Below are 72089 nucleotides of genomic sequence, written 5' to 3'. Positions count from 1 at the left end.
AGTGAGGATAGCAAGTAAACTGTGACATATAATAATGTTCACTGTGTTCATAAAAGTGTTTAATTTAAGAGATAAAATCTGCATGGCCATTTATAAGTAAGGAAAACTAAAAAGCCCCCCGATGGTGATACCGTTATGAGGTGTTGCCACCTAGTGGATAGCCTATTTTCTAATATGACTACATAGTCTACTGCAAGGAATGCGTCTGCTAAATGATTGAATTTAAATGTATAAAATGTAAACAAAACATTAAAATAAGAAAAAAAAAAAAAAAAAAAATGAGTGCAGTAGCCACTGATCTATAATAGAGAATAGTCTATCATTATGTATAGCCTATTAATCGGTGGTAGTAGCCCAAAGGATGTCATGCGCTTAACAGATGTAGAGGCATTTACATTTTAAAAACACAATGACAGCTTAAAAACAGACTTAATTAAATTTACTGTAGGTTTTTTAAACTTTTTTTTATCTGTGCAAACATATTTCTGTGAAATACGCGTTAGATTGCACAGAAGAAAGCCGATTTATGACATCTACTGATATAGCAGCAGAGGACTATTATTTTGTTGAACGAACTGAAGATGACGTCACTGGCTCAGATTTGATTGACCAATCGGCTGAAAGGGGCGTGTAATGACCGCCCACATGTGGAAAACGAGTTTTGAAGTCGTGTTTCCGTTTTCTATCCGTGACCCGAAAAAAACGAAAATCGAGTCAAAATCTCATTTTCCCGTTTTTTTTAACAAACGAAAAAACGGGAATCGACCGTTTTCTCGTTTCTGCGTATTTCATTTCAAATTGGAAAACAAACTATCAAAACCTACACGGACCCAGGTAACAGACAGAGACACTTTGAATAAAGTTTATCTATAAATGGGAGTCACTGGTGTTACCCATAAGGAAGGAGACACCAGTGACAGTATTTTCATGAAAAATGCATTTTACAAAATGGCTGCTGCGAGGTGTCAAAACACATGTCATGGTATACTCACTAAATTAAGTAGTTTAATCCATTTGTATACGACAGTAGTCAACATTTGAAGTAGATCAAAACCTTTCATCAAAGTTGTCCTGATATCCTTCTTCTTAGGACAACTTTGATTTTTGATCCACTTCAAATGTTAATTACTATAGTTTGTTGAAATTCCCTAACAATAAAGTAGGTCATAGTGAGTTCAACTAAAAGCTTCATATGAATTATGATTTTCTGATTAAAATTTCTGATAACTGAAAAGAGACAGTGGACTTTCCATGGGCCTTTCTTCATTGATCTTTAAGAAATAAGAAAAAGAAACATCATGTGATGGCATCAGTTTGATTTTTATGTGACACCAGGGGACCACAATATATTTTATAATATTTATTTATTTATTTTGTTTTTGTCATTTACATCATATATTTGCCATATAACTGCCACCGCTGCACTGATAATGTACCAAGTATTATAATTATTATAGAGAATAGCGATACTGAAAATTTGATCGCCAACAAATTTACAAATTTAAGGTAGGCTATCATTCAGACGGTCAACAAATTAAAATTGAAGGAAAACTCCAATATAGGCTACAGCATCCAGCTTTGCTAAATGGCCTAACGCGCTCTTTAACACACACGTGTAAGGAGGGACTGATGTTTGCTTCAAGTGATAGGTGAGTGACATTTGTATTATCTTGCTGTATATGTCATTTTCTTTAAATTTCTGTCTAAATGAGCAAAAAGTCCATTTAAAGCAGTTAAGCTAATAATAGGCTAATAATAATCCTCTATTTTAAAACCCACGAGCCGCCACTGACTTCCTTTCCTTGTGCTGCTGAGTCAAATCTTGCTCTAGAAACATCATGCAGCTCATTGGCTCTCGCGTGCTTCCTCACGTGATCGCGTGATTTCTCCTTCCTGCATTTGAATAGGAACCGCGCCTTCACGAGTGACTCATAAGATCTTATCTTCAAGATCAGTTTTTCAGCGATTTTTTTACTCAACTTAACACAGAATTATTGTACTTTGTGTGTAAAGAAAGGTTTAAAGTTAAGAGTCTGTGGGTGAGAAGCAGGTGATTGATCCTCCAGATGCTGGTCTCTCGATCTTCAGTTCTTCTCAAACCAGCAACAGATCCTGGATTATATCAAGTGTTTATTGGATTTACATCATGATTCTGTTCGCATGTGGAGATGAACTGGAGGATCTGGATGAAACACACGTGGACAAACACACAAAATTCAGTTTCAGTAAAAGACTGAAGGAAACAGTGGGAAATGGAGGGAAATTGATCATGGAACAGATGAAATGGAGGGACAGCAGAGACACACTTGCTGATTGTAAGTTGTTTTGTTGTAAAACTATAGCTGTTTGATCGCTAAACGCTGTTTGCTATTTTTTTGTTGTTGTTGGAAATCTAAATCTCTGATGTTAGTAAATGTGGAGTATTCTAATTGGATGCACGAGGTTAGTTATTTGCATAAAACACGCCCAGCCGCGTCTCAATAAGGACTTTTTCACACGCCTTTTTCATCCCCGAGCATAAGTGTTTTATGCAGCCCAAACACGATAAACCAGTTCAAACACGATAAACACCTTATTTTTCAGACCTAGATCACAGACCTCTCCTTAATCCCAAATATAATCTAAATATATAAATATAGGCTATATAACAGTAAGGTCCGATCAAACGATTTATTAATTAAATTCTGATTGGATTGTGATGGCAATAGGCACTTAGCTAAAAATAAAAATAGTTTTGTGCCCAGTGGCGGCTGGTGCAAAAAATGTTTGGGGGGCGCACAAAAAAAAAAAAAAAAAAAAAAAAATTTAGAAATGCAGGAATGAATAGGCTAATTGTTAAATAACCCTTTAGTGATAGTGATATAATAATGTACCTTTACTGCTTATATAAAATATGGAAAATTCAGTATTTAAAGCATGCCATAGGGCTGGGATCTAAAAAAAAATCTGTATTTAATTACAAAAAAGTTATTTCACCGTCTGCCCAATATTGTTCTAGAAACAATGTTCATATTGAAGGCTATAAAAACAAGATATGCTATGTGTAAAAAAAGGGGTCAAATCACATTAGGCCTAGGCTATATTCTAAAATTGTAACTTTACAATCTAAAAACAATCTAAAAATGTTTTTTTAAGCAGAAGTTAAATACACTAAACTAAAAATGAAAATAAATAAAAACAAAAGAACAGACTAATTATTATTATTTTGATTACCCTAGTCACTTTACACAGTTACTGCTATCGTACAAATACATTTAGTTGTAGTAGGTTAAAACCTACAAGCTTGTTGAATGTGATTGAAAAATTGAAAAATCCGTCCCTTTCTCAGTTTGGACTGGTGCGTTGCCCTATTGCTAAAACAGTTTTTTTGACTAACCTCCGCCCACAGGAATACACAAGAGCCCGTTTGTAGAGCGTGTTTGTCGCCATGTCGTCGACAACGCTGTTACTTCGCAGTCCTTCTTTTTCCGGCTTTGAATATGTAGAAAAGCGCGCGCAACTTGAGGTTGGGCAAGATGCCACAGACTTGTCCCACACAGGAACCGCTGGCACAATCACAAATCGTTACGTATGTTCTGAAGGAGGGACTTCATAGAACAAGGAAGTCATCAGCCCGTTTTATGACAGTGGAAACAGCGGTATACAGATAAGTAAATTATGTGAAAAATACTGCGTTTTTTTACACGCGAAACATGAACGCATGTTATATTGCACACTATAAACACAATCAAAGCTTCAAAAAACCACAAAAAACGGGACTTTAAAACAGGAAATGACGGGATTTTACAGTACATATTTACAGCGGGTCTATTCGAACAGGATTAGTATTACCTAATTTTTCCGAATCTTTTTACAGAAGGTAAAAGTCGCCCTAATCTTTACTGACATTGTCCGTAATGATTACTGAGATGGCACATTCGGATGGGACTACTATGGGTAACATTAAAAGTGCCCTAAATTCAAAAATTGAATTTACCTTGGCATAGTTAAATAACAAGAGTTCAGTACATGGAAATGACATACAGTGAGTCTCAAACTCCATTGTTTCCGTCCTTCTTATATAAATCTCATTTGTTTAAAAGACCTCCGAAAAACAGGCGAATCTCAACATAACACTGACTGTTATGTAACAGTCGGGATCATTAATATGTACGCCCCCAATATTTGCATATGCCAGCCCATGTTCACAGCATTAGACAAGTTTATTACTGTATCCGCGGAGACAAGAGCCGTCGCTATTTTCATTTTTAAACACTTGCAGTCTGTATAATTTATAAACACAACTTCATTCTTTATAAATCTCTCCAACAGTGTAGCATTAGCCGTTAGCCAACGGAGCACTAGCCTCAAACTCATTCAAAATCAAATGTAAACATCCAAATGAACTCTGTACTTACGCGATTAGACATGCTGCATGAGGAACACTTTGTAAAGATCAATTCTGAGGGTTATATTAGCTGTTTGAACTTTGTTTATGCTGTTTAAGGCAAGCATGAGCTCCGTGGGCGGAGAGCACGAGAATGATGCCCCAAAATAGGCAGTAATAATAATAATAATAATAATAATAATAAAAAAAAATCTATGGGGTATTTTGAGCTGAAACTTCACAGACACATTCAGGGGACACCTTAGACTTATATTACATCTTGTGAAAAAACGTTCAATGGCACTTTTAAACATTTCCATTTTGTATTGTGGCTCATTCCTCATTTTACCTGATTCTCGGGCTGTGCTTGACACATTTTATGATTACAATATTCTTTGTAGTAAAGCTGCCCCAAAAGTGTGTAAATATGTGTGTGTTTGTGAGTATATATCAGGAACTATACCTGTTTTTCGTTTTTCAGTTATGTTTAGTGGAAATTTAAATTTCTGTTTCAACAACAGGTGTGGCTCATTGTATTATTTAATAATTGTATTACATGTTTTTATATGGCTTATATAATACAATTATAGCGACATACTTCAATATAATTATAGTCGTGTTAGGATGAAATATAACTTCTTAACACGATTATAAAGCTGCAGAGAAAGGGCTTTTTGCGTACATGCGGTTTCAGTTGTTCCTATATTTTTTTCGTGTATTTAAAATACATTTTATTTCGAAAGTTGTTAAATCGTGATCTGTTAAAACAAATATTTGAGACTCAATGTTTGTAACAGCAGCTGAATTCGGAACCGCATACTAGTATATATTCTTCCTACTTTTACAATGTCTTTCTATGACAGAAACAGTAGAAACGCTAGAATGTGGCTCCGAATTCACCAATACACTATAATGGTGGAAACCACCGAAACGGATCATAACCCCAAAAAGAAAACAAAATGCTAAAAGACAGACAAGCAATTTCCTTCTGTTGAGTTCATTGCAGCACGTTAGAGTTCAATAATGACGATAAAAAATGGAATTAATGCATGAATCGTCAAAAAACATTAATATTAAAAAGGTACCAATTGGTAAATAACCAACAACAACAACAACAACAACAAAAAAAATTAAAGACTGAATCAATAATGTACAATTTTCAGCTGCATACAGACATATCCAAGGTTTAAAAACAAGGCAAATGAGAACAAATAAAGTTATATAACGATCACACTCAGTCGAGTGAAATCGTTGTATAGAAACTGGAAAACCATACATTAGCGATATAAAACAGCAACGTGAAACACAGAGGCCTCATGTCCTATAAAACTTTCCGTAGATTTCATCCTAAACGTGTATACACACCATGGATCGCGGAATATATCGAAATAAGAAAACTTTATAATGAATTATAATTGCCCCAAATCATTGTTAATGTAGGCTATACACAAAGACTTCATCTTAGATTGTACATTTTACATCCTAGTCTGTAAGACTGTACGTTTTTATATTAGTGCAAGTTATGTTTTCTTTTAAGCTTAATTAATTAATTAATTTTTTTTTAGAGATGTAGAGATCATGATTCTCCAATGACTCTGAAAACAAAACATTGAGATACCCAAACAAAATAAGGCCTAAGTTCTGACAAAATGTTCTATTTAATCTTATAAATTGGTCTAAATGTTATAAATGTGTCTATTAAAAATATTTAATATAAATGAATTCATTATGCAAAAAAAAAAAAAAAAAAAAAAAATCGTTTAATGAAATTAATGAATGAAGACTTCTTTCGTTCATTTTTTGAAAGAACTTCATCAGTTACTGTTCGCCACCTACAGGCTGAACAGGGGAGACCGGGGGTAAATTTGTCATGTCGTCATTACTCAAAAACCTTTTGAAATATTTGGATACAGTTTTTATGTCAGTAACTTGTATCTGTGTTCTACTTGTTAACATTCACCAATTGTTTTTACTAGCAATTTTAGTCACAATATTGATTGAAACATTGGAAGTCAAATGTCACATCTGCATCCACATGTGTAACCACACATGTAATACCTTCATATAAATACCAATGACCTCAATAAACTCCAGAGAATATAGATAGGCTATAGTTAAAACTATTTAATATCCATTACAACAGAGAGTGTACAGGGTTTTCTTAAATTATTGGAATCTATCAATCTATTTTGATGTCCTTTCTAAGCTGGACACTGTTTCGATGGGTTCATTTTAATGAAGTGTTATAACTGCCCCCGACTTTACCACCCCCTGATAGGTTACCCTGCTAGCTAGAAACAACAAAGCCAATATTTGACAAAAATATAAAATGTTAGACAACAGAATGGTCATAAAAACAAGACCGATTTAATTTCATAGACATTAATGGTTAAGACAGTATGAGGTAAATACTGTAGATTAAAAAAAAAAAAAAAAAAAAAAAAAAAAAATATATATATATATATATATATATATATATATATATATATATATATATATATATATATATATATATATACCTCAAAAATGAGTTTTTGTAGAAAAACTTTACCAAGTATGATTCAAAAGCTTGTCTTTTGTCATGCAGAGAGGGATCTCCACAGAGCGCATGCAAAATGAGTTTCAGAATTTGTTTTCTAGAAAATCCGAAAAATATTTGTTGAAGAATGCTGAACACATTTACAATTTATTATTGTTTCAGCTTATTTAGAGGTCTGTGTTTGGATGTATATTTTGCCCATACAGACAAGCCACATGGATCTGTAGCCTCTGTATTTTTGTATATCATATTTGTACCAGACCTCAAAAGTTACCCGTGGCACCATGGTACACACCTAAAACCCAGCGTACGCCAGAAACTGCGCAACATTGCCTTTATAAACCTAGTCAGCGGAAGATTGCGCGTACATGAACATGCATTTTTTTATATATAAATTATATTCCCATCCACGTGATTAGACGTTTAACTGTAGCCTACGTAACATTAGGAAAATATGAGACAATGTGCCGTCACTTTACATTGGTAAAAAAGCATCGTGTTTTAGAATAAATCTCAGTCTTTTCCTTTAAACAGTATTTAATTCGTATTTAACGTATTCGTATTTGACCATGGTGTTACTGTGCTTGATTGGCCAGCAAACTCGCCTGACCTGAAGCCCATAGAGAATCTATGAGAGGAAGATGAGAGACCCAACAATGCAGAAGAGCTGCACTATCAGAGCAACCTGGGCTTCATTACACCTGAGCAGAGCCACAGGCTGATCGACTCCATGCCACGCCGCATTGATGCAGTAATTCATGCAAAAGGAGCCCCAACTAAGTATTGAGTGCATAGAAATGAACATATTTTTCAGAAGCCTGATATTTCTGTTTAAAATATCCTTTTTTATTGATCTTATGAAGTATTCTCATTTTTTCAGATAGTGAATTGGTGGGTTTTTGTTAAATGTGAGCCAAAATCATCACAATTAAAAGAACCAAAGATTTAAAATACTTCGGTCTGTGTGCATTCAATTTATTTAAAACACAAGTTCCACAATCTGAGTTGAATTACTGAAATAAATGAACTTTTCCACGACATTCTAATTTATTGAGATGCACCTATTTTAAGTAAATCCAACACATATTTTTTTTTCAGTGTACAACGTTAAGACCTATAACTGTTCTAGTTAACACGTTTGACAGATATTTGACAAGCATAAGACACATACAATTATTCTTTTTCAAATTAAAAAAAAAACATACGAGTCCCATGCTAATTTATAAAAATATCATTAGATCTCATGCATAGCTTATCTGATGGTATTATAAGTCATTCACCAAAACGTGGCCCATTTTAGCTGACTTCACCTTACAGCTGCACAAGAGAGAAAAAAAAAGAAAGGAACTCGTGCTATGAATAGATGTAGGACTGAGAAAACCGCAAGACATGCGCTGAGGGGTCGCGACTCATTCATATCTTCACCATTCTGCTGACATCGACGCATATCACTTCACCTCAGATCCGATCACAGGTAAGCAGTATGTAATGCGCTCTGCTTTGAGACGTGTAGCTAATATACATGCAAAATGCAAAAATGGAATCGATGTTTAACTCTGGTGTGATCAAATCTCATGAATCTGGATCTGTAGTCAAATCACTAGCGTTTATTTGTCACTTGCACATGGGAACTGATATGCTTATCACAAGTGTCAGTTAAGTGACATACTAACTGGAAAAGATGATGTTATTAACAGGAGGTGAGCAATGGCATATAAAGTAAACAGAGCAATACTAATGCATATTAAATAAACTGGAAGTAATATCCGTGTGAATAATAATAATGTAGTGAGGCTGTGCCGGTGTTCATTAGTCTGGTTGTTCGTGACTCGCTAGCATTTGATGAAACTGTGTGCTTTTCTCAAGGAACGGCTTTGGTATGGATTTTAGAGAGTTTATTTTATTATGCAGTTTATTTACAGTAATGCAAAACGGGAACGTGTGGATCCTGACCTGAACTACGGCCTTTCATTAGACAATGTAGGGATCGAGCGCGGGGCTAGTTGTCACACGCGTGGTTTAAAAGTTTACACATATGCAGCATGACAGATCTTACTAGCAGCCATATCAGATCTATATAGAGAAAAAAATCTTTGGAAAATATCACTGAACATTTTTTAACCATAGCAAATGTTTCAAATTAATTCTTCAAGTTTTTAGTAAATGAGTAAAATCTGCTTTTATTTAATATCCGATCTTTTTTTCATTATGTTTGTATTATTGGCATGTGCTGTTGTCTTCTCGAACAATTAGACCTGTTCATGACATGAGAATGAAAATGACAAATTAAACCATAAACTGAATTTCTCAATCACAGACTCACAGGAAGGACTCTGACTCACTTCCTTGCACAACGGAAGCCGTTTGTGTATTTATGCATTTATGGGTCATTCTATAATTAGGATTTGGCATTTAAAAGTGTGAAGAAAAAAGTTTTCCTTTTCCCAAAACACAAACATGACTGATAATGAGACCCAATGTCCATGTGAAGTGTTAAATTAAAAGTTTTGGGGGACCAAAAAACTAGAGCCAACTAGCTCACTTCAAAGCCATCTAACATTTAAAATAACTTTTTTTTTCTTGGCATTTTCCTGGGTCACACAATTCTTAACTTTAAATCTGACATATATATAACAGAAATAATTTGACACATAATTTGCGTATATTAACGTATAATTTGATTACAGTGAGTCTATAGCTGTCAAACACTGTTCTCAATGACTGCTCAGCTAATGATCAACTACTTTTTTTTCTTACAAATAGTATTCTTTTAAATTGTTTGTAAACAACTCTTGACATCTGTAGGAATATGTGCATAAAATACCAGCTGTTTGTTATTGTCCACTATATTACCTTTATTGGGTAACACTTCATTGGGTAACACCATACAACACCGACAGTCCCAAGTAATCAATATTATATCTAAACAAAATGTGGACAAAAATCCACTATACTAAAAGAATGGACGGAGTCCACGGACATGACATTGCAAATGCTCACGTCACGCGACAAAATGTATATTTTGCGTGTTAATCAGAGTTTTAGAACTACAATTCATAGTATCGAATAATAAGTATTCAGGAGTATTGGGTAAGGACTGTATTTATGTTGGAGGAGCCGGATTTGTATCCGCACTGGCGTGTCGGCAAGAACACATAAGACTCAAATGAACCAGAGTTTGAAGTTTACTTAACCAGCCGCAGCGGCGATATGGGACGATTATATTTTACAAACAGTTTGTGTTTCTGCGGAGTCGCGGCTGGAACAACATACAAAGAATGGCAATGATAATCTCAGCTGCTGATTATCTGCTTTAGGACTATTTAATTAGTTATTTGGTTTAAATGCACATCGCTACATCTTTTCCACATTTGTATTAATGTTTATTCTTCAACACTTGTCATACAATAATAATATACTTCAGTGATTTGGTTCTTTGGTTAAAACATTTCTCTTGTTTTCAGCACAGAAACATGAACACAATCAATAAAACATGTGGAGAGATTCAGACTGAAGGAGGATTTGAATACAGACTTCTGTCTAATATACTGAATCAAACCAGTGATGACTGTGAGCAGAGCTGGTATTCAGAGGTGAGTGAGTGTTTCTGTCCTCAAACTACACCATTATACACACACACACACACACAGTTACACAAAGACATTATCTGATTGTCTTGTGTTTGATTTGTTCAGGATGGGCGTCTGTTAGCAGATCCATCAGATCCACACAAACTGAGTGATCCTGCAACATCTGTATCATCTGATCGTCTCGTCACTTCTGACTGTGTGAATCTGATTCATGAGATCATCTGTGACGAATCACGAGTAAATCAACTTAATCATTCATCTGTTTTCATATTTAACCCTTCATGAACTCTATAAAAACTTCTCTTATGCTTATTTCTTTCATTTCAGTTGAGAATGGAGACCATGTTCAGAGGTGAGAGACACTTCAGTAAAACACATCAAACTGTCCTGATTCAGATCAAACACTGTATTGAGGTGAATCTGTCCTGATTCAGATCAAACTCTGATGAAGTGAATAAGTCCTGATTCAGATCAGACTCTGTGCTGAAGTGAATCTGTCCTGATTCACACCAAACTCTGTGAAGTGAATCTGTCCTGATTCAGATCAAACTATGTGTTGACATGAATCTGTCCTGATTCAGATCAATCTCTGTGTTGAATTGAATCTGTCCTGATTCAGATCAAACTCTGTGTTGAAGTGAATCTGTCCTGATTCAGATCAGACTCTGTGTTGAAGTGAATCTGTCCTGATTCAGATCAAACTCTGTGTTGAATTGAATCTGTCCTGATTCAGATCAAACTCTGTGTTGAAGTGAATCTGTCCTGATTCAGATCAGACTCTGTGTTGAAGTGAATCTGTCCTGATTCAGATCAAACTCTGTGTTGAAGTGAATCTGTCCTGATTCAGATCAGACTCTGTGTTGAAGTGAATCTGTCCTGATTGATCAATCTCTGTGTTGAAGTGAATCTGTCCTGATTCAGATCAATCTCTGTGTTGAAGTGAATCTGTCCTGATTCAGATCAAACTCTGTGTTGAAGTGAATCTGTCCTGATTCAGATCAATCTCTGTGTTGAAGTGAATCTGTCCTGATTCAGATCAAACTCTGTGTTGAAGTGAATCTGTCCTGATTCAGATCAAACTCTGTGTTGAAGTGAATCTGTCCTGATTCAGATCAAACTCTGTGTTGAAGTGAATCTGTCCTGATTCAGATCAAACTCTGTGTTGAAGTGAATCTTCTGTAAGTGAATCATGATGATTGTGAATGTGTTTTTCAGTGAGGAATGAAACTACAGCGACTTCAAACTCAGGTGAGTTTCAGCTGATAAACATGTGTCTAATTCACTAATAAAACACTGATTCAGATCTGATTCAGACTCAATCCAGTTTGAATGTGAACAGGCCTTTGTTTTCTGTCATATTGTCTGATATTTTTGATCATTGTGTGTTTTAAAGATGTTCTGGATGAAGTGACTCCATCTCTCCAGCGCTCAGGTAAAACATCAAGAGCTTTAAACTTTAATATTGATTCATCATTGTTATTGATCAGATGATTTGATATTTGATCACTTGTGTAGATCAGTTGTGGTGGCTGTTTGCTGTCTTCATCATCATCTTCATCATCTTCATCTGTTTCATGCTGCGTAAAAGGATCTTCAGGTGAGTCCAGACTGATCTTTCCTAACATTGTTCTTCAGTCTTCACGTCTGACACTAGTTCACAAGAGCTCAGGTCATCATCAATCACATTTTCATTCATTTTATTAGGTTATTTTATGTCTATATAACCTGTCACAACAGGATTCTATGAATCTATATATGTGACCTGTGCTGGCAAAATGAGTCACAATGAGCATATTTTTTAAAAATTAGTTATTTTCACATTTTCTATTAAAAAAACCTTCAAAATGTTGTAAAAAAAAAAAAAAAAAAAAAGGTTAAAAAAAGGTTAAAAAAAAAAAAAAAAAGAGGAAAAATCGACTTAAAGTTTTCTGAAAGTTCCAAAACAAAATCACATAGAAACCAGTAGTGGTCTGAAAATATCAAAGAACAACAATAAATATTAGATATACAGCTAAATCAATAATTCACATAGGCAATAATCCAGGTTACATGATTAAAGTTGTTGCAGTACTTAATTTGTCCACAAGATAACGAAAGCCCACACATGGCATTAGATATGAAAGACGCCATTTTAATGTGTCATTACAGGCAGATAAAGACACTAAAGATAACGTAATATATACACAAATATAAATCACCATCCAGAGATATTACTCGCACTGTAATGATCCTCAGACTTTAGGTATAACAAGTGAACTTTAGCAATATGCGCTAATTGGATTGCCGCGATGGCGAACAAACGAACTCGTGGTAAATCAATAAAGTACACAAATCTGCCTTCAAACACATCGAACAGATCACAGGATAATAGAGGTAATAAACAACTTACATTCTGGTTATTAACTCGCTCACATAAGTTCACTACTCAAGTAGGACATAAATTCTGCATCGGAGCATTCTTGACTCTCTTGCTGACTGCGATCGAGGCTCTGACTGATATTCAGTAAACAGCACTCTGATTGGATGAATCCTTCTTAACAATATTCTGATGTTTTCAGACGGAAGCACGGTTCATCCGTCAGCGTGAGGATGATCCAAAACAGGTGAGTGAATCAAACTGAGAGAAACACTTTAACTGATTTTCATTTCAGAGATTAATTAGATAAATGATAATGTAAAATATAGCTGATTTAGATGAATGAATGTGTTTCACGCAGGGATCTGGTGAAGGTCGACTCTGATGATCCTCGTTCACTGCAGGAATCTGAAATGATTCAGTGTCCAGATGATGATCAACAGCATTAAATCAACATCACGGGTGATTTTTAATATGCACTCGCGCCTTATATAAATAAGCAGTACTGAATTTCAATTGTCTCATTATTCTGTACATTTTACAAATATTTGGGATGCAAAATAAAGCTACAAATTTGCGATATATGGCTCCAGCATATTTTATTTTTAGCAATATAAGAAAACGTTTGAGACAATGCATTTTTTTTAGGGATGACGCCATCACGCACACCATTTTATCGTTAAAAGGCCAACTGGATGGAAACAGCATCAAGACAGCAAATTTCGCATTTTTTTTTTTTTTTTTTTTTTTACGCAAATATGCCAGACCCAACGATGCAGAAGAGCTGAAGGCCACTATCAGAGCAACCTGGGCTCTCATAACACCTGAGCAGTGCCACAGACTGATCGACTCCATGCCACGCTGCATTGCTGCAGTAATTCAGGCAAAAGGAGCCCCAACTAAGTATCGAGTGCTGTACATGCTCATACTTTTCATGTTCATACTTTTCAGTTGGCCAAGATTTCTAAAAATCCTTTCTTTGTATTGGTCTTAAAGGGATAGTTCACCCAAAAATGAAAATTTTATGTTTATCTGCTTACCCCCAGTGCATCCAAGATGTAGGTGTCTTTGTTTCTTCAGTAGAACACAAATGATGATTTTTAACTCCAACCGCTGCCGTCTGTCAGTGGTATAACGCAAGTCAGCGGGAACTTGGACTATAAGAGTAAATAAAACACGATAGACAAATCCAAATTAAACCCTGCGGCTCGTGACGACACATTAATGTCCTAAGACACGAAACGATCGGTTTGTGTGAGAAACCGAACAGTATTTATATCATTTTTTACCTCTAATACACCACTATGTCCAACTCCGTTCAGCTTCCTGCTAGTGAGGTCAAAAAACGCGTTCTGGTGACGGAAGTGATGTCTTGCCCATATACTTCAATGAGTGCGAGACATCACTTCCGTTGTCAGAGCGCGATCTGACCTCACTCACCGGAAGCTGAACAGAGTTGGACATAGTGGTGTATTAGAGGTAAAAAATGATATAAATACTGTTCGGTTTCTCACATAAACCGATCGTTTCGTGTCTTAGGACATTAATGTGTCGTCACGAGCCGCAGGGTTTCATTTGGATTTGTCTATGGAAGTGTTTTAGACTCTTATTGTTCGAGTTCCCGTCCACTCTTATTATAAGACTGACAGACGGCAGCGGTTGCAGTTAAAAATCATCATTTGTGATCGACTGAAGAAAAAATGTCACCTACATCTTGGATGCACTGGGGGTAAGCTGATAAACATCAAATTTTCATTTTTGGGTGAACTATCCCTTTAAGTAATATTCTAATTTTCTGAGATACTGAATTTGGGATTTTCCTTAGTTGTCAGTTATCAAAATTAAAAGAAATAAACATTTGAAATATATCAGTCTGTGTCTAATGAATGAATATAATATACAAGTTTCACTTTTTGAATGGAATTAGTGAAATAAATCAACTTTTTGATGATATTCTAATTATATGACCAGCACCTGTAAATCAAGTCAAGTCACCTTTATTTATAGCAGTTTTTACAATACAGATTGTGTCAAAGCAGCTTTACAGTGATAACTGGTGAATAATTTTGTCCAGTAAATTCAGTTTAGATTCATTCGGTTGTAAGAATCAACAATTAGTTAATTTATCTATATCAGCACTGGAGAAAAACAGGGATGTCATTGTCCAGGGCAGCGTTTCCCAAAAGCATCGTAAACCTAAGTTGATCGAAATGGAGCTACGATCAATTTAGGATCAATTTAGGCTTACAATGCTTTTACCTAGCTCAATAACAACACGCACGTTTTTGTTCCCTTTTTATTTATAATGATGTCCATCTTGCAGACCCGTGCTGTGTCTCTTTATCTCTAACCACAGCACACCTCCTGAAGCTGGGCTTTTTTCAGAAGTGTGAACGGAATATAAAAGGAATAAACAGCCTTATGCTATGCCTGAAATATATTTCACTTAAATAATTAACATATTAACAAAATAAATGAAAGAAAAACTGCTACAAGTAATAGACTATATCCTGAGTTTTGCTTTATTTTTGAGAAGAAATTTCACGGACAGGAAACCGAGATGCAGAAAATTGTTTTTGTTTTCTTTATTTTACAAACAATGTTTTGTTTTTATTATGAGTGTACAAAAATAATAAGCCTAGTTAACCCTTCACAGATTCGAATGTTGTTATTCTTATGAGCATAAATCTTTTTTTTTTTTTTTTGCCATTTTTATAAGAAAATTCAAGTGATCGCGCCGGCGCCTCACGCGAAACATCGCAGTCTGTTCATTGTCAAAATAACATACAGTCAACCAAATATATAAAAAGTTGCACTGCTCATTTTAAATAGTCTGTGTATAATCAAAGCGTTTAAATAATAAATATAGTTTAGCATCCAAATACATCGTGAATATGGAAACATTTGGATTTGTGCCAAATGAGAGAGGTAGGATATAACGCGTTTTCTGTTTCAGTTTACCTTTAAATTAATTATTTTTTTACTTGACGTTTATATATTATATTTTTCATTCTTGTTCTGTTCTGAATACCATTAAGTTTAAAGAATTAGTTGTAGAGTGAGGGAACTAAAATAGCATATGTAGTGGAAATTTGTCTGATCTTGATGTGATCGCGGGCAGCAGCGCAAAGATGATTCTGAGGTCTTATGTATGTATGTATGTATATATATATATATATATATATATATATATATATATATATATATATATATATATATATATATATATATATATATATATATATATATATATTAATGTAGACTTGAGTACCAAATGAGAATTGCTATAATCATTGCCTATACTTTGAGACCAATTAAGATCTTAATATTTTTCCGTTTTGTTCAAGGTAATTAAAGCAACAGTTTTTCAATAACAGTAGAATATGTAAAAGTATGGTGTTTGGGGTAAAATGCACGATAATTAACATGATAATAATCAGCTGACTGACTTATTTGTTTACATGATGTGATTATATTCAGATGGAAATATCATGCATCAAACCCTATTTATAATCAAACCATCATATTTAAAAATATGATATTAATAATATCATATAATAAAATATATTTATTGTATAATGTAAATCTATATTAAAGTATTATGGGATCTCCTTAATGCTTTCAGAATCTTTACTTTTTAAAATTTTGTTTCTATATTTTTGTTTTTTATATTGTAATGACAGTATATTTATTGAACAAAAATGAATTAAGGTCCTTTCACACTGGACGCGATTTTGACGCGCGAATTATTCGCGCGATGGTTTTGTTTTTTGATCAGCTGTTTGTGTAATGAGTGCTTCCACACCGAACGCGCATGTGCTGCTGCGAAAAAACGATGTTTATTTTTTTCGCTTCAATGTCGATTTTTTTTCACATTCGAGGCGACAGAAAAGGCTTCAACCAATCAAATACAAGGAAACAAAGGTGATGTCACAGCAACAATGACGGATCATCTGATAGCTTGTGTGTCGACGCATTTACAATAGAAAACTACCTTGTGAATGTTTATTTAAACTATATGTCTAGTAGTTAAACTTCTATCTGTAGTCCATATGCATACAATTTCCCCATTGTGGGACAAATAAAGGTTTTCTTATCTTAGACAGAAGCCTATTTATAGCCTGGGCTACTCGCAGTATATGTGAGTGGGTTTCTTTTCTGTAAACAAAATGTCCAGTAGATGTCACTATCTATTCAATCAACATTAACCTTTGACAGGTATCGCATTTCTCACGAGATTACAGCTCCTGTGGGAGTACATGCAAGTCGATGTATAGACAAGGATAACATAACCTTCTGAGGTAAAACTTGTTGATTTTTTTTTTTAAACCTAAATTGTGTCCGTGACTATGGAAAGTGAATGTGTTGTTGTTAAGACTGGGTGCACCCAAAAACTTCTTTTCGGTCTTTGAAAAAAAATGAAAAGCTCATCTTCACTGGATGATGAAGTGTCTATGTTGTTTGTCCTGAGCAGTTAAACTGACCAACCTTTCCAACAGGATGAAGATTATTTTGTTGAAATATATGGGCCTATATATATTTTTCATTCAGCTGTCGCCGCGAATGTTTTGGAATCTTTCAGAGCACAAACGTCGCAAATTCGCGTCGCGGCTGATGTGAATGGTTTTGACGCGAACTATTCGCACACGAACTATTCGCTTTTTCGTTTCGCTTTTCCGTTACGCGTCCGGTGTGAAAGGGCCTTTAGGCTATTTAATTTATCAAAATAAACAAAGTAAGGCAAACTTTTATAAAGTGATTGTTTTGAAAAAGTATTACCTTAGACATCATCAAAAACATTATTTAGCTGAAGCATTTGTATCTGTGTGTATTTTCCCCGTGTGGTAAAAGTCCCCCTCACCACCTTCACATTCATGAGATTTTTAAACAAAATAAACCACTTGATTTGAATATTACCATGAATATCATTTGTCAGTCTCGCAAGATCAGCTTCTTCGTTTCTTGGACTCTCACATGTGCTGATGAGTCAAATCTCACACCCCTTAAACAGCTGAAAACTTCCCTCCTAGACGACAGCTCCCTTCGTTTCTTTTTACCATAATTCTTGTCATTCTTTAATAATCTGTCACTTTACATTAAAACTGCATCAATATGAAGAATTTAAGTCTCTACTTAAAACTCATCTCTTATTTATTATTTCATATGGTCAGAAGCAGGTGCATTGTTAATATTTTGTACATAGTTGTCTGTGATTGTGTCCTAATTTTAATTACTCTATTTGCTTAAACTCTGAAGATAACTTTGACCAACAGCTGAAGTTTTTAAATAAATAAATATGACTGACTGACAGATTGTAAGATCAGTTATTTTGTGCACATTTAACTGGAATCTGTTTTTATTTGTACTTTACCAACCAACGCAAAATTCTATATGATTTATTGTGTATTGAATTAAAGATAAATATGTGCTGTCCCAAACACCCAAATGTTACCAAACAAGGTGTTTTGGCTCAGTTTATAGATAGCCTATGTCACACATTCCTTCATTATAATATAAACTTGTTTCATGTTTAAATGAAACATCTTGAAAAGTATACGTTTAAAAAATGTATCATGTGTTTGGCTGAAGTTTTTTAATTCATGGCAAGAAACCAAACTTAATTCACCTCTAAATATGTTTAAGGATATTTTTTTAAGTGTGAATACAATTATCTGATAAAACATTTAAAAAATAAAACGTTTTGATTTGCACGTTTGCACGTCTTTTTTTGTTATCAAAATGTAAACGGAGTTTAAATAATTCAGTTTACTTCATGACTTCGCCCACTCCAATAGAAGAGTGTGAACGCATTAAGTGTAGGCAGTTTTCACATTTATGTCAAGTTTATTCATTTTTTTTATAAACCCCGATATGTGGGTGGAAAATTGCATAAGCACATTTCAGTGTCTTTTTTGTGCGTGCGCAACGTTTATACACCAGGCCCTGGATCAGGGAAAACTGGAGCTGGAAAAGATGAGCATCTGGAAACACCATGATCGACAGAAACGTGTTTCAGTTCTCCATCACTTCAAACTCTCAGATGAAACAGGTCTCGGTAAAAGATTTCAGTGATCGATCATGGAGATGCAGATCTTGGAGAAACGATGTGTGTAATTGATGAATAATGAAGCTTGTTGAAGCTCCAGCGACCTTCTGTGTTTTATCTTATTATAGGCCTATTCCTTTTTGATTTTTTTTTTTTTTTTGTTCGTTTGTTTGAGAAAGCTAATGTTTCAAACACTCCATTGAATTTTAATGACAGAGTTTATGTGATGACCTACTTTCACATGATGAGAGATTTATAGCTGTCCTGTTCGTGATTACTTACAGGTGTTGATGACATGAAAATGAAAATATCACTTCAGAACGCTCTGGACAGCTACAGGAAAACCACAGTTTGACAGTTTATTATGCATTCACATTTTTGCATTTGGTGCAATCAATCATAATCATTTAGTCCTGCCAATCATCCTTGCGAGAGTATTGCAGCACCGCCCCATTTCTTCCGGCATCCCTCCTCCTCCTCCTCCTCCTCCTCCTCTGTTCTTCTCGGTACCGGCAGATTATCGAGCCGACTCCGAGTCTCGGGTTCGAGCCTTCGAGGACAGCATTACACTAAATGAGAGGTGAGCTCGTGAACTAAAAGCTGCACGAGAACGCGCTTCTCCAAATCAGCCACTCCAGGTAAGTTTCATTCATTCTTCTTTCTTCAGTTATTGTGGCAAAGGATTCGCTTAAGTTATGAAATATATTTAATAATGTAAATATAGTTTGGCTCTGATCCTGAAAAGTTTTTTTTATGATTAGCAGGTTAATAATATTATCAAACAGTATTCTTGAAGGAAAGTGAAAAACACCATGTGAGTCTCCGCTTATCTCGACACTTCTGTGTGCGGTTTGATAAAAACCTTCTACTATTTATGAAATACTGAAAAAGTGTCATAAATGCATATAATAGCTAATAATAAAATATATATATAAATATATATATATTTATATCTTTTAGTTGTTGTTTTCAGTACATTAGAATGGGTTTTTTAATTTTTAAAAAATTAAATTTCATACATTTTTACCATGATTTACAGAAAGACACCCACTAAAATGTCATTCAGTATAACAGTCTTGTCAGGGATATTTACAACAAAAATCTATTCATGCCATATTAAAGACTTAATTGACATTTGACTTGACATTTGATATTCAACAGTATTCTTGACATTTGTTCAACAGTGCTTTTGATCTGCCTGCATTGACACTATTCTTTAAGAGAAAAAATTATTCACCAGTTATCAATGTAAAGCTGCTTTGACACAATCTGAATTGTAAAAAGCGCTATATAAATAAAGGTGACTTGACTTGACTTGACTAATTACATTTGCCCCAAATTATAATTACTAGTAATTTTACATTTTTAAACTTTTCCACTATCCGAGGCTTTACCCAATAATTGTTTACTAATTTAAAATGCAATGCTCACTTATTCTTTTATATATTTTAATATGTACAGGTCAGAATAAGTTGTTTTAATTTTTACAAAATGCTACACTAAATGATGATGGAACATTATTTGAACCACATTTTGCCATTTTATTCCCCTAAAACTTATTTGAGACCTTAAACGCAGCCGTTTTACTGCATTTAATGTGCTTTCTATGTGTATAAAATCACTTTTGTAAATTTCTATTGATGCGGACATCTAAATGTGTTTATAGAAATACATGCGCTCATTCTTGAATCGTTTTATGTACACTAAACAACCTGAAAAAAGTCTGGCAGCAAAGTTTGGATTCCCTTAAATTACAGCAAATAACCATAAAAAAATACAGTCCAATACAACTATTTACACTCAAAATGAATTATAGTATATTACTGTTGATAATTGCTTATTAAACTAACTTTCAGGTTAAACTCTGTAAATTTAGGGTTTCAATAAAGTTATTTTATAATAATTCTGTGTCTGTGTACTGTAAGTTACTTTAAAAATATATATTTTTGTGTACAATAACTAAGAAATGATTTATAAAAATGCAAAAATGCATTAATTCAAAAACAGATGTTTATATATTTACAGTTTTCATTTTTCTTTTACAGATTCAATCTCAAAACTTCTTTGACCAGTCTCTAAATTAAGTAGAAATAGCAATAATTACAGCCAATTTATGTTAAATTAACAAAATATAAGTAAGTTTTAATCATAGAAACCTGCACATTTACAGCATTAGTTATTATACAGAAACATTGTCAAGATTTGTGAATGATGGGAAATACAAGCTTATTATATAGCATATCATTTGGATAGAACAGGGATAGACACTTCGGTCCTGGAGGGACACTGTCCTGAGTTCAGCTCCCACCCTGAATATATATAATATATATATAATATATATATATATATATATATATATATATAGGCAGAGTAGGGTAAATTGACCCACCCCCTTTATTTTGGTACCCTGGAGCAGGAAAATTACACCTGGAAACGCCATCATTGTCAGAAACGTGTTTCCGTTCTCCATTAGCTTAGCCATATTGTCATGTGACCTTACATTTTTGGAACCACCCACAATTTCTGCCCCTCTGTGAAGCACATGGGAGTAGTGGAAGACACCATTTGCTTTAAAAATAGTTTTTGGTTTATCAGAGTAAATTTAAACAGATGTAATGCTGTTACAGCAATGCAATCTTTGCAAATGCATCTATGGTGATGTAGCAATCTATAAAATCATGCCAATTATTTAGCTAGATATTTGTTTTGTTTTTTCCAAAATGGCTGCAAAGTGAGCCAAATGCTGTGGGGTAAATTGAGCCAGCATTTTAACTTAACCCACTATAAGGCACTGAAATTAGATTAAATCTCTGAAGTATAAACTGGTATAGTTTCAATGTAATATTACACAACTGGTTAGTTTATCTTTTAGTTTTTTAGTTTATTTAATACTAACACCAAATCCTTTTCTGAGAAGAAACAGAAGATGATTAATCATATTTATCTTTCCACTTGTATTCCCTAATGGATGAACATCTTCAAAATCACAGGCCAAGAGCCAAAAATGTTTATTAGTTTCAGTGACATTTAGGTTAAGAGGTAAATTATTTTTCCAATGTCACATTGTTTGATTCTGATTTAGTTTAATGGTCAGATGGTGCAATTACCCACTGACTCGGATCAACTTACCCCTAACCTATAATGAGAAGCCATATTTTTAGAACATTTGTCATAGATGCATTCTGATCATTTAAAATGACAGGAAACATCCTGGTTTACTTTAGATACTTTCATTGTACTAAATTACTGATGAAAATGTTTTCTTTTACTTCAATGAAAGGTTAGATTTTTATCTATCTATCTATCTATCTATCTATCTTTTCCTGAAAATATTCTGATTTTACATCATCAGATTTTTCAAACATTTTAAAATGTGTATTGTAAAAAAAGGCTTCTTTAACACATAATTTCCTCTGTTTTTCAGTGTTGAATGATGGACGTCATGAATGTGACGTGTGCAGAGATTCAGACTGAAGACGGGTTTGAGTTCAGAGTTTCTTCTGACAGATTCACTCAGTTCAGTGAGTTTGAGTGTGAGCAGCTCTGGTACTCAAAGGTGTGTGTTCCTGTCAGACTACATGATCTCTCTCACACACACACACACACACACACACACACACACACACACACACACACACACACATATATTTTATGAATGTCTTGTTTTTCATTTAATCAGGATGATCGTCTGATGGCAGATCCATCGAATCCTCACAGACTGATTGATCCTGTTATTTCTGCCTCATCCGATCGTCTCGTCACTTCATACTGCATTGATGAAGTTCGTCATGAGATCCACTGCTATACTTCAGGAGTAAATGATTTCTCCCTCAACATCATGATTATCTGTTTTCAAATGGAAATGATAATGCAGAGGAAGGGCATGAGATAAACTCATACATCAATGAAATCCTAAAAATGTTGCTGTAATTCTTCTTTCATTTCAGTTGAGAATGAAGACCATGTTCAGAGGTGAGAGAGACACTTCAGTAGAACACATCAAACTGTCCTGATTCAGATCAAACTCTGTGTTGAAGTGAATCTGTCCTGATTCAGATCAAACTCTGTGTTGAAGCGAATCTTTCCTGATTCAGATCAACTCTGTGTTGAAGTGAATCTGTCCTGATTCAGATCAAACTCTGTGTTGAAGTGAATCTGTCGTGATTCAGATCAAACTCTGTGTTGAAGTGAATGTCTTGATTCAGATCAAACTCTGTGTTGAAGTGAATCTGTCCTGATTCAGATCAAACTCTGTGTTGAAGTGAATCTGTCCTGATTCAGATCAAACTGAAGTGAATCTGTCCTGATTCAGATCAACTCTGTGTTGAAGTGAATCTGTCCTGATTCAGATCAAACTCTGTGTTGAAGTGAATCTGTCGTGATTCAGATCAAACTCTGTGTTGAAGTGAATATGTCTTGATTCAGATCAAACTCTGTGTTGAAGTGAATCTGTCCTGATTCAGATCAAACTCTGTGTTGAAGTGAATCTGTCCTGATTCAGATCAAACTGAAGTGAATCTGTCCTGATTCAGGTCAAACTCTGTGTTGAAGTGAATCTGTTCTGTTTCAGATCAAACTCTGTGTTGAAGTGAATCTGTCCTGATTCAGATCAAACTCTGTGTTGAAGTGAATCTGTCCTGATTCAGATCAAACTGAAGTGAATCTGTCCTGATTCAGGTCAAACTCTGTGTTGAAGTGAATCTGTCCTGATTCAGATCAAACTCTGTGTTGAAGTGAATCTGTCCTGATTCAGATCAAACTGAAGTGAATCTGTCCTGATTCAGGTCAAACTCTGTGTTGAAGTGAATCTGTCCTGATTCAGGTCAAACTCTGTGTTGAAGTGAATCTGTCCTGATTCAGATCAAACTCTGTGTTGAAGTGAATCTGTCCTGATTCAGATCAAACTGAAGTGAATCTGTCCTGATTCAGGTCAAACTCTGTGTTGAAGTGAATCTGTCCTGATTCAGATCAAACTCTGTGTTGAAGTGAATCTGTCCTGATTCAGATCAAACTCTGTGTTGAAGTGAATCTGTCCTGATTCAGATCAAACTCTGTGTTGAAGTGAATATGTCTTGATTCAGATCAAACTCTGTGTTGAAGTGAATCTGTCCTGATTCAGATCAAACTCTGTGTTGAAGTGAATCTGTCCTGATTCAGATCAAACTGAAGTGAATCTGTCCTGATTCAGGTCAAACTCTGTGTTGAAGTGAATCTGTCTTGATTCAGATCAAACTCTGTGTTGAAGTGAATATGTCCTGATTCAGATCAAACTCTGTGTTGAAGTGAATCTGTCGTGATTCAGATCAAACTCTGTGTTGAAGTGAATGTGTCCTGATTCAGATCAAACTCTGTGTTGAAGTGAATCTGTCGTGATTCAGATCAAACTCTGTGTTGAAGTGAATCTGTCCTGATTCAGATCAAACTGAAGTGAATCTGTCCTGATTCAGGTCAAACTCTGTGTTGAAGTGAATCTGTCCTGATTCAGATCAAATTCTGTGTTGAAGTGAATCTGTCCTGATTCAGATCAAACTGAAGTGAATCTGTCCTGATTCAGATCAAACTTAAGTGAATCTGTCTTGATTCAGGTCAAACTCTGTGTTGAAGTGAATCTGTCCTAATTCAGATCAAACTCTGTGTTGAAGTGAATCTGTCCTGATTCAGATCAAACTCTGTGTTGAAGTGAATCTGTCCTGATTCAGGTCAAACTCTGTGTTGAAGTGAATCTGTCCTAATTCAGATCAAACTCCATGTTGAAATGAATCTGTCCTGATTCAGATCAAACTCTGTGTTGAAATGAATCTGTCCTGATTCAGATCAAACTCTGTGTTGAAGTGAACCTGTCCTGATTCAGATCAAACTCTGTGTTGAAATGAATCTGTCCTGATTAAGATCAAACTCTGTTTTGAAGTGAATCTGTCCTGATTCAGATCAGACTCTGTGTTGAAGAGAATCTGTCCAGATTCAGATCAAACTGAAGTGAATCTGTCCCGATTCAGGTCAAACTCTGTGTTGAAGTGAATCTGTCCTGATTCAGAGCAAACTGAAGTGAATCTGTCCTGATTCAGGTCAAACTCTGTGTTGAAGTGAATCTGTCCTGATTGAGCAAACTGAAGTGAATCTGTCCTGATTCAAACTGTGTTGAATGTGTTTTTCAGTGAGGAATGAAACTTCAGGGACTTCAAACTCAGGTGAGTTTCAGCTGATAAATGGTGACTGATTGACTAATAAAACACTGATTCAGATCTGATTCAGACTCAGTCCAGTTTGAATGTGAACAGGTCTTTGTTTTCTGTCATATTGTCTGATATTTGTGATCATTGTGTGTTTTTAAAGATGTTCTGGATGAAGTGACTCCATCTCTCCAGCTCTCAGGTAAAACATCAAGAGCTTTAAACTCTAATATTGATTCATCATTGTTAGTGATCAGATAATTTGATATTTGATCACTTGAACAGATCAGTTGTGGTGGCTGTTTGCTCTCTTCATTATCATCTTCATCATCTTCATCTGTTTCATGCTGCGTAAAAGGATCTTCAGGCGAGTCCAGACTGATCTTTCCTTACATCATACTTTAGTCTTTACATCTGACACTAGTTCACAAGAGCTCAGGTTATCATCAATCACATTTTCATTCATTTTATTAAATTATTTTATGAATCTGTCATATTGAACAGCTTTCTACAGTATGAATTTATATATTTGTGTAGATTTTGGTGTAAGAAACAAAGAGGTGAACATATAATTTATAATTTGACCTCTAGCAGTCAATGACATCTGTCATAAAGTCAGATTTAATTATTAAATCACGAGACAGATCTCAAGTTTAAATTCTCTTTGAATAAACAGAACATACTTTGAATATGTGATAATAAGTGTCGGTGTGTTGTCAGATGTTTTCAGAGGGAAGTGCGGTTCATTCATCAGCGTGAGGATGATCCAGAACAGGTGAGTGAATCAAAATGATTGAAAGACTTGAACTGATTTTCATTTCACAGTTGAGACAGATGGATGATGATCTAACATACAGATGATACAGATGAATCTGAATGTGTTTCATGCAGGGATCTGGTGAAGGTTGTATCCGAGGATCCTCGTTCACTGCAGGAATCTGAAACGGTTCAGTGTCCAGATGTTGATTACTATCTGATGCTTTGAATCAACACCACGGGTTGTTTTTAATATTTATAATAATTTTTCCTGCACAATGAAGAACAAAGTCGATTTCCAGACCCTTCACTGTCTCTGTTCCTCTCCGTTGAAATGAGCTGCTGATCTGCTGAAACTCTCATAAAGAAGCAGATCATGAACTGATCATCTCTTTACTACTAGTTACAGCAGCAAATAAACATGAATGAACATCAGAAGGAATGATACATATATGCACTATATCACATATTGATTATATTTCTAACTAACCTGTTGGCGATGTCTTCATTATTTAATGAATGTTTTAATAAATATGTCATAAAAAAAAGTTTTTATTAGCCACCATTTAAGTGTTTATATTTCACCATGAAATTGGATGAAACATATATCATTAGAAAATTGCATTAAAACTTTGCAATTTAAATGTGCAACTCAGTTTTATGCCCTGCATAATTTTAGCAAGTTTATAGAATTGAGATCAGGACAGAATTGTGAAATCGGACAATATAATTTTTCTGAAGAAACAAAACATGGAAATATAACAAATCTCAGCACTTGAACTGAACACTGAAAGCTGCTAATGTGAACACGAGTACGGTTTAGTTTCTTAAAATTGCAATTATATTTTTAATTTGAGAGAATATTTATCTTAATTTTATTAAAGTATATTTTACTCTTTTGCAGCAGTACTGACAGACTTTAAATATGACAAAAGAAGTAATTTTATTTTTCCCCTTTGACACTTTTCTTTGTTTTAGCTCCTCCAGTTTAAAGGGAATACCTGTGTGTGGGTGTTTGTGGCTCAGCGTGCCAACTAGATTTTTATCAAGAGCTGAGTAAATTATTTTATACTAATCACTTTAATTCACTTAAATGAAGCCACTATTTTCTGACTCATTCTGTGTATTATAGCTTTTCATTTCAAAGGGGAATACCTGTGTGGGTGTTTTTGTGTGTAAACTGGCTTTTTATCAAGAAGAGCTGCTCTGCAATCACTTATTCTATGCAATCTAACCCTAAACTTGCATAGCACATGTTTGCATGCTTAAATCTATCTTTTTTTCTTTCTTTTTTGTTGTCATGGAAAGGTAATGATTAAGGAATTACGTGCATTGGCACAGTTATTTGAGTGAAGCAACAGCTCCAGCACGATGACAACAAACACCACAGAAACACACCTACAGAAACACAAATGAACATCTTTCCCTTTTCTCAGAAATGCATATATATAACACTTATTTTCAAAATTACTCTCCTAAAACAGCACTACGCAGTTCATGCTGGGAACTAACCTAACCCTAACACAGAAAGTGTTTAAGCAAATTTTAAAGTCACTTTTGCAACATATAGTGGATTGAATGGAATAACATAGTGCAGATGACAATGAAACTAAAAATGAATAGTTCTGTTGTTTTAGCTCCCTTTATTTAAACTGAGAAACATTAAGGATCATGAGGTTTCTCAGAACTTCTGATCTTCAAAACCTCAGCATCTGTCTAACAAATGATTGTACGATGAATAACTTTCCTTCTCCTCCATAAACACCAGCAGCATTTGATCTGTTTCTGACACCTCATGAATCCAGGTGAATGTTTCCCAGCTCTGATTTGTGTTGAGTGTCCACCAGGAGGCGCCAAATCCTCTCATTCAATCTCTCTCTCTGTGTGTGGATGTGTGTGTATTTGTAAACATTTTAATGAACACAGAATATGAATTCAAATAATGTCTAATAAATGTTGGTTTAAAGCACTTAATTAATGAGATTTTCCCTTTATCGTGACCTAATGTAAAGTGAGAACTATTTACTCCTAATGACCAATTAACAGTTTATTTATTACGAGCTGATTAAACGATAATAATTGTGTCAATTACAGTGGTGACTGATAAAAGATGCTCTTTAACCTCAAACTTTTCATCAAAATAAGAAATCACAATGATGACATTTTGGTCCCTCCCAGATGAAAAAAAGAATACTTAAGTGCATTAAAAAATACTTAAATACAAGCAAGTACATTTGTAGTACATTCTTTATTTTGGTGCTAAATAAAAGTGTCAAAGTTATAAATACATTCAATAATTCAATGTATATTTGTGCTTCAGTAGTACTTCACTGCACTTGGAAAAGTATACTAAATACCAGCACTACTTAAATTGATTTTTAGAGCATTAAAATAAAGTACACTACCTCAAAAATATACAGAGGAGTTTTGTTAGTGTATTTGTTAAAAGTGTGCTTTGAATGCTTTAAAAATTAGTTCAATCTTAGTAGACTTTTATGTAGTAATCCTAAATTTAAATGAAATTCATTTTATTACAAATATATTACTAATGTAGTTATAAGTAATTTCCCAACTGTGGTACTTAAGTACACTAAATATAAATGCACTATTTATCACTAACATATAGTTTTTTAGTGCATTGAAATAAAGTATACTACCACAAAAATACACAGAGGACTTTTATTAGTGTATTTGATTTAAAGTGTTCTTTGAATGCTTTACAATGCAGACTTGATGTCTGTGTCTTAATAATTACACTTCAACTGTAAGATCAGTGAATCAGACCACTAGATGATGATCATCACCTGAACACACGTTCTCTAAATCTCTCTTGCCATAATGAATGTGTGTTATAAACACACAGTTACAGCAGCAGAGGAAAACTAATGTAAACGTGTTAATCCATTTTCCTTTATCAGAGTCAGGTCATAAACAGCTTCAGCATAAACCGATCATCACAGATAGATTTTTGGCCCTTACACCGATTTTACCCAGCATGTAAACACATTAACCTGCTTTCTGTCTGCTTATTGAAGTGTGCATGTTTGATATGACAGATTTAAGCGTTTCCAGACAGAGCGAGTATTTTGCAGTACGGGAGGAGGAATATATCTCAAACTCTGACTCTTTCTTTACTTAAAGAATGATAAAAGTGTGTTCTCATCTCGTGGAGAGGATCATATATGAGCTGTTATACGAGTTTCTCTCTGACATGAGATTAAATACTTTGGTTTTTAATGCTTTATTCAATCACCAAGGACATAAAACATGCTCATATGTGTACATCTGTCTATACTGCGGTGAGCTAAATGAAGGAACGCACTTGTGATTTTAAAATGCAAACAACATGGAAAAAAAGCACAGGGTGTTGAGATGTGTTTTCAGAAGTTCAACTTTTAACTTGACACACAGCGTTTTAAAATGCGTTTTAATGTCTATGACCAGTTCCGCCCAGTGCGCCGCCGTGTGCCTCTGGAAACAGGAACAGAGGAGCATTCTGTGCAGCAATAATCCCAGCTGCCATCAGTAGTTTTGCACCACAGGTATTTTTCACCATGTTTGTCACAGGGGTGATCAGACCTGCAGGTTTTGCCTCTCACAGTGGAGTAGCAGTCATCAGAAGTACAGCACTTGTGTTTTTTGCTATCATCTGTGTAGCACCATTGCTGGCTTTCACCATATTTGGCACAGGCGTTGTTGTTGCGACAGTACTGCCCGTTTTTAGCCTTACTTCTCCACAGTGGAGGACTGCAGTAGTCAGAGTGGCCAGAGATGGTGTTACACCAGTAGTAGTTCTTGCCGTATGTGCCGCAGGGGTGATCATCCTTGCATTGCTCTCCTCTAAACGTGACGAGTGAGTACGGGGGTGAACACGCTATCTCTTTCTGGCCTGAGGAACACCTGTAGCTCTTGACATCATCCTGGTACAGACAGGGAGTAGAGCAGCAGGGCTTGGTTTCACCTCCTGTGTAGCAGCGACAGCTGTAACCAGAGTCAGAGATTCTTAAACAGGGCGAGCCATCAGCTGCAATCTTGCGCTTCTTTGAGCCCAACTGGCATTCAACAGATTCTTGTCCGTAATTAGTTATAAGACAAGCACTTTCACTAAAAACCTTCAGGTTTTCTGCCATAGTGGAATAAGCTCTCCTACTGCCGAAGGTTAATTTTACACTCATGTCAGTCACCTCGACATCCTCTCCGTTAGTTCTGACTGTTTGGAGCGCATTAATTGTGTTCTGCACATCTGGGGTCGCTGGGAGACCAATTAACTTCTGAAATGCTTTCTTAACCTCCTTTAATTTATTATTGTCTTCAAAACAATCATCCACAAAGATCTTAATATTTGAGAGCTTATCGAGTTGATTGAGCCGATTGTTCAGCGCTGAGACACTCATCAGGTTTACTTTACCTCCCGGCAAGTTTTCTCCTATATAGCCGAAGGAAAAAGAGTTATCATCACTGTATTTGTGTTTATAGCAGACAGCCGTCCAGATGTGAGAGGGCACCGTCACCCTGTTAGAGTCCTCAGGATTTTCCCTCTGTGGTATCTGTTTATTTGCATCAGGTACCGTACCCGTGACAATGTAGGCTGTTGCCTCCTCACTGTCAAGCTTCTTTGTCAAAAAACTCTTCAAAGTGCTCTCCCAGTTCTTCCACTGGATACAGTTGAAACACGCATCCATAGGTGCTGCATTGGTCAGTGTAAACGTTGCTTTACGGCCGTCATCGGTGCATGAGAAGCTGTTGGGGTTCAGGTGTCCTCGATCATATCCGGTCTCGCTGTAGTCGCTGCTGATGGCTTGATTTCCTTTATAAGTATCTTGAATGTTTTGATTCTCAGGGACCATATAATCAATGGTGGAGTAGGAATCAGAAATCTGCAGAAGGAATATGTTATGATGGTTAGTTTGATGTTTTATTGCTTGTAAGAACACACTTTCATGTTTTTCTAAACTTCATAGGAAAAAGAACTTCCAATGCATTTCATAAATTATTTGCAATGAGAAATCCAATAATCCAATGAGGACCAATAATTGAATTAACTGAACACAACTGTCTTGTTTCTTATTAAATCCAGATCTTACATTTTTGCAACATTGACAATATTTTTCTATTAATTTGAAGCTGCTTTGAAACAATCTGTATTGTATGCTATAGAAATAAATGTGATTTGAACTGCTAATGGAAGTCTTTTGTTAGAAATGAAGCACATAGTTACCTGAGGCTCTAAGTGCCATGTGTCTGTCCTTCCAGTAGTGTCTGAGCATGACCATTTCAGTGTGTAGGCGCTGTAGAGGGGAATCCGGTGAGGAACCGAGTACAGAGTGGCGTAGTAACCAAATTGGAGCGTGTCATCATCATCAAATACACTAGTTTCCTTTATATCTTCCAACCTCTGACAGATTCTCTTGGCATTTTGATCCATTCCTTGTGGTTCTGTGTCTTTGTAGAAAAACACACTACACTTATCAAAGGTCTCGACCACTTCTGCCTGAGCACTGAATGCTCTCAGCACAATACAGGTGAGCAGACCCAGAACAAACATGGTGTGAAGCTGGTCTTGTGTTTGAGAGACAGCAGAAGCTGCTTAAATACACAGTCAGAGTCAGTGATGATGTGGAGGTGTGACTTAAATTAACAAATGAGAAGAAATATGAAAGAATATGATGGGGTCTTTACGTCATCATCTAATTTTAGAGTATGAACAGAAACACTGATTTACTGTGAAACAAAACTTTCAAATTCAAAATATACAGTAAATGCAGTTTGCGATTTCCACTTCAGTTTTCTAGTATATGTTGTTTCACTTCTCCATCTGGAACAAGAAACAGGTTTTCTTCATAGTCAGAGCATCTCTTTTTTCTCCTGCTTCGTGATCGTTCAGCGCAGGTTTCTCTCAATAGTGAGCGAGAAATGTAAACCCTGTCAATGTAAGAGAGCCCTTTGAAAAATCTCTGTCTACGCTGTTCTCATCTCTGTGTTTCTTGGTGAAACTCAACTCAATGCTCAATGCTTGGGCCTCCAACAAGTGTGTCCAAATCGAATCTGAATGCAACAAAAGGAGAAATGAAACGAGACTGTGGTCAAAATATATAAACTCATGACTTCTGAGTAACAAAGTGAAGTAATATGAATCAGTCATACTGTAGAAAAATGATGCAATGAATCATGTCACCTTTACCATGTTCCTTGTAACGAAGCGGGACTCAAGGTAAGATCCATTTGCAAGCTTTATTACAGAAGTAAGCGTGGTCGTACAGGCAGGGTCAAACAGGAGCAAACAGGAATAGCAAGGGACAGGCAGAATCGTAGTCAGGGTACAGGCAGTGGATCGAGGCAGGCAGACAGCATTCACAGAACAGCAGACAAGGCAAGGGTCAGGACAGGCAGCAACGGGTCAATAACTGGTAACAGACAGGAACGGTAACTACAGGCAGACAGGATATAAACGCTCGGAATTGCACACAAGGTAAACAAGACTTCGCGGTGAGCTGGTGTGTGTGACAGTCCTTTATAGTCCAAGTGATGTGCAAAGCTGTATGTGGCGATAGGTGATTGGTGTGGAGTGTGAGCATGTGACTGGCTGAGGGGGATGATGGGAATTGGAGTCCGGGAAGTGACAGGAACTGACGTTGATCGTGACATTCCTATTCTATAGAATCTGTTGTATTCTTTTGCTGGTTGGATTCACTCTGAAATTGGTCGACACAGTCACATTAATGGCGTCCAGTTCTGAGGAGCTGGTTGTTGTTAGCGTGATAACAGGAGAGACTGAAGACTCGCCACTTCACTCTCCCATGAGCGAGAAGCTCATGGAGGTGCTTACTCATGCTGTTGCCAAGCTCAATATCGATTGGCCAGACGAGAAGCAAGAGCAGCAGACTAAAAGCAAACTCGCAAGACCATGGAAGAGACTGGTGTCATCCCGTGTTTTCACCCCTCAAACCTCCACATACAGTAACATGGTTGATATGAGAAAACACGGGTATGGGGCGATGCCAAGAGTCGAAGAGACGCTTGCAAGCCATCTCTCTCCGCAGGCGGCGTCGTCCCCCGACGTTGCCCACTATGCCGCTAAAGACTACATCAGCACTAGTGGGCAAAGCGTACTCAGCAGCAGGTCTGCGGCATGCTTGCACATGATGGCCATACTGCAAGCATACCAAGCTGACCTGCTGAAGAACTTGGGTAATAGTGAGGAAGTGGAGGCTGATTTCATCCATTGCGTCATTCAGCAGATTTAGCACTCCGTGCCACCAAGGAGATGGCCAAGTCAGTCGGCCGATCTATGGAAGCCTTGGTGGCCACGGAGCACCACCTCTGGCTAAATCTGTCTGACATTAAAGACTGTGACAAGATGTTTCTCTTGGATGCCCCACTGAATCTGTTTGGCCTCTTTGGTGATGCTGTCACGACTGTCACCGAGAGGTTTCAGGAGGCGAGGAAGCAGGCTGCTGCTATGCAGCAGTTTCTTCCACGCTGATCCCAGGTCGCCAAGAGCATCTGGATCCTGAGGGTGGTCCCCTCTAGAGGTAAACGGTGTTCACCTCTCAACGGTGCCTGTATGTCTTCGGTGCCCTCAGGGGGGGCGCTCTGCCAACCCTGCCGAAATGCTGGGGCGCAGTAGTTCCCCGCGTGTCACCTGAGGGTGGCGTGCTTTCTCTGCAGTCAGTTCAGTTGTTCCCTGCCGGGGCTCCGCTTCAGGGCACTGTGCTGGTTGCCCATATTCCACCAGAGGCCAGCCTCGAATTGTTGGTTCCCTTAGTAGTTCCCTTATAGGTGCCAGAAAAGTTTTTTCTCCTTACTACTTTCCTAAGGTCCTCACGAATCCTGTGAGACCTATTGTGCTGCAGGCCTTCTGTCCTCCTCCATTTATGTCATCGGACCAGGAAAAGCTAAATCTGCTGTGCCCAGTTAGAGCACTGGATGCTTATGTCCACAGAGCTGCCATGTGGAGAAAATGTGATCTATTTGTGTGTTTTGGAGCACCAAGAAAAGGTCTCCCAGCATCCAAGTAGAAAATGAGCAAGTGGGTGGTTGAGGCCATCTCACTTGCTTATGAGTCAATTGGACAGCCTTCACCTTTGGCTGTTAGGGCTCACTCGACGAGGAGTATGGCTGCCACCAAGGCTTTAATCTCAGGGGTATCGCTACATGACATTTGTGATGCAGCAGGATGGTCATCACCGCGTACCTTTGTGAGGTTTTATGAGTTAGACCTCGGATCCACTCCAGGGGCGCAGGTGTTACTGTGAGGTGTGCGCCTTGGCTTCACACGAACGGTCACTTGTTCATGTGAAGATGTTGGGATTGTCGTTCTCATAGCGGCTACACAGCACGAGTTACCTTGAAAGGGAACGTCTCTGTTAAGTATATAACCGTAGTTCCCTGAATAGGGAACGAAATGCTGCGTCTCCTTGCCATACTCCCGGCATGCCCGTAAGCGACTTGCTTCAGTTTTTCAGAAGCTGAATGTGAGTGTATTTGGGGCGGCTTTATGGTTCCTGGTCAGTGACGTCACCCACCTATGATGTACCGTCTCCCTATTGGACAGATTTCATACGTGCTTCATAACGACATCACGCAGAGGCGTTCCCATAGTGATTATGCAGCATCTCGTTCCCTATTTAGGGAACTAAGATTACAAACATAAATGTTCTCTCTACATGTTTGCTATCTGAGCGTGAATACAGATAAACACAAGCCAAACTCTGTTCAAGAGCCCGCAAGACTGTGAGCTACACAGAGGACTTTACCCGGCAGTCAAAGCGGCATTACGTTGTGAAAGTGCAGACTCAGAAGAAGACCTTGATGGCTTGGGGTGCTTCGCATTTCACTATTTCAGTTTTAACCTCTTCTTCCTTGAGTTCAGTATCACAAAGTCATAGGAATCCAGATTTGCTTTTACCTAGTAAAAGAAGGGTTTGCTGAATAATAAATATGAATCATTCATACTGTGGAAAAATGATGTAATGAATCAGGTCACATTTGCCATTCTCCTATTCTATAAAATCTGTTGTATTCTTTTGCTGGTGGGATTCTCTCTGAAATTGGTGATTAAAGCATGTTCAAAGGTTATCAGATCTCTGAAATGAAGCTCTAGTGCAAGTTCTGCCAGGAAGACTCAAATGTTATGTCACTTATCAGTTCAGATCTAACCAATCATTATCTAACACTTGGAGTATAAAAGATTGGGACTTATCTGATTCCGCAGATGCTGACACAAACTTTCACCTCCATCCTCCCCACCAACACCAGGATGGTCCATGTCCATACTCCCCGGGGGTCGGCTACGCCCCTGCCTTCACATATTGTTTTTGAACTCTAGCTCATAAGAACTGTATGGTTAAAATATGACAGACAAAATCTGTCATATTTTAACCATACAGTTCTTATGAGCTAGAGTTCAAAAACAATATGTGAACTATAACATTGAATATTTTGAAAAGAGGGTTATGTTTTATTATTTTTGTTGTTTACAGTGAGTGAATGGGAATATGTGTGTATTCAGGTGCTGGTCATATAATTAGAATATCATCAAAAAGTTTATTTATTTCACTAATTCCATTAAAAAATTGAAACTTGTATATTATATTTATTCATTACACACAGACTGATATATTTCAAATGTTTATTTCTTTTAATTGTGATGATTATAACTGACAACTAAGGAAAATCCCAAATTCAGTATCTCAGAAAATTAGAATATTGTGAAAAGGTTCAATATTGAAGACACCTGGTGCCACACTCTAATCAGCTAATTAACTCAAAACACCTGCAAAGGCCTTTAAATGGTCTCTCAGTCTAGTTCTGTAGGCTACACAATCATGGGGAAGACTGCTGACTTGACAGTTGTCCAAAAGACGACCATTGACACCTTGCACAAGGAGGGCAAGACACAAAAGGTCATTGCAAAAGAGGCTGGCTGTTCACAGAGCTCTGTGTCCAAGCACATTAATAGAGAGGTGAAGGGAAGGAAAAGATGTGGTAGAAAAAAAAGTGTACAAGCAATAGGGATAACCGCACCCTGGAGAGGATTGTGAAACAAAACCCATTCAAAAATGTGGGGGAGATTCACAAAGAGTGGACTGCAGCTGGAGTCAGTGCTTCAAGAACCACTACGCACAGACGTATGCAAGACATGGGTTTCAGCTGTCGCATTCCTTGTGTCAAGCCACTCTTGAACAACAGACAGCGTCAGAAGCGTCTCGCCTGGGCTAAAGACAAAAAGGACTGGACTGCTGCTGAGTGGTCCAAAGTTATGTTCTTTGATGAAAGTAAATTTTGCATTTCCTCTGGAAATCAGGGTCCCAGAGTCTGGAGGAAGAGAGGAGAGGCACACAATCCACGTTGCTTGAGGTCTAGTGTAAAGTTTCCACAGTCAGTGATGGTTTGGGGTGCCATGTCATCTGCTGGTGTTGGTCCACTGTGTTTGAGGTCCAAGGTTAACGCAGCCGTATACCAGGAAGTTTTAGAGCACTTCATGCTTCCTGCTGCTGACCAACTTTATGGAGATGCAGATTTCATTTTTCCAACAGGACTTGGCACCTGCACACAGTGCCAAAGCTACCAGTAGCTGGTTTAAGGACCATGGTATCCCTGTTCTTAGTTGGCCAGCAAACTCGACTGACCTTAACCCCATAGAAAATCTATGGGGTATTGTGAAGAGGAAGATGCGATATGCCAGACCCAACAATGCAGAAGAGCTGAAGGCCACTATCAGAGCAACCTGGGCTCTCATAACACCTGAGCAGTGCCACAGACTGATGGACTCCATGCCACGCCGCATTTCTGCAGTAATTCAGGCAAAAGGAGCCCCAACTAAGTATTGAGTGCTGTACATGCTCATACTTTTCATCTTCATACAGTTGGCCAAGATTTCTAAAAATCCTTTCTTTGTACTGGTCTTAAGTAATATTCTAATTTTCTGAGATAAATTTGGGATTTTCCTTAGTTGTCAGTTATAATCATCAAAATTAAAAGAAATAAACATTTGAAATATATCAGTCAGTGTGTAATGAATGTATATAATATACAAGTTTCACTTTTTGAACGGAATTAGTGAAATAAATCAACTTTTTGATGATATCCTAATTATATGACCAGCACCCGTATATGTGGGTGTGTTGTGTGTACTTGCTGTTTTTGATTAATATATGATTGTGTGCATATAGAATCAGGGCATCAGTGTGTGTGTGTGTGTGTGTGTGTGTGTGCACGTGTGTGCTCGTGTGTGTGATTTCATGTGTGTGTTGCAGTGTATGCACACCTTTCACATTTGCTATTTGAAAAACTCAATGACAGCTTATGTGATCACAACATAGAAGACAAAATCAGAAAAAAAAAAAAATATATATATATATGTACAGTACAGTCCAAAAGTTTGGAACCACTAAGATTTTTAATGTTTTTAAAATAAGTTTTGTCTGCTCACCAAGGCTACATTTATTTAATTAAAAATACAGTAAAAAACAGTAATATTGTGAAATATTATTACAATTTAAAATAACTGTGTACTATTTGAATATATTTGACAAAGTAATTTATTCCTGTGATGCAAAGCTGAATTTTCAGCATCATTACTCCAGTCTTCAGTGTCACATGATCCTTCAGAAATCATTCTAATATGCTGATCTGCTGCTCAAGAAACATTTAATGTCTACAATTGTACAAAATATTTGTGTACAATATTTTTTTTCAGGATTATTTGATGAATAGAAAGTTCAAAAGAACAGCATTTATCTGAAATACAAAGCTTCTGTAGCATTATACACTACCGTTCAGTAAGAATTTTTATTTTTATTTTTTTGAAAAGAAATTAAAGAAATGAATACTTTTATTCAGCAAGGATGCATTAAATCAATCAAAAGTGGCAGTAAAGACATTTATAATGTTACAAAAGATTAGATTTCAGATAAACACTGTTCTTTTGAACTTTCTATTCATCAAATAATCCTGAAAAAAAATATTGTACACAAATATTTTGTACAATTGTACACATTAAATGTTTCTTGAGCAGCAGATCAGCATATTAGAATGATTTCTGAAGGATCATGTGACACTGAAGACTGGAGTAATGATGCTGAAAATTCAGCTTTGCCATCACAGGAATAAATTACTTTGTGAAATATATTCAAATAGAAAACAGTTATTTTAAATTGTAATAATATTTCACAATATTACTGTTTTTTACTGTATTTTTAATTAAATAAATGTAGCCTTGGTGAGCAGACGAAACTTCTTTTAAAAACATTAAAAATCTTAGTGGTTCCAAACTTTTGGACTGTACTGTATATATATTTGATTAAGACCCAATGTCCATTGTGATGGACATCAAACTTCAAAAAAATCCCTTGTTCTTCAGCTCTGAAAGATTTTCAAATTAACTTTGAATATTATCAATTGATATTATTAAGATTATAATAGGTGCAAGTTGATGATGCCATGAACATAGATCTTCATATAAAAGATAAAAAAGGAGCTCCTCCTCCTCCTCCTGTCTAGTTGGTCTAGTTAGTCTAGTTGGTCTTTGGTGATGCCTGAAGCACAATCAGATTAAATTCTGGGTCATTCTTTCATTGTGATTGGTAGATCAGGGACTAATCAGTGACCAGGCAGTACTTATATTATAATAACATATAATCTTATTGGTTTAAACCAAAATCCATGTGATGTCCATTCCAATGGACGCAGGTACTGAAGGGGCTAAATGTCTCCAACACTTGGATCAAAGTGTGTCTAAATCAAGTCTGAATGCAACAAGAGGGGAAATGAAACAGGATTGCGGTCTAAATATATAAACTCATGACTTCTGAGTAACAAAGTGAAGTAATCTAGGAATCCAGATTTGCTTTTACCAGAAGGGTTAAAAATTATAAATATGAATCATTCATACCTTTCAATGTTCAAAGGTTATCAGATCTCTGGAATGAAGCTCTAGCCCAAGTTCTGCCGGGAAGACTCAAATGTTACGTCAATTATCAGTTCAGATCTAACCAATCATTATCTAACACTTGGATAAAAGATTGGGACTTACACTTGTCTGAGTTCGCAGATGTTGATGCAAACTTTCACCTCCATCCTCCCCACTACCATCAGGATGGTCCCTGTCCATACACCCCTGCCTTCAGCTTCAGGCAGGAAGCGCAAAGTCTGCAACCCTCAGGACGTGAGCTACAGACGGAGCCTACGCCAAAGAACATTAACCTTTATATTTTTCTTGTTGTTTGGTAATAAATATCAGTGTTACGTTATCTTGCCTCCCGAGTCTTTCTGGTAGAACTGTGGGAAACTAGACTCATTATCTAAACAGAAGAATCTGTTTCCACAGCTGTCTATAAGTTCTTCAAGACCTCGATTACCATTCTGTAGATATTGTCCTCTTCACTCACAAAGATCAGTAAGAGAAGGAAAACAAAACCATTGAGCAGTGTGAATTCTTTTGCTGTGGTGTCAGATGACCAGTTTGATGTCATGAGAACATCTCACTCTTACTGAGGGTAATGATTAAGAGACAGTTTGACGAACCAGTGCCAGAAAGAAGGATCTAATAAGGGTCAAATACATTTGAAGCAAATACACAAGCACTGAACATAGATCAGAAAGAGGAAATCATGGATTTACAGATGATTCATCAGCAGAAACACCACTCAAGATCATATGTTCTCTACATACACTTTATTCATTCAATATTCTGATATTTTGTTATTGATTCCTCACTTAAGGAACAGTTAATTACATTAGATACAGATATAATACATATAAACATAGTCAGATTAGATTTACATTTATGCATTGAGCAGATTCTTTTATCCACACTGACTTACTAAAGGGCATCATAAGCAGTCTGTCACAGAGTCAACCATATGACATTAATAAAGCATTGTGTGAATGAACAGCAGTGACTGTGAGTGAGAATAACAGATTCAGATTCCTGGTCAGATTAATGCCATGCAGTTCATGCTGTTCTTGTTGTATTACAGAAACTACTGCAACATCACAGCATATGGACTGTGACACACAAGCTTCTTTACACAACAGATGCCAATTAATCAGCACTAACTTTTAACTATTTCACAGATGGTTTCAATATGTCAAGAAAAAAAATCATTGGTAAGAAAGAAGTTTTTGAGTTCAGTTGAAGGAACTAGTTGTCATTGATCTAGATGTCAAGTGTTCATCTGTTTGACCATTACTGAACCTCTCACTGAATCACACACATCTTCTGTTTTGCTAGTTTACATGAAGCTCTGGCTGCAAGACTTGCTGCCTCTGTACGACTGATTCCTTTGCTCTCAGCCTCCTCTACGTCACTCTCTTTCTCTCCATGCCTTTTGTCAGCAGCTGCTATGTATGCCTCAGGAACCTCAAGAACAGCACTCCTCAGTGTAAAAGACCGCTCAGATTCCCATCGAGACTCCTCTACTAACCTCCAGTATATTTTCTCCCATTCAGTTTGAGTGACCTCTTTATGCTCCTGTTTGTACTGCTTCACTTTCTCATCTAACTTCTGCTTCTGAATCTCCTGAATGTGTTTCTCTGTTTCCTCAAACATGTCATTGGTGAAGTGTGTCCCTCCATTCTCTTCCACCATCTTCTCTATATTACTGATCAGATCTCTGAACTGTGGGAAACTGGCAGACTCATTATCTAAACAGAAGAATCTGTTTCCACAACTCTCTACAAGTTCTCTAAGATCTCGATTACCATTCTGCAGAAACTGCTCAATGGTTTTGTTTTCCTTCTCTAACTGATCTTTGTGAGTGAAGATGATGAAAGTGTATTTTTCCATCTCTTCTCCAAACACTTCTTTGAGCTGCTCTATTGTGTTTTTCTCCTCCTCAGTGAATCGACCCACTTTAATCACAATAATGAAAGCGTGTGGTCCTGGTGATGAGTAAGTTATGCATTTCACTATTTCAGTTTTAACCTCTTCATTATTGAGTTCAGTATCATAAAGTCCAGGTGTGTCGATGACTGAGATCTCTTTACCCATCCTCACTGTAGTTTCTGACCGACACTGTTTCGTCTGAGAGTCTGAACGCCCCGGGTTACTTCACTGTATCCCTGTTCCCTGAAAAGGCGGGAACGAGAAGCTGCGCTTTATTCAGCGCTATGGGAACGTCTTTTAGTCGTGACCAGCTGTGAATATATGTGTAAAACAACGTCAATGAAATTGACCTATATTTATAGCCTTGCGTGACGTCATTGGAATGCGTCATAGCAAGGCTATAATTAGATGATCCACCTGTGCATCAGCAGATATTTTGTCTGAAGAGCAGTCCAGGGACATTTCAGTGTGGCAAAGAAGCGCAGCTTCTCGTTCCCGCCTTCTCAGGGAACAGGGTTACAGTGAAGTAACCCGGGGCGTTCCCTTTCAAAGGCTACACTCTAAGCTGTGCTTTATTCAGCGCTATGGGAACGAGAATACCCACGCCGCCGCACTGTGTGTCCGGACCCCCTGGCTGTGAAGTGTGTCACAAGCACAGAGAGTCTCAGACACTAGCTTGTGATGTAGACTCAAGGACATGAGAGCCCGGAGTGACATGAACATCCAAACTATAAAACCTTATGAATGTGTGCGGAGAGGACCAACCTGCCGCATCACAAACATTTTGTAAGGGGGCGCCCCCCGCCAAAGCTCTAGAAGAGGCAACTCCCCTGGTGGAATGAGCCCTAATACCCGTTGGTGAAGTGTGACCACGCGCCTCATAGGCAAGGGCAATAGCATCTCTCACCCAAAGTGACATGGTCTGTTTCGTGGCGGCCGCACCCCTGTTATGGCTGCCATGACAAACAAACAGTTGCTCTGACTTACGCCACTGGCTAGTGCAGTGGACATAAGTCTGAAGAGCACGGACTGGACACAGTCTGTGAAGTCTCTCCTGCTCCGGCGTGTGAATGGCGGAGGGCAGAAGGCTTCAAGAGTGACCGGATGCAAGTTTGAGAAAGAAACTTTAGGCAGATAGTCAGGATGAGGATGCAAAATCGCTTTCACCATTCCTGGGGCAAAGTCTAAGCAGGATGGCACAATGGACAGAGCCTGCAAACCCCCAATTCTTTTGAGAGAAGTTATAGCCATAAGAAAAACCATTTTCAGAGTTAACAGTTTGTCAGAAACTGACTCTAACGGTTCAAAGGGGGTCTCAACCAGGCCCTCTAGGACTATTGCTAGGTCCCATGAAGGGATCCTGGTTCTAGAAGGGGGCTTAAGCCGCCTAGCTCCTTGAACGAAGCGAGAGAGCAGGACATGCTTGCCCAAAGGCACACCGTCGATCAGAGCGTGGCAAGCCGAGAGAGCAGCCACATAAACCCTGAGAGTGGCGGGGCATGTACCTGTCGATAACTTTTCCTGCAGGAAGTCCAGAACTGTAGCAACTTGGCAGTTTACTGGATCTGCATTGTGTGCAGTACACCATCTTTCAAAGACACCCCATTTGTTGGCATAACTTGCTCTAGTAGAGGGAGCTCTAGCATTTAAAATAGTCTCGATAACTTGAGGTGAAAGCCCTGTGTCCTTCTGTTGGTTCCCCTCAGGGGCCAAACATGAAGATTCCACATCTCTGGCCGGGGATGAAATATTGTCCCCTGCGCCTGAGACAGAAGGTCCCTCCTGCTCGGAATCGCCCAAGGCGAGCCGTCGAGGAGAGATATTATCTCTGAGAACCATATTCAATTCAGCCAACGTGAAGAGGCATCAGAAAGAGGCAAGTCACTTGTTGGCAAAATTTGGCTAGAACTCCTGGGAGCACAGAAACCGGAGTAAACGCATACAGGCACATTCTGGGCCACATATGCTCATCACATCCAGACCCAGGGGAAGCTGGGTGACTCCAAAAGAAATAGAGTGGACATTGCGCTGCCTGTTGGGGCGAAGAGGTCCATCTGTTTCATAAAATCTTCACCAGATTTGACTACCTCGGGTGGAGTTTCTACTCCCCCGTCGGTATGCTCTGTCTGGACAGATATCTGGGGATATAAATCGCCATGAGGGACAGGAACTTGTCCTGAGCCCAGAGCAGAACGCGCTGCACCAGCCTGTCTAGACGTTGCAACGCAGGCCACCCTGGCGATTCATATTAGAGGCTACCGCAGTAATGTCCACCCGCACTAGGACATGGTAACCCCTTAACTGGTGGAGGAAGTACTTCAGGGCCAGAAATACAGCCATCAATTCGGTCATATCCCAAAGGGATATGACCTCACCATATCCCTTTGGACTGGACGGCCACCTAAGGCCGCTCCCCAGCCCGTACAGGGAGCGTCTGTTGTTGGCATCTTGCAACATCAACGCACCTAGAGTGGGACCCAGGGTGAAGAACCGAGGTCTGAGCCACATAGAAAGGGAACGAAGCCGCAGCACGTAACCCTTACCATAAACATGGATTTTAGAAAGTGCACAAAGCATTAGCGCGTGACTTACCATAAACATGGATTTTAGAAAGGGCACGAAGAACTCAGCGCGTGCCCTTGCCCTTATTTACCGTAGAGCATTGCCTAGACAATACCTCTCGGCTCTGAGCCACAACTGAAACGTCTCATGTGCAAGAGGCCCATAGGAATCACAGAGGACGCTGATGCCATGAGACTTAACATTTCTTGATACTGCAGAACAGTGCAATCTTGGCCTAGCCTGACATTGTTCAGGGTGGTTAGAATGGTCTCGACTCGAGCGGGAGACAATCGTGCCCGCATCATGGTCGAATCCCATATGACCCCTAAATATGTCGTTCTCTGGGTAGGACAGAGAACACTTTCCTCTCATTTAATCTCAACCCTAGAGAAACTAGATGGGCTAGTACGACACCTGTGTTGTAACGCCATCTCTTGTGACTGTGCTAGTATTAGCCAGTCGTCTATGTAGTTCAAAGGCTAGGCCGAATGGAAGAACCCGATATTGGTAAGCTTTGCCCCCGAAAGCAAACCTCAGGAACCTCCTGTGTTGTGGCAATATTTCTATATGAAAATATGCGTCCTTGTGATCGATCGTGACAAACCAATCGTCATGTTGGATTTGCGACACGATCATTTTTATGGTTAACATCTTGAACTCGAGAGCTTTGACTGAACGGTTTAAGCCTCGATGATCTAAGATTGGACGCAGCCCCCAGTCCTTCTTGGGAACTAAGTAGTATCTACTGTAGTAACTTGTCTCTCTCTAGAGGGGGAACATGCTCTATGGCCCCTTTCTCCAGCAGAGATTGCAGTTCTTATGACAGTAAAGTCGCTTGCCCCGGCTTCACAGTAGTGGAGACCACACCGTTGAAACGTGGAGGACGACAAATAAATTGGATTCTGTATCCTAATTCTACTGTCTTTAGAACCCACACAGACACCCCTGGCAGTAGTTTCCACGCTGCCAGGTTCTCTGAAATGGGCACTAATTTTGATACTTCCCTTGAGGGGATGTTAGATGTTCCACGTCCTGATATGTTACAGAAATCAACGGAACACCTAACATGTCACTGAAAACCGCTTCCCCCCGCTGCTCCAGAGGTGGTGGGGAAGGAGGGTTTATGTGAAGATATTGAGAAGGGGCGGGTGTTAGATATTATGAGGCTGCTGAACGTGACGAGCTGGTCCCAGATTTATAAGGGGAAGCACAACTCGCCACAGCCTTCTTAGCAGGTCAGCCTGGTCCACCTGCAACACTGCCATAGTGTTACCAGTAGAGCAGTACCAGTCTGATACACTGATCAAAACACCTTCCCATCAGTATGGATGTTATTATGCATAGCTTGGTGGGGAGTGCTGTCTCTTTAAGTGACTATGAGCTCCAGAGAAGAGATAGCTCGCAAGCGTCTGCTCAAACTGGAGCATCATTGTTTAAATCACACGCCCTTGCACCCACGATAGTCAAATAAGTTGACATTTAAGGCACAAAGGCACAAGAAAAATAAGGTTTTCCCCATGAACGAGTTAACGTCATGGAGAACCTATTTATTTTGCTTATATGCATATTACATATCATATAATTAAATATATAAATATAAACATATATTATAAGGCCATTTCACTTAATAAATTCCTTAGAATTAAATGCAGCCAACTACCAGACAAGTAAACACGGTCTGAATGAAAGGCTGTGCTTAAAACTTTCATAGATCAGTCTGATATGCCTGTAACACAGCCATTGTGCACAGCGCAATCGTTGTGAAACGCCTCTGATGATGCGCCCCCAGGGGAGAGATAGCATGCAAGCGTCTCTCCGATCTGAGGCAGCATCGTATAAACGCGTGCCTTTGCACCCGCGATAGTCGATCGAGTCGACGTCACGGGTACAAAACACATTTATATTAAAAATGTTTGGGGTCTGCTTGTGTCACTGCTTGAATGACCGCCCAGAGCAGTTCACTTTATCATCACAGGAGGAACGCTCAGAGACGGACAAAACTCATATTCCATTCCAATGGAAAACACTAATTGTCCTCTGCTCGAGCCGAAGAAGCGCCGGAGCATGCTTCGGTCTCGGTAAAGGACATTGCGATCCGGAGAGAGAGTGAGGGCAATAAAGTATAAACCCGTCTCTCGCTCCTCAGCCAGATCGCCACGCGAGCCCCACGATCACATTGTGGGTGCTGCCCCTTTGAAATAAGCAAAGCGAACGCGAAGCACTTTAACTGTGAACATCACAATGCTCGCACTCGCCCCGTTACACGCAAGGGCAGCGTGCTCTCCCCAAACAAACAAAACAATATTGGTGTGTGTCCGATTCGGAGATGGACCACGAACACGGAGACACACACCGTTTGCTTTGTTCAGCGATGACTTTCTCTCAAAATATATAATATATATCATATATGTGTGTTCACTTTTCACTTGTCAGACAGAGTTGAAAAAGGAACAAAGGAAGAGAAAGTTCTGCGCACTGCCTGTCAAATCTAACTCCTAACAAAGTAATGAAGGAAGGAAAGAGTTTGAGCAGAGCTGCTTCACACACACACTTCACAGTATGGTCTCTGAAGACAAAAGACCTGCTGATGCACAGGTGGATCATCTAATTATAGCCTCGCTCTCGGCACATTCCAATGACGTCACGCAAGGCTATAAATATAGGTCAATTTCATTGACGTTGTTTTACACATATATTCACAGCTGGTCACGACTAAAAGACGTTCCCATAGCGCTGAATAAAGCGCAGCTTAGAGTGTAGCCTTTGAAAGGGAACTGACAGAGGAGTCAAACACTTTTTTTGTCCAGCAAGGTGTTTCCAGTGGCACTTTTCCCAGATCCAGTTTTTCCCAGCAGAACCAGCCTGAGGTCTTTCCTCTCAGGAATCTGTTGTTCATGTGAAACTTCATCTGTTGAACTTTCTCCTGAAACTACATCACAACAGTCTGATTAAATACAACCTTCTCCAACAGCTCTTCTCTTTTAACATCAGTGATCAGAAGTTATTTTATAATGTTTCCTCTGGTGCACTTATAATCTTAGTATGATTTTTACATCACAAATGGTCATAATTTAGAAATAAAAGGCTGATTTTAGCCTCTGATTTGAACTCTCTGTTTGAAGGGGCGTGTCTGTGAGATTTCAGTGTATACGCCCACTGCTAATGAACCCAGGGGTGTCAAACTCAGATTATTGTAGTCTTTATTAAGAATGAGCTGCTCTGAAAGCAGAAGGTATTATAACTAAAGAATATGTTTCGCTCAAGTCACCTTTAATGAATTATCATAATTACAACATGACATGAAAGCATGTATATCGCATAAGTTTTATGACTTCTATGAGTCTCTATTGAGCCATAACTAGTTTATGCACTACAGCATTACTTGTGAGATGATAACAGATGGTTTATATTGTGTGGTCTGTGCTAAAACTTTCATCCTCTGTACCACCATGATATGTGCAAAAACAGTTCACGTACAGCCCTGTGTGACCCACCTCATCATGTGTTATTGAGATCATTCACACAGAACAACTTACAATTGATGTCAGTGTCCTTGCTTTTGCTCCTCTTCATCTGCTCCATGATATATTTCCCTCCGTTCTCCATCTTCATTCCTTCAATCTTCTGCAGTAGTTCTTGTTTCTGATTGTCTGATTTACTCTTGTTATTGAAACAGTGAAACTTTCCTCCACATTCAGTCACCAGTCGCTGTAGATCTGCATTATTTTGTAGATATTCATCAATGGTCTCATCCAGATCATCTCCATGTGTGAACAGTATCATGATGTACTTCTGAACTTCAGGACCAAATAAACACTTAATGAAATCCAGGATCTCCTCCTCATTTCCCACAGGTTCCTCTAGAGGAACGGTAAGCAGAACTGAACTGAGACCTGCTGAACATCCAGAGAACAGCTGCTCTTTCAGCATCTCCAGCTTCTCTTTATTCAGATCTGGATCCAGGAGATCTGGAGGATCAATCACACACACCTGCTTCTCTCCAATCTGAGTTACTTCCTGACACACTTCAGACTCATCTTCAGGTTCATGCTTCTTTCCCTGTCTGTGGACTTTAAACTTTCTTTCTCCCAGTATCGTGTTTCCAGATGAGCTTTTCCCAGAACCCTTCCTGCCCATCAGAAGAATCCGGATCACTGGATCATCTGGACCATCTGGACCAGCTGACATCTCTGAAAGAGATAATATGGAGTATGAGTGTAAATATAATGTCAAGTTTATTGTCAGTGTGTGATTTTTATGGCCCAAAATGACAGAAATTGTTGTGGCTTTTGTCAACAAAATGTGCCTTTGTTGTTTTGCACTGAAAACTACCAATAATCATGATTTTCCTAATTAGTGTTTCTGTTAGTGAGAGTTTCATTACCTGTGAATATAATTACTGAACCCCCTACTGAAAACATGCATATCCAGCAAAATAATATACTGGTGAAATCATTGAGAGGACTAGCAAATATTCACCCCAATATTTATTACACTTATTTACACTTATTACATGTAGGGTACAACTTTGATTTTATTCTCCTCTTAACCACTAGATGGCACAAAAACTTGCCGCAGCACTGTACTCCCCTTTTCAAGATGCAAGTGGAAATTTGTCTGATCCTTGATGCAATTGCTATTTTTATCTTTGGCCTAAATACAGTTGCAAGTAAAAGTTTGTGAACCCCTTGCAGAATCTGTGGAAATGTTAATAATTTAAAGAAAATAAGAGAGATCATACAAAATGCATGTTATTTTTTATTTAGTACTGTCCTGAGTAAGATAATTTACATAAAGCATAACAAAAATAGCTGAATGTATTAAAATAACCCCCATTCATAAGTATGTGAAGCATTGATTCTCAATACTGTGTGTGGTTACCTGATGATCCACGACTGTTTTTATGTTTTGTGATGGTTGTTCATGAGTCTCTTGTTTGTCCTGAGCAGTTAAACTGAGCTCTGTTCTTCAGAAAAATCCTCCAGCTCCTGCAGATTCATCAGTTTTCAAGCATTTTTTGCATATTTCCAGCAGTGACTGAATGATTTTGAGATTCATCTTTTCACACTGAGGACAACTGAGGGACTCAAACTCAACTATTAAAAAAGGTTCAAACATTCACTGATGCTCCAGAAGGAAACACGATGCATTAAGAGTAGGGGGTGAAAACTTTTGAACAGGATGAAGATGTCACAATTTTTCTTATTTTGCTTGAATATCATTTTTTCAGAAGATACTTGCATTTTTCCTGGAAGACAAATTAAGTACAATTTACCTTGATATTTGAATTCAAAAGTTTTCACCCCCCCTACTCTTAATGCATCAAGTTTCCTTCTGGAGCATCAGTGAATGTTTGAACCTTTTTTAATAGTTGAGTTTGAGTCCCTCAGTTGTCCTCAGTGTGAAAAGACGGATCTCAAAATCATACAGTCACTGCTGGAAAGGGTTCAAATATGCAAAAACATTTGTTAAAATTATTCACATTTTTCACAGATTCTGCAAGTGGTTCACATACTTTTTCTTACAACTGTATGTGGAAATGAAGCACGTGGTGTACATCAGATTTATTTTTTAGAGGAAGCAAGGGTGATTCACACTCATAGAGGCTGCATATGTTCTTTTATATCAGGCATGTTCTCTGTTATTCTATTTTCTTGTATAATGTCATTTTTCTTTAATTGATTTGTTTCATGTCCCCCTTTTGTGTTGAAACTGAATGGAAGATAATATTAAAGGTGGGGTAAGCGAAATTTGAAAAACGCTGTTTAATAGTTGGTCGGACCGACACAACCAGACACAACAAATGTGAAGCCAATCAGCATTAGGGGCCGAATGATGGTGGAGGAGAGAGAATAAGCAAGAGGGAGATTTGAAGAAAGACTGCACTCTCAAAAGCACTGGGTTAAAAATAACCCAAGGGCTGGGCAAATATAGGACAGAACACATGTTGGGTTAATTTTACCCAGCAATGGGTTGATTAATTTTTACTATAATACAATTTTTTCTTTTACTCCATACATGAATTAATGTTTACGGATTTCTTAAATCCTCTAAACTTTTTTTTTTAAAAATATTCCACACAGCCACTTCCTTTATTTTCAATCTTATTTATAGCAAAACATATTTTATATCGTTTTTAATACATATTGCCTACATTTAAGCTAGTCTAACAAACATTAGAAGTAAAAATTAAACATTTAGAAGTAATTCAAGTGTAATGGACCAGTCTCTGTTGGCCTGTTTCCACCGTAACGGCGCTGGATCTCATGCCGGAGATGACTCACGTTCAGCGGGGGAACTGATAACTTTAGTTGCTATTCTGCGCTTCACTCGTAACTGGAAAATGCTGTGACTGACTCCATAACCTGTCCATAAATAATCAGTGTACAATTCTGGGAACATATTGTAACATCTAAATATTTGTATTCTGTATCTTTTCGAATAAAATCATAAAATTGTATGCAAGGCGTCACATGAACAAACCAATGTGACACTCGTTTAGGCGACTCACATTGCCCCCTGTATGTTACTTTGCATAAAATCCAACGATATACAGAACAATAACTAAGTTTTAGATAAAATAAAACATACAGAAACCTGTATTTTACCGAAGACATGCATTAATTTGACGGAGCTGCACTGCTCTCTCCTGAAGAGGGTGCAAAAAGCCTGCGATAAATAATTCAACCCCTGGGTTATTACATCTGACCCAGGATCTGGGTAAGACAAAAACTACCCAAACACTGGAAAAATAACCCCAACAAATGACCCAAAATGCTCAACCCAGAACTTGGGGAAAAAATAACCCAAGATTTTTTAGAGTGTGTAGAAAGAGAGATGGCTGAGAGACATTACAAAAGAGAAAAGCTCAGAATAAATCACTGGAATGAAGGTTAATGACTGGGCAAGCACTTTAATATCCCAGCGTTAATAGAAGTTTTCCAGCGCTGGTGAGAGCTAAGAGGGAAGGCCTGAAATCAGATGCAGACAGAGGTGAGTAGAGTATCCAAAAACTGTACTCAAGTAAAAGTACAAGTTCTTATAGAAATATTTCTCAAAGTAAAAGTAATAATATTAATAGTTACTCAAGTAAGAGTAAAAAAGTAGCAATAGGCTACCCACAAATTACTGCAGGATGGCGGGTGTTCATTCCATACTCTGAACAATGGTAGCTGTATGAATTGAAATCAAATAAAATCGATACCTGTGTAATTGTTCACAGACAGTATACGCAGTTCAACTAATAAAGATCTTCATCGCTGGCAGACAATATGATGCATTTGCAGATTTGCTTTTAATTGACTGTAGGTCCACTGCCACTTCATCCAATGCTCGGAGTGAGAAACCGCTTCAGACGATTCAGCGCGTGCAGGAACTGAACAAATCATTCAAACTGATTCGCGAACCAATTTAGACAGTTTTACCAACTTGTTTGATCAAGTCTTTGAACAGAATCGACTCAAAAGAGCGATTCATTTGTGAATGGGGCATCGTTCATGAAAAAAAGAGACAGCGTGCTTGGAATAAACTACGCATTTCTTAACATGTACAGTCTTGCATTAAAATAAAGTAACGAGAGGAACGTCGCCAAACGTAGTGAAGTAAAAGATTTTTCATTAGAAATGTACTCAAGTTAAAGTAAATGTACCTACATTTAAATCTACTCTCAAAAGTACAAATGTAAAAATACTAAATGTAACGAAGTAAATGTACTTTGTTACTACCCACCTCTGGATGCAGAGGCTGCGAGAGTTGTGCAGAATACTTGTCAACATTTTGTCGCGATTCAGATAAATAGAAGACTCAAATGCAGTGAACAAAAGTGAAAAGTTTATTTAGGAAAACTTGATGACAAATGTGAAACGTGACCATGAAGAAACTCTGTATGGTGATTCCCGTGTTCTCCGCACACCATAAGCGGACACGCAGACTGGGGAGATCACCAAGAGGAAACACAAGCAGGACTCCAGCAGGAGATAACGCCCCGCTACAAACTCCTCGTCTTAGCGTCCTGAGCACAACAGTAGTAAAGCAGGTAAGTCACGAGAGCAAAAACACAAGACAGAGAGCACAGACAAAAACAGGTCCACGCGACCCAACATAGTGACCAACTGACAACAAGAGGTAGACACAGCTGGGAATAAATAGGGAAAGGTGAACGAGTGACAGGTGAGGGAGATCAGCTCGTGATTGTGCACACAGTGCTACCAGGCAACGCTGATTGCTCGAATCACGAGCTGCAGTAAATGACAGGACATTAACAAACAACAGAGACAAACTGGCGATACACCCTGACCCTCGGCATGAATGCAAAAGACGTGATCTAAGACAATGGCTGCTGTCTCCCTCGCTGAAGGTAATTTGGGGAGGGGGATGAAATGAACTGCCTTTGAAAACCTGTCCGCAACAGTGAGGACCACGGTATTGCCACTAGATGGGGGTAGGCCTGTGACAAGGTCCATGGCTATGTGTGACCAGGGTCTCAAAGGAATTGACAGTGGCCGGAGTAGCCCTGCTGAGGGTCGATTCGAGCCCTTACCCACCGCACACCCCGGACAGGATGATACGAACTCTTGCGTGTCCCGCACCAAAGACGGCCACCAGAACCGCTGCTTAATTAACAAACATGTTTGAGCTGCTACTGGATGGCAAGCCAGGTTGGATGAGTGGCCCCACTGAAGAACATTTCTTCGAATCGAATCAGGCATGAATAACAGACCCGCTGGACACCTCGCGGGGACAGTGACGCTGTGTAATGCCTCACGGACCTTGGACCCCACTCCCCAGGTGACTGCCATGACCACCCGGTTGGGAGGCATGATGGTCTCCGGTGAGGTGGGTTTAGCCTCAGCCTCAAAAAATCCATGAGAGCGCATCGGGTTTACCGTTCTTACTACCCGGGCGATACAGGATGTTAAAGTTAAACTGACCGAAGAACAGTGCCCACCGAGTCTGTCGAGAATTTAGTCTTTTCGCGGAACGAATATACTAAAGTTCTTATGGTTGGTCCAAACTAAAAATGGAACCCCCGTGCCTTCCAACCAGGGACGATACTCCTTCAGTGCCAACTTAACAGCCAGTAACTACTTATTCCCGATGTTGTAAAGCCGTTCAGAAGGGGTGGGACGATGAGAAAAAAAATGGGTGTATTCTGTCATCCGAAGGTGATCTCTGGGACAATACTGCCCCATTCCTACCTCAGACGCATCCACCTCCACAATGAATTGGCGAGACAGGTCGGGTTGGTGAGAATGGGAGCCAAAATGAAGCAACTCTTTAAGTTTGTAAAAACCTGACTAAAACCCTAAATAAATCGCCTGTAAAAATTGGCAAACCCCAGAAATCGCTGGACCGCCTTACGACTATCTGGGGTGGGCCAATCAGCAACCGCTTTTACCTTAGCAGGATCCATTTGGATGCCTTCGGGGTGACAGAACGAAACCCAGGAACCGAACCGACCGTGTGTGAAACTCACACTTCTCCACCTTAGCGAACAAACGATTCTCGAGTAGCCACTGCAACACTCGCCTGACGTGCTGAACATGGTCACGCTCGTTCTGGGAGAAGATCAGGATGTCGTCGAGGTAAACAAATACAAACTGGTTGACCATGTCTCTGAGCATGTCGTTGACGAGTGCCTGGAAGACTGCCGGGGAGTTAAAAAGTCCAAAAGGCATAACCAAATATTCAAAGTGACCTGTAGGGGTCTTCCATTCGTCCCCCTCCCTAATCCGAACCAGGTGGTAAGCATTGCGTAAGTTCAACTTCGTAAAGATGGTCGCTCCCTGCAAGAGTTCGAACGCTGAAGACATCAACGGCAAAGAGTGGCTATTCTTTACCGTGATGTCATTCAGCCCCCGATAATCTATACAGGGTTGTAACGACCCATCCTTCTTCCCCACGAAGAAGAACCCTGCCCCAACCGGAGAGGAAGAAGTATTATACCGGCTAGTAGAGAACTGCTGATGTATCTTTCCATGGCCTCCCTCTCAGGACTGGAGAGCGAGTAAAGGCGCCCTTTGGGTGGAGAAGTGCCAGGTAATAGATCTATCGCACAGTCGTATGGGCAGTGCAAAGGGAGAGATGAAGCTCGGGACTTACTGAACACCGCCCTCAAGTCATGGTAAGCCTCCGGTACAGAATCAATCAAAACTGACACCTGATGAACAGCCCCCTCCAACTGCAGAAGAACCGGGAGGACAGCACGGCCACCAGATGGCAGCAGCGTGTTAGTTACGCTCACCATGGTTTGTCCCCTGAAAGGTGCACGCCGCTTCTTTATGTGACAAGCAGCTGCTATATGCCCCGCCTCCCCACAGTAGAGGCACAAATTATTAACAAGCCAATGACAACGCTCCGTGACAGTCAGATGAGCTCTCCCGACCTGCATGGGTTCCTCCTCAGACGAGTTAAAACTCTGTGAAGAGGTAATTCCAGGGAGTAAATCTCGTCCTTGATGTGTTCTGCAAGTCCATGGAGAAAGTGGTCCCATTGTGCCCTAGAACTTCACCCACAGGATGTTGCGAGTGTACGGAACTCGATGGAATATTCAGACACTGAACGAGTTCCTTGTTTTAAAAGCTACAATGCCAGTGCTGCCTCAGTGCCCAACACAGAACGGTCGAACACTTTACAAAGCTCCTGTGAGAAATCCTTGTATGATCTGCAGCAGTCGGGTTGATTGTCCCACATGGCCTAATGAGAAGCCGTCAACTCCTCCTGCTGCTATCCCAAAAGAATGCCCTGTTGAGCAATGGCTTGACACAGCTCAAGTTCAGCTGCTGAGTCCATCGTGGTCAGCTGATTCTGTCATGATTCAAATGCAGTGAACAAAAAGTGAAAAGTTTATTTAGGAAAACTTGATGACAAACGTGAAACATGTAACCATGAAGAAACTCTCTATGGTGATTCCCGTGTTCTCCGGACACTGCGGAGCACTCGGAGAAGAGCGAGTACTTTTCAACTTTCAACTGTCATTGCAGTAAATGACAGGACACTAACAAAGACGAACTGGCGACACACCCTGACCCATGACACATTTGGGTACCAAAATCCGGGAGATCTGGATGTTTCTTTGTATTTATTTTTATTATTATTATTACATATTTTATTACATAAGCAGAAACGCTGCACAGCAGTTAAAAACTGTGATGCATGTAACTGGAACATATAACAAAAACACATGTATTTCATGTATTTAACAACGAAAGGTCGAAGTGGCCGGTGTGCCCTTCTGTGCCTCCGCTGCACGATTGTGCCATTGTGGTCGTTATTTTTCCCACTGAGTCCGATGGGAAATGTTGTGCTGGTTGATGCAGCAAGGCAGCTGATGACTGCAGTGTTGTTTACTGTTTAGTGTCCTTGTTAGTTCACCCGCCTCGCATTGCCAGCGATCGTGGTTTGAGACTGACTCGGAGCAGGGCGGTTAGGATTTAAAAATAAGATATTAATCATATCATACTTTATTATAAAATTAAACTGTTACTACTTTAAATCTATATTAAATTACCAGTGTTGGGGAGTAGTTAACTACATGTAGCGGCGCTACTAGTTTAACTACTTTTTTCAGTAGCTTGTATGTAGTTCAGCTACTTATAAAACAGTGTAGCTTTTCCAGTAGTTAACTACATTTTCCAGCAAGTAGCGGTGTAGCGCGACCAAAAGCTACAAGCTACATTCCGTTTTGCATTCTGACGAGCCTAATTCATTCATAAAGCAGCACAGCGTCTTCAGATCACGAACTAAAATCATGCATTACCGCCATCTATTGTTATATCACGCATCTTGCGGCTTTACAGTTCATCGAGAAGAGATCTTCTGATTATGTAAAGGAAAGGATTAGGTTCACACTGCATGAATTGATTAGTAAAGGTTACACTTAATTTATAAACAAATGATTAAAACGCTGTCTGTGTCGAAGACTTCACATACAGGTGAATAATAGCCTTTTTAAACTGATTGTCCTGCTTTATTGCAGTCTATATCAAATGTATGTGAACTATTTTATTACAGTGCTGACCCGCCTAGTCTAATCTGTCCCGCCAGTTTTATAATGAACCTAATTCACTAACGCGGTGTTTTGCGTCATAATATTGGCAAAGCATCCGTCAATTGAACAGAAAACAAAATCGCGATATAGTTTAGTGCACTTATGAGTTTAACCTGCATTTTTCCGTGTATCCAATTTAAGTTCCGGCGTCTTCAACGAGGGTGGTATTAATTTGGCAGGCGGTCGAAATTCGGCACAACACCCTGTTCGGTTTAAGTGCAGGTCCGGTTCCAGAATCAAATAATTGGGGGTACTTCTGAAATAAGTGAGGGTGTTATAGTAAAGTGCAGATGTAATGTGTAAACAATGGCTCCACCATAATAAGATTTTAAGTTTTTTTTACAAATAATTGGAATAGAATTTCAAAAATATTGATACAAAAATTATAATAATTTTCTAGTCTGCATTTACATTGCTTATTATTATTCTTATTATTACATATTTTTGTACCGTGTTATGGTTATGGTAGCAATTTTGAGCATGAATCCTGCATTTATATGTAGAAATCTTCTTAAACTGCAGAGTGCAATTGGTGGTCGGTCCTCTCATAGCATGAAAAACAAAAATTATATTAAAATTCTGAATGTATTATATATAAAGCGTGCAAAGAGAGTCAGTGTGAGATATTCGGTTAAGTCTGATGTCACACGGCAGCGCTTCCGGGTCCTAACGCTCTATCTCATACCACAAGAAAACAACAAATGGTGCTAATATACACACACGATGTGGTGTAATACTACAAAAAATATATAATTATAACCTTTATCTCCATATCAAAATTCCAGATGGCCAGACAATGATTCATCTTTTATAAATCGTTAAAATATTAATGTCTGTGACGCTGTGAGCACGGAGACTGTTGTGTAGACTGTAAGTATTTTAAATGTTTAACTTTTCAAAATGATTGATGTTTAATATGAATAAATAGCGCTCATAAACGGCCGTCGATGGCATTCTCAAGTGAAACGAGTCGAGGCTTGGACCCGGAAACAGCGTTCCTTACGTCACGACTTAACAAGCGGATAGGCTACATTTGAGGAGGCCTATTTGATATATTACAATTATATATTTACAAAATAAAACAGTACGCTTTGAAATCATAATTGTAGTGCATTGCTTTGTTTTAAACCCCAAACATCTTACTTAAACATTCTTCATTAACAATGATCCAGTTATTTGTAATAAGCTGTCATTTAAAAAAAATATAAAAAAAATAAAAGTAGTTTCAATGCAGCTAGCTACTTTTTGATAGTAACTTGTAGTGTAGCTAACTACTTTTTCAAAAGGGTAGCTTGACTGTAGTTTAACTACTTTAATATATGAGTAACTTGTAGCTTGTCAAATTACAGTTTCAGAGTAGCTTCCCCAACACTGTAAATTACTATGGAATCTTCTCCAATGCTTTCGGAATCTTTACATTTTAAACTAATTTTGTTATTAACATATTTTAATTACAGTTATTGAACAAAAATGAATTTGTCAAAATAAACAGAAAATAGTACAAACTTTGCTAGCTTAATTGTTTTGAACAAGTATTAACTTAGACATTATTTAAAAAAAACAAAACAAAACAAAACAAAAAACTCTATTTTAGCTAAAGTATTTAAAGTATTAGTGTATTTTTGGGGTAAACCATGTCTGTGGGGTAAACGCCCCCCACCCTTATACATTTATAAGATTTTCAAACAAATAAACCACTTTTATGATTTATTTTCACACAAAATCTGTTGCTCCATCAAATGTTCAATACAAACACACGCACACACACACACACACACACACACACACATATATATATATATTTCTCAACAGAGAGAGAATGCGCTTTCAGAGGGCTTTAAGTTGCCCAGAAATGCAAATAATTTAAAAATAAGTCATGTTTCGAGATAGTTTTGTAATTCTACTTTTATTTATACGCGCGCTGTATTACTGTGAATAATGTACCTCTTTTTGCCATTTCACCCCCCCCCCCCCCCCCCCACACACACACAGAGAGAGGAGAGAGAGAGATGTGTGCATATAGTTTTTATGTCCCCTACAAGAGATGGCCATGTTGCTTCATATGACGTGCGCATATGTGGATGCCACCGTACATTTTTTTTCTAATGAGGTCTTTATGGGTGTGTGATCAGGAATACTGTAATGTGAGATATCTGCAAAATGCTGCAGTGAAATGGTTTGATATGTGCAGACTGTATGGGACGTCCCTCAAACTGACCATCAGATTTTTTCTACTTATTAGAAATTAGGTTTTTATAGGTGTATAAAGTATTCATATGAGGTAGGCTATCCATAGCATGATACATTGCGTGAGACAGTAGCAAACCGTAACAAATGCATTTAAGAGTACCTGAAAGAAATGAAATGGCAAAAAAGAGGTATTTAGAAAGTTACTTAATTTTATGTGCTTTTTGCAAATAATTCTGCTGTAAACACTTAGGCCTATAAACAATGATTGAAATGTGTCCTTTAAAGAAAAAAAAAACATTACTCAAACACACAGCACGTATAACTAATAAGAATAATAAAGTAGAATTACAAAACAATCTCGATTTTTTTTTTTTTATTATCATCTCGCATGCCTGGGTAACTCAAAGATAAGACCGTTCTCTTATTTATTTATTTATTTATTTATTTGCGTTCGAACGAAAAATAAAAAAAAGCATTGAAATATATTTTCCCTCCAATTTCATATTTCCCCATCACCATGTCTCCTTTTGCATTAAAAATCCCGGAGGGACTCTCATACCGGGAGGTGTTTCAGGACCCGTCCCCACTTCACTGTAATCTGCACTGCAGACAGATCACTGCGCAGGACAATGCTTCCTAAAAAAAACAAAAAAAACAACAACAACAACACATAGGCTACATTTAAAAACAATCTCAATATATGTCATTAGCCTACTTTATTATTAATAAATCAACATCTGCATAAAACGTAAATCTGCAGTAAATGTAAACTTACAAGGAGCTGCTGTTTAGCGTCTGAATGGAGAATTCAGTCATAAGCATTATGGAGCAGCTTATCCTTCTTCTCCAGTACCACGGCCACTAGGGGAGGATGACGTGGAATCGAAAGTGAAAGAAAATCTGATCCATCGCTCCTCTTATCATTGTTGAATATCTATCAGCCCCCATTAACCTGATAAACACATCATTACATTTAAAATCTTCTTACATTTATCTTCCATCTTATTTATGTGAACACTTCATGTAATTTCTGTCAAACTAATTTATGTCTAATTCTTTATATAATTTATGTCTCTACTTATCTTTTTATTTGTAAAGAAAATATATTTGGTTTTCTTCACAGAGAATTTAAATCCCCATTTAGCCTATAAAGACCATTTCCCAGCATTATATCCCACATTCCTGCCTCTAATCCAAAGCCTAGTCAGCTGTCTAGGGAACGATGGCTAGATGAATAACTGTCCTTCTCCTCCATAAACACCAGCATTTTAAACTGTGTGAAAGTTTCTCTGAGTTTCTGGCGGGTGGCGCCAAATCCTCTTCATTCGAACTCTCACTGATGACGTTTGATCTTCCGCTTCTGCGCAGCGCGAGTCTCTGAACGAACAACAAAACCATCACCAGAATCAGCGAGAGTCAACAAAACACTGTCAGAGTGAATCTGGCGCTAATATCATGTCTGGAAACGCTTTTCCAGGTGTGTAAATATCAATATGTGCGTCATAACTGTTGTTGTGTATCACTAAATTGTTGTTTGTTTACGTCTAAATAGCTAAAGTTTGTTTGTTTACATGTGCACCTCATAACACTACAAGTTTCACGAGTTCGTGATTATAAAGAATGTAATAAAATAACCACAGAGGACATTCTGTCTTACAAACGTTATGATTAACCGATAAAACTCGTTAAAACAGTTAAATATACCCGATATAACCGTTAAAAGTTCGTTCATTAAATAACCACACATCTACAAAATACTGATCTGTTGTTTACTTTCTGTTTTATGGGCTATTAGACAACATACATATAAGTATAAACTATTATTAAAATAAGTAACATATTAGTATATGAAAACAAAACTATTTTAATTAAAACTATCAACATTTTCTTACAGGTTTTTTTTTTTATTTTTTTGGCATGTTATCAAGCTCATGATATTTATTATCAGTACTATCAAATTATGTATATTTTTAGTTCGATAAAGGTAACAAAATTCTCAAGGTTACAAAATCTTTACTTTTTTTACCACAGAATTTTGAAAGAACTATATTGTATACCGTATTATAAGGCAGAAAACTCATTGAATTTTAATTATATCCAAGATATATTTCTGTAAAAAAGTCATATATTTAATAATAAAGAAAAAATATTTTCTAATTTATTTTTTTTCCGTGAACTTCATTACTTTTTTTTTCATTGTATTTCAATAGTCCAAAATAGTGCAACAATATTTGAGTTCTGACTTTATTTTTTGTAATATTTTAGAGATTTATATTACATTTTCTGGCATGTTATCAGGTTGAAATAAAGATTATGAAAGTGGAACACGTCACTAAATGTGAATTGTGGTTCTGATTCTAGATCGGTCGGGATCTGAGGGCGAGGAGAGCGATAGAGCGGAACTAAGACTCGTCCTGATTGGCCGGACGGGGTCGGGCAAGAGCGCCACAGGAAACACCATCTTAGGGCGACGTCACTTCCTGTCGGCGCTGCGGGCGGGTTCAGTGACCCACACGTGTGAGTGCGGCAGCGCGGATCTGTGTGAGGATGAGGAGTCCAGCGGGATGAAGAGGGTTCTTGTCGTGGACATGCCGGGTTTCGGTGACACTCGATTCGACACGAGTCACGTTCACGCCGAGATCGCCAAGTGTGTGGCGCTGACGGCTCCCGGTCCGCACGCGTTCCTGCTGGTGATCCCTCTGGGCCGCTACACGGAGGACGAAGACCGGGTCCTGACGGAGATGCTGCGCGTGTTCGGCGAGGAGGCGCTTCGCCACACGGTGGTGCTGTTCACGCGAGGAGACGAGCTGGAGGAGGACGGGATGGAGAGTTTCCTGGGCGACGGATCCGCTCCGGAGCGACTGACGGTCCTGCTGCGCCGCTGCGGCGGACGGTACTGCGTCATCAACAACAGAGCGCCGGAGAACCGGACGCAGGTGCGCCACCTGCTGGAGACGGTGCAGAAGATGGTGGAGAACACGGGCGGAGCGTGTTACACCAACAACGTGTTCCTGCAGGCCGAACGAGCCATACGGGACGAGCAGCAGCGGCGCACTGCTAAGAGTGATTCTCTTCCTCAGTATCTTATAAACCTTCTTAAATCATGATACATTTATATGATAGATAGATAGATAGATATAGATAGATAAAGATATATAGATCATTAAGAGTGTTGTTCTGAAGCATGTTTTCTGTGTTGCAGTGTGGCGGAGCCGGACGGGAAACGGGATGGCGGTCAGCAGACGTGAGGTGCTGCGATCCGCTCTGAGCCGCATGCGAACCGAAGCCGCGCTCTCCGGGAAGGTTCTGGAGCGCGTGAAGGTGCTGGTTGCTGCTGGGGCCACCGGGATGGCGGTCGGAGCCGTTTTTGGAGCCGCGGCCCCTCTGGCAGTGGCGGCGGGAGCCTCTGTGATGGGCGGATCAGCGGGGTTAGTCGGAGTCTCCGCCGCAGGAGGTGCAGGTGTAGGCAAAGCGTTCGGCGCAATAGTAGCGGCCGCGTCTGGAAAGACGGCAGTGGCTCTGGGAGCGGCGACGGGAGGCGTGCTGGGAGGGTCGGTGGGAGCGCTGGCGGGAGCCGAGGCCGCGGGACCGCGGGAGGCTGCGCTGGACGCAATGCAGCAGGTGGGATCGATGGGTGCTGCAGTGGTGGGCGTGGCTGCAGGAGTGGGCGGAGCTATGGGGGCGGGAGCAGTTATGGGGGCGGTGCTAGAGGGCGGAGCAATAAGTGCTGGTGAAGCCGCAGTTGCAGTGCAGCCGGTGACGAACGCACTGACCTCCTCCTCTGCACCGCACGGCATTGGAACAACCGCGCACATCCTGACCGAGATCGGACGAGCGGCGGCGGGAATCGTGCTGGCCGGAGGACTGGTGATCAAAGTGGTGAAGGAGAAAGTTCGGTCTGCAACGGAAAATGGCTACACTGAACGCAACTCCTACGAGATCTACTGGAACAAATGAAGGATGTGACGGGCCAGTTGACATTAAAGCGCTTAAAATGCTTATGACTGCATCTGACCTGATCATTTCATTCAGATTCATAGATGCATTTCAGCTAGTTTTTACCTATTGATATAAACATGCATTCAAACAGTCTGTTCAGACTCCAGTTATTCGCTTAAACATGCTTTTTATTGAACACACTTTAGTGAAGCTAAGGTTGAACTGTGTGTTTAAACAGTTGATGGCGTGTGAGTTTGGACTGGTTTGGGTTGGTTTAGTGAGATCAGATTCACTGAACACTGTGTGTTTGTTTTCTGAAGCAGCTGAACAAAAATAAACACGAATTATCTGAGCCTGGTGTTTTTATTTATGATACAAGCACTCCTCTCACAAACATCTGTCATTATTTCACCAGTTAAATCTATAAATATTTATGATTTTAAAGATTTATTCATTACTGGAATTATATCTCACATTTTTAAGAGCACAGAATCATCAGAATTCGTTAAATAAATAAATTACTTATTTTATTCTCAAAAACTCATTGAAACTCATCATGCATTTGCTTTTTTCTTCTCTCTATATATAGTTTTGGGGTGAATTTAAAAAAAATTATGTATTTTCATATATTTTACTGATATATTTACTGATTTATGAGTCTTCAAAAGAGTTTTGAAAGGACTACAATTTATTTTAATTTTCATTATTTATGATTTTTAAGATGTATTCATTACTGGAATTATATCTCACATTTTTAAGAGCACAGAATCATCAGAATTTGTTAAATAAATTACTTATTTTATTTTCGAAACTCATGCATTTGCTATATAATATGCATTTGCTATATATATAACATTTGCTACATATATACAATTTTGTTTTGGGGTGAATTTTGGAAAAATGTTGATGTGTTTTCAACGTAACAACGTTTTATAGACAGAAAACTATGTAATATAGTAATAATATAACAATAAAAATGATCTTTATATGATGAGACACTTTTATTGTTTGTATTGCATGCTATCAAGTTGACATATAAATATATCCAAACAGGGAATAAAAGGCATGCTTTAAATAGAATTCATAAACTTTCCTAATCTTATGATCATAAAACAGTCAGCTTGACATTACACGCAATACAACTTCTGATAAGAATGAATGTGACCTTTTAAAAGCATTATAGTCAGAGAATACTATTAAACATTAATAATCATAAATAAATATAATCTGACATTTAAATGATTATTTTATGCAACTGTCTTTCTGGTGTTAAAAGCGCTAAAATTAGATTTGATGCTGATGATGTAACTTCACAGTTTACACACAAAGAGACACTTCAGCCGTATTTACATATTCAACAGCTCTCTCACCAATCCGCTGCATGCTCATTAAATATTCATAACCGCCTTCATTCACTCAGAGCGGCCTGGGCGGGGTTTAATATGAGGGGAGGGCCGAATGCAAATGACCGAAGCGCCTCTGCTCATCGACGTACAATCAGGCCACGCTCGAGCGGGCGATCTGATTGGTCGACAGCGCCCGATCTTACGACGGCCATGGCCGAGCGCGAGCCAATCAGAGGAGAGCGTCATTGACAGGCGCTGTTTGTGAATGACGTCAATGCTTGGGCGCAAGATGGCCGCGTTTGGTCTGTGAGCGCTCGTCCGACACCGGAACCGAGCGAACATACGGAGTCTGTAGATGCTGTGAGAGGCGAATACACCGACAGAGACACGCGACATCGCGACATCGCGCCCGGAGCCGCGCGAGCATCATGGACGCCTCAGAGTTCATGGACACGATGGACCCGAGCTTAGCCGAGCTGGGCGATGAGTTCACACTGGGAGACATCGACGGTGAGAGATGAGGAGGATGAGGAAGATGATGATGATGATGATGAAGAGTGTGTGATAATGTGCAGTTCATCTATTAAATGATCAGATTCAGCTCAGATATTATTGATTATTATCATAACCCATTACAGTGGAAAATCTAGTTGATTCTGGTTGTTCTGGTGTGCAGGTGTCGATGAACTCTTCATCATCATCTGTGTTGATCATCATCATCATGTGTGTGTGTGTGTGTGTGTGTGTGTGTGTGTGTGTGATAAATCAAAGAATGCAGAATAAAGATGTTGTTCTGAGGGCTGCTGCTGTTATTGCTGCTATCATTGGAGTTATTAGCGTTATTATTAGTGTTGTTGTTATTATTAGTGGTGTTGTTGGTGAAAATATTGTTATTATTGATGTTATTAGTGTAGTTGTTGTTATTAATAGTCTTATTATTAGTATTGTTGTTATTGGTGTTATTAATGTTGTTGTTGTTATTGTTGTTATTATAAGTGTTTATTAACACCAAAAACACCACCAGTAATAACAATAACAGCATCGATATTGTTAGTGTTATTAGTGTTGTTGTAATTGGGGTTATTGTTATTAATGCAGATTTTATTGGTGTTTTTGTTATTATTGGTGGCATTAGGGTTATTATTAGCATTGTTATTAGTGTTTATTTGAGTTTTTGTTGTGGTTATTAGTGTTATAAGGGTTTGTGTTGTAATTTTTTGGTGTAATTGGTGTTATTAGTGGTTTTATTGGTGTAGTTGTTATTAATATTGTTATTAGTGATTTTATTTGTGTAGTTTTATTTAGTTGTTATTAATAGTCTTATTATTAGTGTTGTAAGGGTTAGTGTTGTTGTAGTGTTTGGTGTAATTGTGTTATTAGTGTTGTTGTTGGTATTAATGTTATTATTAGTGATGTTATTAGTGTAGTTGTTATTAATATTGTTATTAGTGATTTTATTTGTGTAGTTTTTCTTATTAATAGTCTTATTATTAGTGTTGTAAGGGCTAGTGTTGTTGTAGTGTTTGGTGTAATTGTGTTATTAGTGTTGTTGTTGGTATTAATGTTATTATTAGTGATGTTATTAGTGTAGTTGTTATTAATAGTCTTATTATTAGTGTTGTAGTAGTTTTTGGTGTAAATTAGTGTTGTTATTATAGTGTGTTGTTGTTGTTATTAGTGATTTAATTAGTGTAGTTGTTATTAATAGTCTTATTATTAGTGTTGTTGTTATTGGTGTTATTAATGTTGTTGTTGTTGTTGTTATTGTTGTTATTATTATAAGTGTTTATTAACACCAATAACACCACCATCAGTAATAACAATAATAGTAGCAATATTGTTAGTGTTATTAGTGTTGTTGTAATTGGGGTTTTTGCTATTATTAATGCAGATTTTATTGGTGTTTTTGTTATTAGTGTGGTTAATGTTGGTGTTTATGTTGTTGTTAGTGTTATTATTAACTTGGGTAAAGTTGGTTTTATATTGGCACATTCGGACATCCGTATTCAATAGCCTTGTTAATCACACTACATTGGACATTCAGTGGATATTCACAAGTAAATATGCCATTAAAACAATACTTGCCTATTTTGATCGACTGTGAAAAATGTTGTAAGTTGACAATCGTTGGTTGTCAATATCATGTCTCTGCTTAAAATTCGCAAACATTAATTTATTGCACATTTATTGGAAAGTCTGAATTTATCAGAAGTCCGAATGTGCGAATATAAAACCAACTTTACCCAAGTTTATTATTAGTGTGGTTATCAGTGTTGTTGTTGTTATTGGTGGCATTAGGGTTATTATTAGTGTTATTATTTGAGTTTTTGTTGTGGTTATTAGTGTTGTAAGGGTTAGTGTTGTAGTTTTTGGTGTAATTGGTGTTATTAGTGTTATTTTAAGTGTTTTAACACCAATAACAACACCACTACTAATAACAATAACAGTAGCAATATTGTTAGTGTTGTTGTAATTGGGGTTATTGTTATTAATGCAGATTTTATTGGTGTTTTTGTTGTTATTAGGGTTATTATTAGTGTCTTTATTAGTGTTGTTGTTGTTGTTGGTGGTGGTGGTGGTGGTGGTGGTGGTGGTGGTGGCATTAGGGTTGTTATTAGTTTTATTAGTGTTTTTATTTGAGTTTTTAGTGTTGAGTTTTAGTGGTTATTAGTGTTGTAAGGGTTAGTGTTGTAGTTTTTGGTGTAAGTGGTATTATTAATGAGTTGTTATTATTGTGTTGTTGTTATTAGTGATGTTATTAGTGGTGTAGTTGTTATTAATATTGACTTTATTAGTGTAGTTGTTGTTATTAATAGTCTTATTATTAGTGTTTTAAGGGTTAGTGTTGTAGTTTTTGGTGTAATTGGTGTTATTATTGTTATTATTAGTGTGTTGTTGTTGCTATTAGTGTTGTTATTAGCGGTGTTGATATTGTTATTAGTGATTTTATTAGTGTAGTTGTTGTTATTAATAGTCTTACACAGAAAAATCCCCAGAGTTAAATCAATGTAACACTGAAGCAGAGTGAAAGTTAATGAGATAATTAAGTGATTAAGTTACGATTGAGCATTAATGATGAACACCTGCTGTTAACAAGCATTAATCACTGAAAAGAAACACAATAACTACAAGGACTTCCAGCCACAGCCTTAGATGAAATCAACTGAAGATAAAAGACGTTAAATCTCTCAAGATCTGATTAAACAACTCCACAAACAGACATTAATGTTATTGTTATTGGTGTTATTGTTGTTGTTATTAGTGTTAATATAAGTGTTTATTAACCAATAACAACACCACCACTAATAACAAAAACAATAACAACATCAATATTATTGTTAGTGTTGTTAGTGTGGTTAGGGTTAGTGTTGATGTTTTATTTATGTATTTATTTTTGTTAATAGTATTGGTGGCATTAGGGTTGTTATCGGCTAAGTGTTGATTGTTATTGGCGTAGATATTAGTGTGTTTAGGGTTGTTGTTATTGTTTGTGTGATTTATGTTGTAGTTGTCGGTGCATCAGATTCTCAGTCGGTCTGAATGAATGTTTAGATCTTTAAACTCACATGTCGCTCCATGCTTCACCTGATACAGTCGCTGTCTTGTGCTGTGATTTTGCGCCGACAGTCATATAGTTGTTGTATTGTCTTGTAGCTGGACTTTTAAGAATGTATTTGAACATCTGCCGTACAGCATGAGTTCACTCTAGTCCTGCTGAAGAAGTGTGTTGTGTCGATGATCAGTCTTCAGACAAACACAAACTAAACCTCTCTGTTCGGTCTGTGTAAGATCATGTGAACGAACTGAAGCTGAACATGTGTCAACTGAAGCTGATCGTCCGTCTCATCTCAGCGATTCTCTCTAAAGATAGACGCTCAAACAGCTGGAGTTGATTTCCTCGTGTGTGTGTGATTATTATTTTCATTTGCACAATGATGTGATTGTGAGTAATGTGTGTGTATGTGACCGTGTCGTTCTGTCTGATGATCTTTATATATTCTGGATCTCCAGCAGAGATGAAGGTGTTACATAACGAGTGTGTTTGTGTCACGTGTGAAAGAACAAACACACACAATCTCTGGTGTTTCTAAATCTTTGAAATCGAGAAGATGAAATTAATCTGCAGGGCTGAATCTCATGAACTCTGTCTACATCACCTCCAGCTCTCATATATATATATATATATATATATATATATATATATATATATCTCACCAAACCAAGAAGAAATTATTCACATATTGACATTAAACACATTTCACCTGAATTATGTTTACAAAGAAAGTTGGACATACTTATCTATCTGACTTTATATATAGAGCTGTGCGATACTTATATATCCGACTTTATATAGAGAGCTGTGCGATGCTTATATATTTGACTTTATATACAGTTGTGGCCAGAATTATTAGACCCCTTCATAAATATGATCAAAGATGACTCTAAAAATAAATCTGCATTGTTTATCCTTTTGATCTTTAATTTATAAAATTAGCAAAAATCTAACCTTTCATTGAAGGAAAAGAATTGAAAGTGGGGGGAAATAACATTATGAAATAAATGTTTTTCTCCAAAACACGTTGCCCACAATTATTAGCATCCTTTTATTCAATTCTTTTTGCAACCTCCTTTTGCCAAGATAACAGCTCTGAGTCTTCTCCTATAATGCCTGATGAGTTTGGAGAACACCTGACAAGAGATCAGAGATCATTCCTTCATGCAGGATCTCTCCAGATCCTTCAGTTCACTCCACTCATTTCTTTAGGGTTCAGGTCAGGGAACTGGGAAGACCATGGCAGAAGCTTCATTTTGTGCTCAGTGACCCATTTTTGTGCTGGTTTTGATGTTTGTTTTGGATCATTGTCCCGACGGATGATCCAACCACAGCCCATTATAAGATTTCTAGCAGAAGCGGTCAGGTTTTGATTTTTTATCTGTTGGTATTTGATAGAATCCATGATACGATATATCTGAACAAGTTGTCCAGGACCTCCAGCACAAAAATAGGCCCACAACATTAAAGATCCAGCAGTATATTTAACCATGGACATGGAGCACTTTTTATCCATGTGTGCACCAAACCCATCTGGTGGGTTTGCTGCCAAAAAGCTCTTTTTTTAGTTTGAACCATAGAAGCTGGTCCCGTTTGAAGTTCCAGTCGTGTCTGACAACTGAATATGCTGGAGATTGTTTCTGGATGAGAGCAGAAGATTTTTCTTGAAACCTTCCTGAACATCTTGTGGGGATGTAGGTGCTGTTTGATCATTTTTTAAGCTTTCTGAGATTCAAGACTCAACTAATCTCTGCAATTCTCCAGCTGTGATCCTTGGAGAGTCTTTGTCCACTCAAACTTTCCTCCTCACCACACATTAGGACGATTTAGACACACGTCCTCTTCCAGGCAGATTTGTAACATCTTTAGTTGATTGGAACTTCTCAATTATTGCCCTGATAGTGGAAATGGGGATTTTCAATGCTTCAGCTATTTTCTTACAGCCACTTTCTATTTTGTGAAGCTCGACAATCATTTGCTGCACATCAGAACTATATTCTTTGGTTTTTCTCATTGTGATGAATGATTAGGGAATTTGGCCTTTGTGTTTCCTCATGTTTATTCTCCTGTGAAACAGGAAGTCATGGCTGGACAATTTCATGTTCATGATCATCCCGGTGAGCTAAAAAATGTAAATATGAATGGGAATATACTTCAGAGATATTTTACTCATAAAAAATTCTAGGGGTGCTAATAATTGTAGGCAACGTGTTTTGGAGAAAAACATTTATTTCTTAATGTTATTTCCCCCCCACTTTCAATTCTTTTCCTTCAGTGAAAGGTTAGATTTTTGCTAATTTTATGAATTAAATATCAAAAGGATAAACAATGCAGATTTATTTTTAGAGTCATCTTTGATCATATTTATGAAGGGGTCTAATAATTCTGGCCACAACTGTATAGAGCTGTGCGATACTGTTCTGTGATACTTATATATCCGTATATCCAACTTTATATATATCGCTGTGCTATACTTATATATTCAACTTTATATATAGAGCTGTGTGATACTTATATATATCCAACTTTATATATATCGCTGTGTGATTCTTATATATCCGACTTTATATATATCACTGTGTGATATAGGGCTGCACGATTAATCGCATGCTTTTGTCATGCGTGTCTCGTCAGTAAAGCCGGTTCTGTGATTAGCGGTAAATGTCCATCACCTGCTTTCAAATGGAGCGGCACTTAATATACAGAGCCGTAGTTCGCGGACAAGCTACGCAATATCGCGTTCGTAATCGAAAGCGATTCATCTGCGATTATGAACACGATATTGCGTAGCTTGTCCGCGAACTACGGCTCTGTATATTAAGTGCCGCTCCATTTGAAAGCAGGTGATGGACATTTACCGCTAATCACAGAACCGGCTTTACTGATGAGACACGCATGACAATCTCATGCGATTAATCGTGCAGCCCTAGTGCGATACTTATATATCCAACTTTATATATAGAGCTGTGCATTACTTATATATTCAACTCTGTATATTTATATGACAACACAGTGATTTGTTCTGAACCCAGTCTTCATTATTCAGACGAATCTGACCAGAATGAAGTATTCCAGACAGGGTGGTGAAATAGGACGTTCTCGTGACATTACTCTACTGGAAACACGGGTTTGTTTTGTCCTGTGCGAGCAGTAACTTGTTTTATGATGCTCAGGTGTGACAGTATCAGTCATTACTGTGCTAATACTGTGATGATGCCATAAATCAGTACAACAAACACAAGAAACGCAGTGTCTGTCGTGTGTGTTATCAGTGATTATCACCGTAGCACTGGCCTTGAGTCACTGACCTTCATCTCATTATCACAGGTCAAAGGTCAGGGTCAGGAGTGTGTTACGGCTGCCACACAGCAGTTGACCTTCTTCAAAGCTCCGCCTCTTTCAACTTTACACAGCATCCCATAATAATGAACTAATTTAATTATCAGTCATTGTGAGGTTCATGATGAACTGTGTTAGTCACTACTGCTTTCATAAGTCATTTGAGGCAGTGTATTTCAACACGTGTTACACACAACAGTCACAATGCAACTTAAATTTTATAATATTGTGTGTGTTTGTGCCTGGCAGAGATGCTGCAGTTCGTCAGTAATCAGGTGGATTTCCCGGATCTCTTCGAGGATCAGATGGGTGGCGGATCTGTGGCCCCCGTGAGGCCCCTCCCACAGACGGCCCCCAGCGCCATACTGACCCCCCCTCACACACCTGTACAGGCCAGCAGCCAGACGCAGACACAGACGCAAACGCAGACACCGATACAGACGCAGACACGCACACCGCCTCTGCTGCAGCCACGACCACAGCCAATCACACAGGTGAGCCTGGCCACACCCATCACACATGACCACACCTCCTCACACTCTGACCACACCCCCTCACACTCTGACCACACCTCTTCATGCTCTGATTCGTCAGGTGCAAACGTTCCCCATGCAGACGCTGGCTGTGCAGACGCAGGCGCAGCCGCAGACGGTGATGATCACGCCGACCGCCACGTCGTCCCGATTCATCCAGAACCAGGTGATCTGCCAGCAGAACCACGGCACGGGTTTCCAGGGTGAGAAACGCACACAGACACACACACACACAAGGAAAATACACACATGAACGTTGTTCACAAAGCTGCATCTCCTTCTCAGTCCTCCAGCCGCAGATGCAGAGCATTGTGACATCACCGCAGGTCCAGCCAATGACGATCCAGCACCAGCGTGTGCTGACTCCTGCCGGTCAGACCATCCAGACGCTGTCGACGACGCCCATGCACACAATGTCTCAACAAGTGCCTGTACGTCACACGTTTACCCACAATTCCCTGCTGCAATTCACAACCTGTATAGTGTATTTTGCATACCCATTTCAAACTGTGAAACTGTGATGCTGTGTTCTGATTGGCCCTCAGTTGTTGGTGCACCAGCCTCAGATCCTGAAGACGGACTCTCTGGTTCTGACCACACTGAAACCGGACGGGACACAGGTTCTGTCGACCGTACAGAACCCGACGGGCATCACGACCCTCACTGCGCCCATCCAGACCACCGCACTGCAGGTTCCTGTAAGTCACATGACATAAACAGGCATTACAGTACATTTACAAACATGATAGACTGTCAGAAATATCAATATCTTAAAGAAGTTTCAATATTTTTTTATTTTCTATTTAATATTAATCTGAAAGTGCTTATATATTTGTTACATTGTCAGAAGAAAATATTGCCAAATAATGGCTTATTTTCTTTATTTATTGTCATTTTTGTTAGTATTATTATTTTAGCCGTTTCACACATAGAGGTTGCTTCAGTGAGCCGTTATTAAAAAGCATTTTCTTGCGTATGCATGGGTTTTGATGGCATAGTTGCACATCAACCACTACAGTGGACCCTAGTGCATCATCCTATACACTGCCACCAAGTGGCAAGCCTTGTATGTGGACATTTCTTTTTTCTCCAAAACCAAGATGGCCGACGGCCAATCAGAAATGTCAAGTTGTTCCGGAATATCCATCCATTCCTTCTATCCTAGGAGACTCTTTCAGGTAAAAAATGTTGTAACATCTAAGGAGTCATATCATTGTTAAATTTTCCAAGTATTGATTATAGATTGGGAGGAAATTACTGATTAATCATCTGTCCACTAAATTGGACATCATGCGTCACTAGCTATATTTCAGCTACAATTCATACTATTACTGTGACTGTTGTTTTTGAAAATACTTCATCTGCAGAAACGTTTTTGGCTGTAAATAAATGTGTTTGTGTTATTAGATTGTATTTGCAGTTAATCGTCAAAAAAGTAATCTGATTACATAATGTATGTAACTTGTAATGCATTACTTGTTACATCCCCTAACCCTAACCCTAAAAAAGTAATTTGATTACGTAATGCATGTTACTTGTAACATCAAAAAAGTAATCTGATTACCTAATGCATATTAATTGTAATGTGTTACTTGTAACATCAAAAAAGTAATCTGATTACGTTATGTAACTTGTAATGTATTACTCGTTACATATGAAAAGTAATCTGATTACATAATGCACGTTACTTGTAATGCATTACTTATTACATCAAAAAGTGATCTGATTACGTAATGCATATTACTTGCAATGTGTTACTTGTAACATCAAAAAAGTAATCTGATTACCTAACGCATATTACTTGTAATGTGTTACTTGTAACATCAAAAAAGTAATCTGATTACGTTATGTGACTTGTAATGTATTACTCGTTACATATGAAAAGTAATCTGATTATTGCATAATGCATATTACTTGCAATGCGT

The 72089-nt window shown here is 38.3% G+C and overlaps 3 protein-coding genes, 1 long non-coding RNA gene and 1 pseudogene across 4 annotated transcripts; 3 read left to right on the top strand and 2 right to left on the bottom strand.

The window, feature by feature from the left end:
* The first annotated feature begins 25052 nt into the window (after positions 1-25052).
* Positions 25053-25492, top strand: LOC125250330. Its single transcript, XR_007180763.1, has 3 exons — positions 25053-25085; positions 25231-25269; positions 25353-25492. It is a non-coding gene; the product is annotated as an uncharacterized LOC125250330 (long non-coding RNA).
* A 2970-nt stretch (positions 25493-28462) lies between these two features.
* LOC125249519 lies at positions 28463-31731 on the bottom strand. Its single transcript, XM_048161830.1, has 2 exons — positions 31042-31731; positions 28463-30700 (listed from the first exon to the last, which is right to left on the bottom strand). The coding sequence occupies exons 1-2, from the start codon at positions 31366-31368 to the stop codon at positions 29258-29260; spliced, it is 1770 nt and encodes a 589-aa protein (XP_048017787.1). The 5' UTR covers positions 31369-31731; the 3' UTR covers positions 28463-29257.
* A 6391-nt stretch (positions 31732-38122) lies between these two features.
* On the bottom strand, positions 38123-58626 carry LOC125263585 (annotated as a pseudogene).
* Positions 58627-58775: 149 nt separating this feature from the next.
* Positions 58776-61745, top strand: LOC125263580 (GTPase IMAP family member 4-like). Its single transcript, XM_048182630.1, has 3 exons — positions 58776-58931; positions 59816-60517; positions 60657-61745. The coding sequence occupies exons 1-3, from the start codon at positions 58910-58912 to the stop codon at positions 61409-61411; spliced, it is 1479 nt and encodes a 492-aa protein (XP_048038587.1). The 5' UTR covers positions 58776-58909; the 3' UTR covers positions 61412-61745.
* Positions 61746-62968: 1223 nt separating this feature from the next.
* Positions 62969-71410, top strand: LOC125263573 (sterol regulatory element-binding protein 2-like). The gene is made up of 6 exons (XM_048182616.1): positions 62969-63249; positions 69881-70125; positions 70226-70367; positions 70450-70595; positions 70710-70862; positions 71265-71410. Exons 1-6 carry the CDS (start codon positions 63168-63170, stop codon positions 71382-71384), a joined length of 888 nt encoding a protein of 295 aa, XP_048038573.1. The 5' UTR covers positions 62969-63167; the 3' UTR covers positions 71385-71410.
* Positions 71411-72089: the final 679 nt, after the last annotated feature.

The sequence above is a fragment of the Megalobrama amblycephala genome, linkage group LG1, assembly GCF_018812025.1.
Source record: "Megalobrama amblycephala isolate DHTTF-2021 linkage group LG1, ASM1881202v1, whole genome shotgun sequence".
In the NCBI taxonomy this organism is placed as follows: Eukaryota; Metazoa; Chordata; class Actinopteri; order Cypriniformes; family Xenocyprididae; genus Megalobrama; species Megalobrama amblycephala.
The sequence above is the reverse complement of the archived record's forward strand: the minus strand, read 5'-3'. Positions and strand labels throughout refer to the sequence as shown.

Coding starts and splice junctions, on each gene's coding strand:
- LOC125249519 (XM_048161830.1), bottom strand. CDS start 31,368: ATGTTTGTTCTGGGTCTGCTCACCTGTATTGTGCTGAGAGCATTCAGT. Junction 30,701..31,041: donor CATGGCACTTAGAGCCTCAG/GTAACTATGTGC, acceptor TTCCTTCTGCAG/ATTTCTGATTCCTACTCCAC.
- LOC125263580 (XM_048182630.1), top strand. CDS start 58,910: ATGTCTGGAAACGCTTTTCCAG. Junction 58,932..59,815: donor GTCTGGAAACGCTTTTCCAG/GTGTGTAAATAT, acceptor TTCTGATTCTAG/ATCGGTCGGGATCTGAGGGC. Junction 60,518..60,656: donor GCAGCGGCGCACTGCTAAGA/GTGATTCTCTTC, acceptor TCTGTGTTGCAG/TGTGGCGGAGCCGGACGGGA.
- LOC125263573 (XM_048182616.1), top strand. CDS start 63,168: ATGGACGCCTCAGAGTTCATGGACACGATGGACCCGAGCTTAGCCGAG. Junction 70,596..70,709: donor CAATGTCTCAACAAGTGCCT/GTACGTCACACG, acceptor ATTGGCCCTCAG/TTGTTGGTGCACCAGCCTCA. Junction 70,863..71,264: donor CCACCGCACTGCAGGTTCCT/GTAAGTCACATG, acceptor TCCAAAACCAAG/ATGGCCGACGGCCAATCAGA.